General features: G+C 42.5%; 1 protein-coding gene across 2 annotated transcripts; it reads right to left on the reverse strand.

Annotated features, from left to right (window-relative positions):
• Positions 1-5,492: 5,492 nt before the first annotated feature.
• On the reverse strand, positions 5,493-48,956 carry Prkx (protein kinase cAMP-dependent X-linked catalytic subunit). Of its 2 annotated transcripts, NM_001033963.2 has the most exons (9): positions 48,393-48,812; positions 39,954-40,122; positions 33,553-33,816; positions 27,826-27,945; positions 26,170-26,265; positions 9,680-9,737; positions 8,877-8,954; positions 8,407-8,555; positions 5,493-8,196 (listed from the first exon to the last, which is right to left on the reverse strand). In NM_001033963.2, the coding sequence occupies exons 1-8, from the start codon at positions 48,556-48,558 to the stop codon at positions 8,430-8,432; spliced, it is 1,077 nt and encodes a 358-aa protein (NP_001029135.1). In that variant the 5' UTR covers positions 48,559-48,812; the 3' UTR covers positions 5,493-8,196; positions 8,407-8,429. The 2 variants fall into 2 exon arrangements, with proteins under 2 accessions (NP_001029135.1, XP_017457623.1); XM_017602134.3 differs by lacking the exon at positions 26,170-26,265 and having other exon boundaries at positions 48,393-48,956.
• Positions 48,957-72,089: the final 23,133 nt, after the last annotated feature.

Raw genomic sequence — 72,089 nt, forward strand, 5'->3', positions numbered from 1 at the left:
TAGTACCTTTCCGCTAATCCAACCCTTCAGAGGACACTAGAAGTAAAACTCCAAACCAATGAGGCTAACCGCACACAAGAAAACACAAGAAATAAATAATTTCACACCATTAAAAATAGACAAAGAACAGACAGACACACACACTACTACCATCAACATCAAAATAACAAAGTTATAAAAATCATTAGTCATAAATATCTCTCAAGATCAATGGACTCAATTCCCTAGTAAAAAGACACAGGCTAGATGAATGGATATGTAAACAGAATCCATCATTCTGCTACACATAAGAAACACATCTCAGAAAAAATATGGATATTGTTAAAGAATAAAGGCTGAAAAAAGGCTTCCCAAACAAATGTACCTAAGAAACAAGCTAGAGTAGCCATTTTAATATCTAACAAAACAGACTTTCAACCAAAAGTAATCAAAAGTGGCCAGGGAAAAATACTTCATACTCATCAAAGGAAAGAGGTCACTTTTCACCAAGAGGCCATCTCAATTCTGAACATCTATGCTCTTAATGCAAGGGCACCATTCATTAAAGAAACAAAGCTTAAATCACACATTGAACCCTGTACATTAATAGTGGGAGACTTCACCACCTCACTCTCACCAATTGACCGATCATCAAGACAGAAACTAAACAGAGAAATAAAACTAACAGAGGTTATGATTCAAATGGACCTAACAGATACCTATCACCTAAACACAAAATATACCTTCTTATGAGCACCTCATGGAACCTTCTCCAAAACTGACCATATAGTCTATCATAAAACAAGCCTCAACAGAAACAAGGAGATTGAAATACTACATGCAATTTATCAAATCACCATGGATTAAATCTGGACTTCAAAAACAACAGAAGGCCCACATACTAGTGGAAACTGAACAATTCTCTACTCAATGATCACTGGGGTCAGGGAAGAAATAAAGAAAGAAATTAAAGACTTTTTAGAATTTAATGAAAATGAAGGCACAACATACCAAAACTTATGGGACACAATGAAAGCAGGGCTAAGAGGAAAGTTTATAGCACCAAATGCTTCCATAAAGAAATTGGAGAGTTTTCATACTAACATATTAAAAGTACACTTGAAGACTCTAGAAAAAAGAAGCAAACATATGTAGAAGGAGCAGATGGCAGGAAATGATGAAAGTCAGGGCAGAAATCAATCGATTAGAAACTAAGAGAACAATACAAGATTCAACAAAACCAAGAGCAAGTTCTTTGAGAAAATAAACAAGAGAGACAAACCCTTAGCATAAACTTACTAAATGGCAGGGAGACAGTATCCAAATTAACAAAATCAGAAATGGAAAGGGAGACACAACAATAGACACTGAGGAAATTAAAAAAAATCCTTAGGTCTTACTTCAAAAGCATGTACTTCACAACATGGGAAAATCTTAATGAAATGGACAGTTTTCTAGACAGAAGCCAATTAAAAAAGCTAAATCAAGACCAGGTAAGCTATCTAAATAATCCTATAACCCCTCAATAGAAGCAGACATTAAAAGTCTCCCAACCAAAAGAAGTCATGGGCCAGGTGGTTTTAGCTCAGAATTCTACTTTCAAAGAACTAATACCAATACTCAAATTAGTTCACAAAATAGAATCAGAAGGAACATTGCCAAACTGATTCTATGAATCCACAGTCACCCTGATACCTAAACCACACAAATCAGCAAAGAGAGAGAATTTCAGATCAATTTCCCTTATGAACATTGATGAAAAAATACTCAATAAAATATTTGCAAATGGAATCCAAGAACACCTCAAAGCCATCATTCACCATGACTAAGTAGGCTTCATCCCAGAGATGTGGGATGGTTCAATATACAAAAATCCATCATTGTAATCCACCATATGAACAAACTGAAAGAAAAAACATGATCATTTCACTAGATGCCAAAAAAGAAAAGCCTTTGACAAAATCCAACACCCATTCACGTTAAAAGTCTTGGATGGTTAAAAGGTGCTTACTTCTACACAATAAAGGCAATATGCAGCAAGCCAATAGTCAACATCAACTTAAATGGAGAGAAACTTAAAGCAATTGCACAAAAATCTTGGACAAGACAAGGCTGTCCACTGTCTTCCTATCTCTTCAATATAGTACTTGAACTACTAGCTAGAATAATAAAACAACAGAAGGAGATCAACTGGATACAAACTGGAAAGGAAAAAGCCAAAATATCACTATTTGCAGATAATATGATCGTAAATGTGATCCCAAAATTCTACCAGAGAACTTCTACAGCTGACAAACACCTTCAGCAAAGTGTCTGGATACAAAATTAACTCAAACAAACCAGTAGACCTCCTATATACAAATGAGAAAGAAATTAGGGAGACAATAACCTTCACAATAGCCACAAATAATATAAAATATTTTGGTGTAACTCTAACCAAGAAAATGAAAAACCTATGTGACGAGAACTCCAAATCACTGAGGAAAGAAATTAAGAAAGACATTAAAAGATGGAAAGATCTCCCATGTTCATGGATCAGTAGCATTGTGAAAAATGGCCACCATACCAAAAGTAATCTACAAATTCAATGCAATCCCGATCAAAATTCCAACACAATTCTTTACAGATCTTGAAAGAACCATTCTCAACTTCATATGGAAAAACAAAAAAACCCAGGATAGGTAAAACAATTCTGAACAATAAAAGAACATCTGGAGGTATCACCATCTCTGACTTCAAGCTGTATTTCAGAGCAATAGTAATAAAAACCTCACAGTACTGGCCATATAATCAGTTATAAAACAGGCCTTAACAGATACAAGAAGATTGAAATAATCCCATGCATACTATCAGATCATCATGAACTAAATAGAATTCCTAACAGTGAAATCTCAAATGACTGTGAAATACCTAAAGAAATGTTCAAAGCCTTAAGTCGTCAGGGAAATGCAAATCAAAACCAGTCTGAGATTCCTTCTTACACGCATCAGAATGGCTAAGATAAAAAAACACAAGGGACAGCAGGCATTAAAAGTCTCCCAACCAAAAGAAGTCATGGGCCAGGTGGTTTTAGCTCAGAATTCTACTTTCAAAGAACTAATACCAATACTCAAATTAGTCCACAAAATAGAATCAGAAGGAACATTGCCAAACTGATTCTATGAAGCCACAGTCACCCTGATACCTAAACCACAAAAAGATTCAGCAAAGAAAGAGAATTTCTCTGGCATGGTTGTGGCAAGGTTGTGGAGCAAGTGGAACAGTCTTCCACTGCTAGTTGGAATGAGTGCAAACTTGTAGACCAATTCTGGAAATCAATTTGGAAGTTTCTCAGAAACAGTACTACCTGAAGACCCAGCTATACCACTCCTGGTCATATACCCAAAAGTTACTACACCATTCCATAAAGATACATGCTCCACTATGTTCATAGCAGCTTTATTCATAATAGCCAGAAACTGGAAACAACCTAGATGCTCCTCAACTGAATAATGGATACAGAAAATGAGGTTCATTTACACCATAGAATACTACTCAGCCATTAAAAACAAGAACATCATGTATTTTGGAGGCAATTATAAAATATCCTGAGTGAGATAATCCAGATCCAAAAATGACATGTATGGTATGTACTTACTTATAAATGGTTATTAGTCATAGTGTACAGGATAACTACACTATAATTAACAGACCCAAAGAAGCCAAATAACAAGGGCCCAAGGGAGGATGGTTGAATATTTCTCAGAAGGGGTAGCAAAGTAAATATTGGAGATCTATGGAAGGAGGGAACAGTGTGGAAGAGGGGATGGGGAGGGTAGTGGGGCTTGGAAAGTTCAGATATAGGGAGATCAGGGTAGAGAGAAAGGAAATCGGCAGTGAGAGGCAATCTCTAGGATATGCCAGAGGCCTGGGATGGGGGAATGAGGCCAAGGAGTCTATGGAGGCAACTCTAGCTGAAACTCGTAACTGGTGTATATGGACCAATAAACAGCCACTTCCTGTAGCCAGGCAGGACTCCCAGTGGAGGAATAAGGACAGCAAACCACCCACAAATCCTTCAACATAAAATGTGTCCTGTCTACAAGAAGTGTAGGGAACAAAGATAGAGCAGAGACTGAGGGAATGGCCAACTAATAACCGGCCCAAACTTGAGACCCATATTGTGGGCAAGAACCAATCCCTGACACTATTAATGACACTGTTTTACTTGCAGACAGGAAGCTAGCATAAGTCTCCTCTGAGAAGTTCTGCCTAACAGCCAATGGAAAGAGATGCAGATACTCACACCTGAACATTGGATGGGACTCAGGGAGTCTTACCAAAGAATCGGGAGAAAGATTGAGACCAGAAGAAGACAGGATGCCACAGGAAGACCAACAGAGTCAACTAACCTGGACCCTTGGGAGCTCCCAGAGACTCAATCACCAAAGAGCAAGCACCAGGTGGACCTAAGCCCCCCTGTATTTATGCAGCAGATGAGCAGTTTCATTCCCAACAGGGGGGAGGGCTCTACCTGAATCTGTTGCCTGAATCTGTGAGGATCCTGTTCCCCTAAATGGATTGCCTTTTTTGGTCTTAGTAGGAGAGGGTGTGCCTAGTCCCGCAGATGTGATGTGCAGCAGGGTGGGGCAGGGTGACACCCCCCTCTCAAAGGAGACGAGGAAGAAGGAATGGGGGGAGGTCTTACATGAGTAGGTACTGGGAGGAGAGGAGCCGCTGATATTGGGATGTGAGTAAATAAATACATAAAAAAGAAACTCAAAAGAATTTAACAAATTTAGAGCCACTGTTGGTGCAGTTTTGGAGGTCTCCAACTGAGGTCTGTTTCATTTGTTGTTCTCTGAAACTGCTTCTTGTTGTGTAGTTTTGACTCGCCTCCAACATCCTCATCTCAGTGTCCTACCTAGGTGCTACCATTACATTGTGTCCGTTAAGTCAGGTTGAGGTTGGCTAGGAAGAAGGGATGTTTCCATGTGTGGATGGGAAAACTTCATTGCTTTAACTGCTGAAGTATGAAGCACTGGGAACTCTGAGAGGCTGAGTACAGTTCCCCTGGTAGCACTTGTATTCCTCCTCCAGGCTTCTACCCTCCCCAGTGGATATCCTGGAACAGCAGGTATTTTTGAATAACGAATTCTTATCACTTTTCCTGGCTTACTCTTGTGAGTTAGGCTACGTTCCTCTCCCCCTTCATGTCTGAAGTTTGTAATACTTCCCAAATCCTGGGGATAATATTCCTTGAAACAATCATCAACCCATTACATGGGTGTATACACATTTCCTTGATTAAGCCAACTTCATTTGAGCCTCAACAGTTCTGCCTCTGAGAAATGGGTACCAACTACTGTTGGTGACTGGATCACAGTGGTAATTAACCATGGTCAATGACTTTTTTTATATTTTTGGTTGTGAGCCTAGCCTTTAACGGCTGAGCCATCTCTCCAGCCCAATGACTTTTGTTTTATGGTGTTACCCTGTGTTTCAGGAACAGTCAAGCAAAGACCTGCAACAGATTTCTTAAAACATACAAACTTTTATTAAACAAACCTGGACTCAATAATAGATTTTATAAATTAGACAGCAGAAAAAGTTTTCCTGGGTCAAATATATAGAGAGATATAGATAGATATATACACAAATCACAGTGATTTTTTTTTGTAATTATGCATCGGGATTAGAAAGTGAGAGAAAAACAGGCTTTTTCATTTTGCATGATAATTTCAGGCAAGCTGACAGGTGCTCGGCAGCAGGGGGTGCCCCTCCGCAGTGCATGTGGCACCTGTGTTATAGCAGGTCAAGTGGTGAGTCCCACACTCTGAGAAGGATGGAGGTTGACAAGAGGATTTGAGTCTGATCTGTGAAGACCAGGAGCGCTGGGGAGGCACCTGGTCACTTCCTCTAAGTCACACAGGTAATAATGTCTATTACATAACCAACTGGAGCAACGCCCCCACCTCCTGAATGACAGTATGAGGCTGGATGCAAGGTTGTAAGATTCACAAGGCAGATTTTATGGGAACATATAATGGTTGGGGAGCAGATCCTCCCCCTAAACTGATGGGGACACACACAACCTAATGGGGGGATCCCCCACACATAAACCTTGATTTTGTATTATAATTTTCAGGTGGTTTACAGTGTGTCTGACAAATAAGAATGATAGGTGTCAGATGTTCATCAAATGCTTCCTCTGAAGCTTCATCAAAAACAGTAACAACAAAAACAAACAAAAAATCCCAGGAAATCAACATATTTCAATTCTACAGTCAGGAGTTAGAGACCCTTTCTGTGATTTTCACCTCAACATCAAGACCCACACAATGCTAAATTTTCACTAGGGTTCACCTAGCAACACAGTGGTGATTGGTATGTTTTGGTCCAATGTCAGGATATTTGCACAGCCTGAGGGTCCTGTGAACAGTATTTAGCCATCAAGTCACATTTTACAGTGCAACGTGTAACAGCTAGTAGGCGAGACAAGCACCATTCCACAGCACTCAGTACTTTATCTGTACTAAACATTAAAATGTCAGTCTTAGTTGAAGAGCATGGAAAGTTGTTTTTAAATTATTATTGGCTAGTGATTATTTTTATCTTTTACACTTGGTTGGAATCAAGCAACCACCCGAGGAATTTAAATTTATTAACTATCCCATTGCTTCATAAGAACTGTGCTGGGTGCACACTCTCACTCCCTGGACTGAGAGTGAAGAACAGGACCTATTTCCCTCATCTTTTTCCGTGGCTGCTTTTGTCCCACCACCCCTTCCTAATTTATTTTTTGCATGTTAACTGTGTGAACTGGAGAGGATCCAGGTTGGGTTCCCAGTATCCACAGGGCGGCACACAACTGCCTGTAAGTTCAGCTGTATGGTCTCTGGTGCACTTGCAGGCTGTGTGTACCAGAGTCACATGTACACACATAATTAAAAAGATTAAAATAAAAAATTATGATTACTATGTGCTGTCTGATGTCACTGCAGTGACACCACATGTTATAATTTACGGCTCAATTAAGGGATTTTAATTTGATTTTTAGGATTGGAGTCAGATTGCAAAGTGCTTTAGGAGCACAAAGAGAGTGCATGTGTGCATGTTTGATCTCCCCATGTGGGTTTAGAATTAAGGCAAAGTTATCTATGCTAATTTTACGCTATTTCCTACTTCATAACAAACATCTACTGACAGGACTTGATTATAATTCTGCATTCTATCTCCTGTATGTGTTTGTTTGTTTGAGGTACTAACCCAGTTAGTTTGCATATTGGAAAGCACTGAGAAAGCTTGCTAAAAATACAGCTTTGTACAAACTTTCATAGAAGATCCCGGCCTGGAACCTGAGTTTTCATGGACAGACATGGCTGTGAGAACAAAGTTGAGATGGTGAGAAGAAAATGTCATTTACAACAGAGGAAGGAGGGGCTTAAGGGGTGGATCCTTAAAAGTTCCCTTTTGGGGATGTGGATACATTTATATTATCATAAAAAAGGCAATTTTTGCAACCAGGTTGCCAGGCGGCTAATGCTGTATGCAGAGTTCTGGCTTAACTTTAGGAAGGGATATTTTACTGAAAACATCTAAACTGGAAGATTTGAGGAAAGCCACACATTTGTGCTATAACTGAATAAGGGTCTGCAGGGCATGTGGCTTCCTGACTTCCAAGTTTAAAGTGATCAGAAAAGAACTAAATAAACAAATAACAACTCAATAAACAATGTACAAATATGATTGCAAAATGCATAGAAAGGCATTTTAAAAATGCATATATCTCACCTTTTTTTTGCCTGCAAGGCAACAGAATTTTCAGAAATCTTTAAAAGTTGAACATGTCACAGGCACATCAAAGTGCCAAAATTTCCAGTTTGCACAGTTTTTGTGCACATACACACTGACAGCTATAATCAAATGGGTCAAATTCAAACTTTAAAAGTTCAGTAGAAAAACAAACGAACAAACCAAATTCACAACACGAACACAAGACTCATGAAGAAGGAGAAAACCTACAATTTAACAGTTTTTGCGAAATTTTCACTGGGCAGGTTTCCAGTTGTTGAAATGAGGCTGGGTCCCAAGGGTGATGGATTGTGTTAACATTGCAGGAACTTGCATATACACACCCACACACACACACCAAACCTTCTAGTTTCACAGCAAGAAACGGATACAACAACAAAACGGTTCTGGTCATCAGTGTGGTGTGGATGTCTTCACACACTTCTGGCAAAGAAAAAGAAGGGGAGGAGGGATTGGTGATTGGCAACATTACTACTGAGTTACCTGTTGATCATACATAGTAAGAAACCCTGCAGACTGGTTAACTCACCATCCTCAGTTGCACTGAGTGTATTTTTCTCAACTACATGGTAAATTCAAAGCTATCCTCAGCTACATGATACCCTACTTTGAAATTCAGAAAAAAAATTTTACCTTGCAGACATGAGTTCTCATCCTCAGAAATTTTTGAATGTTTCCAGATCTTCATCAGATACAGAAGGAGTCTTGTCCAACTCACCCTCTGGATAAGTCTCAAAGTTGGAGATGTCACCATCACTGGATAACTTGGGCACAATGGGTGGCTGAGAGTCATGCAAAATAAACCAACAAAGCAACAAAGAAATAAAATAAGTGAATGAGGTGACACCGGGTAGCCCAGTGGGGATATGCAGTGCCTGTCACTTGGAATGTAAATCTATGAAGGGCTTTAGACACCCCAGAACTGTAGTCACATGGTGTACATGAACACAGAAACAGTACATATACATAAAACACTAAATAAATGACAATAAACCTCTAGTAAACGAATTTGGAAGACTGAGACACAGTAGTGGGAGCTCGCTGGGTGGTTAGGACCATATATGAAGCTGTTCATTTAATTCAAGGGTGTACGATATTCTCACCTTAAGTTTCCTCTGTGGCACGGACTCCCACTCCACACCTCGGAACCACCGGTGCCGCTTGATGTCTTCTGCCCCATTCTTGAGAGGAAACAGACACACTAAGTAAAAAGCATTTGAGAAAAAAACAGTGTGTGTGTGTGTGTGTGTGTGTGTGTGTGTGTGTGTGTGTATCATGTCTAAAATCTCCCCCTAATAAAGCAGTTTAAAAAATATAGTAAATGGCCAGGTATGGTGGCACATGCTTTTAACTCCAGCACTCTGGAGAAGGAGGCAGGTGGGTGTCTATAAGTTTGATGCCAGCCTAGTCTACATAAGAGATCCAAGACAGTCAGAACTATATAGTGAAACCCTGTCTTATAAATAAAGAAATACTCTAAAAAAGAAAAAAAATAATAAGTCAACCATGGGTGGGGGCATATGTAAGTCATCCCAGTCCTGGAAGTTAGGAGATGAGTGGGTTACAAGTTCAAGGCTATCCTCAGTAACAACAGAGTGATTTTGATTGTAGCCTGGGCTACACAAAAACAGCAAAATAGGGGCCAGAGAGATGGCAGCTCTTTAAGAGGAGCCAGGTTCAGTACACAGCATCTATATGGTGGGAGACAACCTCCTATAACTGCAGCTGCAGGGGACCTAAGCCCACTGTGGCAAGTAATGTGCAGAGAGTAGTACATACACAGAATTAATATATACAAACGAACAAACGAGCTAAAAGCTAACTTAACATTGAGCATGGTCTGGGAGCTTCTGAGTGGATGACGTCACCATTAGTGTGCAAACTGGAATGCTAAAGCATGACTCACCTTCATGTTGCCCAGGCGCCGGGTCCTGTCTACCACCAGAAGCTTCTTGATGAGGTCCCTGAGTGAGCACAGAAGACTCAACTTGGATCCAGAAAATGCCAGAATTAACTCAGGTGCAAATCCCACCTACACCACCACACAGTATCTCCATCATGGGAAAAGAACTTATCAGGATTTGTGGGGAGCAGGGCAGGTAGGCAGCTTGCATGCTGGGATCCAACCCCTAACAGTGACCTTAAACCCCTGACCTCCAGCCTGTACCTCCTACATACCAGGGATGTAGACTAGCATTCCGTTTACATGATGGGGGGTGGAGCCCAGCCCTTGAGGCATGTGAGTGCTAATTGGGCCATCAGCACTCTACCCACTGAGCTAAGTACTCTGCCAAGTGAGCAACAAGCACTCTATGCACCAAGATAGAAACTCTCTACCAACTGAGGTATAAGCATTCTCCTCACTTAGTTACAAGCACTCTGCCCACTAAGCTATAAGCATTGAGATACTGAGCCACAGGCACTCTACCCACTAAACTATAAGCACTCAGCCAACTCTGCCTCAAGCACTCTCCACTGAAATACAAGCAGTCTCTCCACTGAGTTACAAGCACTCTGCCCACTAAGCTATAAGTCTTCCAGCCTGTGTATTTCACCTGCAAACCTTTAGCACTTATCCACTCCAGTATCATTCCTTCTTGTGTAACTAATTGAGAAGGCTGTTTTGCAGGCCACACCTGTGTTCATTTACACAGTTCTGTATGGGGAAATTGAGTTTACAGGCTGCACACAACTGTGGAACGAGTTCCCAAATAGCTGTTATTCTCCTGTGTCTTTATTGTGGATAAAAGATAAGAGAACGCAAAAGATTGTAAAGTGGACTAAATCAAAGACTTGGAGAAGTTAAGGCAGGGTGGAGACAGAATGGCATGGGTATGGCTGGATGGGTGTGTGTATGTGTGCGCATGCGCACACACATGAGCACTCATATACCCAAATATCCTGCAATCCATTGAATCTATGATGATATCCAGAGCATAGACTCAGTGAAAAGGATATTCGTAGCTCAGTGAGCATGCTGCTTACACTCAGTGAGTACAGTCTTCACCCAGTCCTGGATCTCATCTGCTAGATCACATACCCTAGATTCTGGGGGCACAAGTCTGTTTGTCACCCTGCTTTCAGGAGGCTGAGGGAAAAGGATCAGAAGTTCTGGGCTATGTGGGATCCTGCTGCCTAACTAAGAGAATATAATAAACAGTTGGAAACCAAGGCTCATTCTGGTTAGAAAATGTTCAAATCTGACCACATTCGAATCAAGTAAAGTTGAAGATATTTATATTTTTTAACATATGTTCTTCTTTTATCTTTTTTATTAGTTTTACCATAATCTTCATGAACTGCACAGTCAGAATGAACACTGAGCAATAGTTTTTGAAGCAGTGTGTTGACCTCTACATATCTTGAACCAGAAATGAAAAGGGACACATAACAACAGAAAGTGAGGAAATTCAAAAAAATTAGTTCCTATTGGGAACTCACCAGGACTGGATGAAGACTGTACTCATAAAAGCTTATATTCAACAAAACTGGAAAATATGGGGGAAATGGACAATTTTCTAGATATATATCCGGTATCAAAGTTAAATCAGGACCAGATAAACTATCGAAATAGTTTCATAAGCACTAAGGAAATAGAAGCAGTTATTAAAAGTCTCCTAAACAAAAACAAAACAAAAAACAAACAAACAAACAAACAAAAAAACCCCAAAAGCTCCAGGCCAGACAGTTTTAGTGCAGAATTCTATCAAACCTTCAAAGAAGACCTAAAACCAATACTGTCCAAACTATTCCACGAAATAGAAACAGAAGGAACACTACCCAATTCCTTCTATGAAGCCACAGTTACGCTGATACCTAAACAACACAAAGACCCAACAAAGAAAGAGAACTTCAGACCAATTTCCCTTATGAATATCGATGCAAAAATACTCAATAAAATTCTCACAAAGCGATTCCAAGAACACATCAAAATGATTACCATCAAAAATAACCATGATCGACCCGCGGATCCCGGCCCGCAGCAGCTCTCTGCTCCCAGACCCGGTGAGAGAGAGACCCAACCGCCTGGTCAGGTGGGCACTCCTGAGGCTGAAGAGCGGAAGAGACCACCAACACTGCTCACCCCTGCCCACATCCCTGGCCCAAGAGGAAACTGTATAAGGCCTCTGGGCTCCCGTGAGGGAGGGCCCAGGAGCCGCAGGACCCCTGCCAGAGACACCGCCGGACCCTGAAGGAAACAGACCGGATAAACAGTTCTCTGCACCCAAATCCCGTGGGAGGGAGAGCTAAACCTTCAGAGAGGCAGACAAGCCTGGGAAACCAGAAGAGACTGCTCCCTGCACACACATCTCGGAAGCCAGAGGAAAAAGCCAAAGACCATCTGGAACCCTGGTGCACTGAAGCTCCCGGAAGGGGCGGCACAGGTCTTCCTGGTTGCTGCCGCTGCAGAGAGCCCCTGGGCAGCACCCCACGAGCAAACCTGAGCCTCGGGACCACAGGTAAGACCAAATTTTCTGCTGCAAGAAAGCTGCCTGGTGAACTCAAGACACAGGCCCACAGGAACAGCTGAAGACCTGTAGAGAGGAAAAACTACACGCCCGAAAGCAGAACACTCTGTCCCCAGAACTGACTGAAAGAGAGGAAAACAGGTCTACAGCACTCCTGACACACAGGCTTATAGGACAGTCTAGCCACTGTCAGAAATAGCAGAACAAAGTAACACTAGAGATAATCTGATGGTGAGAGGCAAGCGCAGGAAGCCAAGCAACAGAAACCAAGACTACATGCCATCATTGGAGCCCAATTCTCCCACCAAAACAAACATGGAATATCCAAACACACCAGAAAAGCAAGATCTAGTTTCAAAATCATATTTGATCATGATGCTGGAGGACTTCAAGAAAGACATGAACACACTTAGGGAAGCACAGGAAAACATTAATAAACAAGTAAAAGCCTACAGAGAGGAATCGCAAAAATCCCTGAAAGAATTCCAGGAAAACACAATCAAACAGTTGAAAGAATTAAAAATGGAAATAGAAGCAATCAAGAAAGAACACATGGAAACAACCCTGGATATAGAAAACCAAAAGAAGAGACAAGGAGCTGTAGATACAAGCTTCACCAACAGAATACAAGAGATGGAAGAGAGAATCTCAGGAGCAGAAGATTCCATAGAAATCATTGACTCAACTGTCAAAGATAATGTAAAGCGGAAAAAGCTACTGGTCCAAAACATACAGGAAATCCAGGACTCAATGAGAAGATCAAACCTAAGGATAATAGGTATAGAAGAGAATGAAGACTCCCAGCTCAAAGGACCAGTAAATATCTTCAACAAAATCATAGAAGAAAACTTCCCTAACCTAAAAAAAGAGATACCAATAGACATACAAGAAGCCTACAGAACTCCAAATAGATTGGACCAGAAAAGAAACACCTCCCGTCACATAATTGTCAAAACACCAAACGCACAAAATAAAGAAAGAATATTAAAAGCAGTAAGGGAAAAAGGTCAAGTAACATATAAAGGCAGACCTATCAGAATCACACCAGACTTCTCGCCAGAAACTATGAAGGCCAGAAGATCCTGGACTGATGTCATACAGACCCTAAGAGAACACAAATGCCAGCCCAGGTTACTGTATCCTGCAAAACTCTCAATTAACATAGATGGAGAAACCAAGATATTCCATGACAAAACCAAATTTACACAATATCTTTCTACAAATCCAGCACTACAAAGGATAATAAATGGTAAAGCCCAACATAAGGAGGCAAGCTATACCCTAGAAGAAGCAAGAAACTAATCGTCTTGGCAACAAAACAAAGAGAATGAAAGCACACAAACATAACCTCACATCCAAATATGAATATAACGGGAAGCAATAATCACTATTCCTTAATATCTCTCAATATCAATGGCCTCAACTCCCCAATAAAAAGACATAGATTAACAAACTAGATACGCAACGAGGACCCTGCATTCTGCTGCCTACAGGAAACACACCTCAGAGACAAAGACAGACACTACCTCAGAGTGAAAGGCTGGAAAACAACTTTCCAAGCAAATGGTCAGAAGAAGCAAGCTGGAGTAGCCATTCTAATATCAAATAAAATCAATTTCCAACTAAAATTCATCAAAAAAGATAAGGAAGGACACTTCATATTCATCAAAGGAAAAATCAACCAAGATGAACTCTCAATCCTAAATATCTATGCCCCAAATACAAGGGCACCTACATACGTAAAAGAAACCTTACTAAAGCTCAAAACACACATTGCACCTCACACAATAATAGTGGGAGATTTCAACACCCCACTCTCATCAATGGACAGATCATGGAAACAGAAATTAAACAGAGATGTAGACAGACTAAGAGAAGTCAAGAGCCAAATGGACTTAACGGATATTTATAGAACATTCTATCCTAAAGCAAAAGGATATACCTTCTTCTCAGCTCCTCATGGTACTTTCTCCAAAATTGACCATATAATTGGTCAAAAAACGGGCCTCAACAGGTACAGAAAGATAGAAATAATCCCATGCGTGCTATCGGACCACCACGGCCTAAAACTGGTCTTCAATAACAATAAGGGAAGAATGCCCACATATACGTGGAAATTGAACAATGCTCTACTCAATGATAACCTGGTCAAGGAAGAAATAAAGAAAGAAATTAAAAACTTTTTAGAATTTAATGAAAATGAAGATACAACATACTCAAACTTATGGGACACAATGAAAGCTGTGCTAAGAGGAAAACTCATAGCGCTGAGTGCCTGCAGAAAGAAACAGGAAAGAGCATATGTCAGCAGCTTGACAGCACACCTAAAAGCTCTAGAACAAAAAGAAGCAAATACACCCAGGAGGAGTAGAAGGCAGGAAATAATCAAACTCAGAGCTGAAATCAACCAAGTAGAAACAAAAAGGACCATAGAAAGAATCAACAGAACCAAAAGTTGGTTCTTTGAGAAAATCAACAAGATAGATAAACCCTTAGCCAGACTAACGAGAGGACACAGAGAGTGTGTCCAAATTAACAAAATCAGAAATGAAAAGGGAGACATAACTACAGATTCAGAGGAAATTCAAAAAATCATCAGATCTTACTATAAAAACCTATATTCAACAAAATTTGAAAATCTTCAGGAAATGGACAATTTCCTAGACAGATACCAGGTATCGAAGTTAAATCAGGAACAGATAAACCAGTTAAACAACCCCATAACTCCTAAGGAAATAGAAGCAGTCATTAAAGGTCTCCCAACCAAAAAGAGCCCAGGTCCAGACGGGTTTAGTGCAGAATTCTATCAAACCTTCATAGAAGACCTCATACCAATATTATCCAAACTATTCCACAAAATTGAAACAGATGGAGCCCTACCGAATTCCTTCTACGAAGCCACAATTACTCTTATACCTAAACCACACAAAGACACAACAAAGAAAGAGAACTTCAGACCAATTTCCCTTATGAATATCGACGCAAAAATACTCAATAAAATTCTGGCAAACCGAATTCAAGAGCACATCAAAACAATCATCCACCATGATCAAGTAGGCTTCATCCCAGGCATGCAGGGATGGTTTAATATACGGAAAACCATCAACGTGATCCATTATATAAACAAACTGAAAGAACAGAACCACATGATCATTTCATTAGATGCTGAGAAAGCATTTGACAAAATTCAACACCCCTTCATGATAAAAGTCCTGGAAAGAATAGGAATTCAAGGCCCATACCTAAACATAGTAAAAGCCATATACAGCAAACCAGTTGCTAACATTAAACTAAATGGAGAGAAACTTGAAGCAATCCCACTAAAATCAGGGACTAGACAAGGCTGCCCACTCTCTCCCTACTTATTCAATATAGTTCTTGAAGTTCTAGCCAGAGCAATCAGACAACAAAAGGAGATCAAAGGGATACAGATCGGAAAAGAAGAGGTCAAAATATCACTATTTGCAGATGACATGATAGTATATTTAAGTGATCCCAAAAGTTCCACCAGAGAACTACTAAAGCTGATAAACAACTTCAGCAAAGTGGCTGGGTATAAAATTAACTCAAATAAATCAGTTGCCTTCCTCTATACAAAAGAGAAACAAGCCGAGAAAGAAATTAGGGAAACGACACCCTTCATAATAGACCCAAATAATATAAAGTACCTCGGTGTGACTTTAACCAAGCAAGTAAAAGATCTGTACAATAAGAACTTCAAGGCCCATACCTAAACATAGTAAAAGCCATATACAGCAAACCAGTTGCTAACATTAAACTAAATGGAGAGAAACTTGAAGCAATCCCACTAAAATCAGGGACTAGACAAGGCTGCCTACTCTCTCCCTACTTATTCAATATAGTTCTTGAAGTTCTAGCCAGAGCAATCAGACAACAAAAGGAGATCAAAGAGATACAGATCGGAAAAGAAGAGGTCAAAATATCACTATTTGCAGATGATATGATAGTATATTTAAGTGATTCCAAAAGTTCCACCAGAGAACTACTAAAGCTGATAAACAACTTCAGCAAAGTGGCTGGGTATAAAATTAACTCAAATAAATCAGTTGCCTTCCTCTATACAAAAGAGAAACAAGCCGAGAAAGAAATTAGGGAAACGACACCCTTCATAATAGACCCAAATAATATAAAGTACCTCGGTGTGACTTTAACCAAGCAAGTAAAAGATCTGTACAATAAGAACTTCAAGTCACTGAAGAAAGAAATTGAAGAAGACCTCAGAAGATGGAAAGATCTCCCATGCTCATGGATTGGCAGGATTAATATAGTAAAAATGGCCATTTTACCAAAAGCAATCTACAGATTCAATGCAATCCCCATCAAAATACCAATCCAATTCTTCAAAGAGTTAGACAGAACAATTTGCAAATTCATCTGGAATAACAAAAAACCCAGGATAGCTAAAGCTATCCTCAACAATAAAAGGACTTCAGGGGGAATCACTATCCCTGAACTCAAGCAGTATTACAGAGCAATAGTGATAAAAACTGCTTGGTATTGGTACAGAGACAGACAGATAGACCAATGGAATAGAATTGAAGACCCAGAAATGAACCCACACACCTATGGTCACTTGATTTTTGACAAAGGAGCCAAAACCATCCAATGGAAAAAAGATAGCATTTTCAGCAAATGGTGCTGGTTCAACTGGAGGGCAACATGTAGAAGAATGCAGATCGATCCATGCTTATCACCCTGTACAAAGCTTAAGTCGAAGTGGATCAAGGACCTCCACATCAAACCAGACACACTCAAACTAATAGAAGAAAAACTAGGGAAGCATCTGGAACACATGGGCACTGGAAAAAATTTCCTGAACAAAACACCAATGGCTTATGCTCTAAGATCAAGAATTGACAAATGGGATCTCATAAAACTGCAAAGCTTCTGTAAGGCAAAGGACACTGTGGTTAGGACAAAACGGCAACCAACAAATTGCGAAAAGATCTTTACCAATCCTACAACAGATAGAGGCCTTATATCCAAAATATACAAAGAACTCAAGAAGTTAGACCGCAGGGAAACAAATAACCCTATTAAAAAATGGGGTTCAGAGCTAAACAAAGAATTCACAGCTAAGGAATGCCGAATGGCTGAGAAACACCTAAAGAAATGTTCAACATCTTTAGTCATATGGGAAATGCAAATCAAAACAACCCTGAGATTTCACCTCACACCAGTGCGATTGGCTAAGATCAAAAACTCAGGTGACAGCAGATGCTGGCGAGGTTGTGGAGAAAGAGGAACACTCCTCCATTGTTGGTGGGATTGCAGACTGGTAAAACCATTCTGGAAATCAGTCTGGAGGTTCCTCAGAAAATTGGACATTGAACTGCCTGAGGATCCAGCTATACCTCTCTTGGGCATATACCCAAAAGATGCCTCAACATATAAAAGAGACACGTGCTCCACTATGTTCATCGCAGCCTTATTTATAATAGCCAGAAAATGGAAAGAACCCAGATGCCCTTCAACAGAGGAATGGATACAGAAAATGTGGTACATCTACACAATGGAATACTACTCAGCTATCAAAAACAACGAGTTTATGAAATTCGTAGGCAAATGGTTGGAACTGGAAAATATCATCCTGAGTGAACTAACCCAATCACAGAAAGACATACATGGTATGCACTCATTGATAAGTGGCTATTAGCCCAAATGCTTGAATTACCCTAGATCCCTAGAACAAACGAAACTCAAGACGGATGATCAAAATGTGAATGCTTCACTCCTTCTTTAAATGAGGAAAAAGAATACCCTTGGCAGGGAAGGGAGAGGCAAAGATTAAAACAGAGACTGAAGGAACACCCATTCAGAGCCTGTCCCACATTTGGCCCATACATATACAGCCACCCAATTGGACTAGATGGATGAAGCAAAGAAGTGCAGACCGACAGGAGCCGGATGTAGATCGCTCCTGAGAGACACAGCCAGAATACAGCAAATACAGAGGCGAATGCCAGCAGCAAACCACTGAACTGAGAATAGGTCCCCTATTGAAGGAATCAGAGAAAGAACTGGAAGAGCTTGAAGGGGCTCGAGACCCCAAAAGTACAACAATGCCAAGCAACCAGAGCTTCCAGGGACTAAGCCACTACCTAAAGACTATACATGGACTGACCCTGGACTCTGACCCCATAGGTAGCAATGAATATCCTAGTAAGAGCACCAGTGGAAGGGGAAGCCCTGGGTCCTGCTAAGACTGAACCCCCAGTGAACTAGTCTATGGGGGGAGGGCGGCAATGGTGGGAGGGTTGGGAGGGGAACACCCATAAGGAAGGGGGGGGGAGGGGGATGTTTGCCCGGAAACCGGGAAAGGGAATAACACTCGAAATGTATATAAGAAATACTCAAGTTAATAAAAAAAAAAAAAAAAAAAAGAACTTCAAGACACTGAGGAAAGAAATTGAAGAAGACCTCAGAAGATGGAAAGATCTCCCATGCTCATGGATTGGCAGGATTAATATAGTAAAAATGGCCATTTTACCAAAAGCAATCTACAGATTCAATGCAATCCCCATCAAAATACCAATCCAATTCTTCAAAGAGTTAGACAGAACAATTTGCAAATTCATCTGGAATAACAAAAAACCCAGGATAGCTAAAGCTATCCTCAACAATAAAAGGACTTCAGGGGGAATCACTATCCCTGAACTCAAGCAGTATTACAGAGCAATAGTGATAAAAACTGCATGGTATTGGTACAGAGACAGACAGATAGACCAATGGAATAGAATTGAAGACCCAGAAATGAACCCACACACCTATGGTCACTTGATTTTTGACAAAGGAGCCAAAACCATCCAATGGAAAAAAGATAGCATTTTCAGCAAATGGTGCTGGTTCAACTGGAGGGCAACATGTAGAAGAATGCAGATCGATCCATGCTTATCACCCTGTACAAAGCTTAAGTCGAAGTGGATCAAGGACCTCCACATCAAACCAGACACACTCAAACTAATAGAAGAAAAACTAGGGAAGCATCTGGAACACATGGGCACTGGAAAAAATTTCCTGAACAAAACACCAATGGCTTATGCTCTAAGATCAAGAATCGACAAATGGGATCTCATAAAACTGCAAAGCTTCTGTAAGGCAAAGGACACTGTGGTTAGGACAAAACAGCAACCAACAGATTGCGAAAAGATCTTTACCAATCCTACAACAGATAGAGGCCTTATATCCAAAATATACAAAGAACTCAAGAAGTTAGACCGCAGGGAAACAAATAACCCTATTAAAAAATGGGGTTCAGAGCTAAACAAAGAATTCACAGCTGAGGAATGCCGAATGGCTGAGAAACACCTAAAGAAATGTTCAACATCTTTAGTCATAAGGGAAATGCAAATCAAAACAACCCTGAGATTTCACCTCACACCAGTGCGATTGGCTAAGATCAAAAACTCAGGTGACAGCAGATGCTGGCGAGGATGTGGAGAAAGAGGAACACTCCTCCATTGTTGGTGGGATTGCAGACTGGTAAAACCATTCTGGAAATCAGTCTGGAGGTTCCTCAGAAAATTGGACATTGAACTGCCTGAGGATCCAGCTATACCTCTCTTGGGCATATACCCAAAAGATGCCTCAACATATAAAAGAGACACGTGCTCCACTATGTTTATCGCAGCCTTATTTATAATAGCCAGAAAATGGAAAGAACCCAGATGCCCTTCAACAGAGGAATGGATACAGAAAATGTGGTACATCTACACAATGGAATATTACTCAGCTATCAAAAACAACGAGTTTATGAAATTCGTAGGCAAATGGTTGGAACTGGAAAATATCATCCTGAGTGAGCTAACCCACTCACAGAAAGACATACTTGGTATACACTCATTGATAAGTGGCTATTAGCCCAAATGCTTGAATTACCCTAGATCCCTAGAACAAACGAAACTCAAGACGGATGATCAAAATGTGAATGCTTCACTCCTTCTTTAAATGAGGAAAAAGAATACCCTTGGCAGGGAAGGGAGAGGCAAAGATTAAAACAGAGACTGAAGGAACACCCATTCAGAGCCTGCCCCACATGTGGCCCATACATATACAGCCACCCAATTAGACAAGATGGATGAAGCAAAGAAGTGCAGACCGACAGGAGCCGGATGTAGATCTCTCCTGAGAGACACAGCCAGAATACAGCAAATACAGAGGCGAATGCCAGCAGCAAACCACTGAACTGAGAATAGGTCCCCCGTTGAAGGAATCAGAGAAAGAACTGGAAGAGCTTGAAGGGGCTCGAGACCCCAAAAGTACAACAATGTCAAGCAACCAGAGCTTCCAGGGACTAAGCCACTACCTAAAGACTATACATGGACTGACCCTGGACTCTGACCCCATAGGTAGCAATGAATATCCTAGTAACAGCACCAGTGGAAGGGGAAGCCCTGGGTCCTGGTAAGACTGAACCCCCAGTGAACTAGTCTATGGGGGGAGGGCGGCAATGGGGGGAGGGTTGGGAGGGGAACACCCATAAGGAAGGGGAGGGGGGAGGGGGATGTTGGCCCGGAAACCGGGAAAGGGAATAACACTCGAAATGTATATAAGAAATACTCAAGTTAATAAAAAAAAAAATAACCATGATCAAGTAGGCATCATCCCAGGGATGCAGGGATGGTTCAATATATGGAAACCCATCAATGTAATCCACTATATAAGCAAACTCAAAGAAAAAAACCACGTGGTTATCTCATTAGATGCTGAAAAAGCCTTTGACAAAATACAACACCCCTTTATGTTAAAAGTATTGGAAAAAAGTATTGGAAAGATCACGAATTCAAAGCCCATACCTAAACATAGTAAAAGCAATATACAGCAAACATTAAACTAAATGAAATGAAACTTGAAGAAATCCCACTAAAATCCAGGACTAGACAAGGCTGCCCACTCCCTCCCTATTTATTCAATATAGTACTAGAAGTCCTAGCCAGAGCAATCTGACAACAAAAGGATGTCAAAGGGATACAAATTGGAAAGGAAGAAGTCAAAATATTACTATTTGCAGATGATATGATAGTATACATAAGCGACCCCAAAAATTCTACTAGAAAACTCCTACATCTGATAAACGACTTCAGCAAAGTGGCCAGATATAAAATTAACACCAGCAAATCAGTATCCTTCCTCTATACAAAGGATAAATGGGCTGAGAAAGAAATTAAGGAAACAACACCCTTCACAATAGTCACAAATAGTATAAAATATCTTGGTGTGATTCTCACCACGCAAGTGAAAGATCTGTATGACAAGTATTTCAAGTCTCTGAAGAAAAAAAACTGAAAAACATCTCAGAACATGGAAAGATCTCCCATGTCCATGGACTGGTAGAATTAATATAGTAAAAATGTCATCTTGCCAAAAGCAATCTACAGATTCAATACAATCTCCATTAAAATTACAACTCAATCCTTCACAGATATAGAGCAATTCTCAACTTCATGTAGAATAACAAAATAAACCCAGTATAGTGAAAACTATTTTTAACAATGAAAGAACTTATGGGAGACTCACTACCTCTGACCTCAAGCAGTATTACAGAGCAATAGTTATAAAAACTGTATGGTACTGGTACAGAGACAGACAGGTCAATCAATGGAATAGAATTGAAGACCCAGAAATGAACCCACACACCTATGGTCACTTGATCTTTGACAAAGGAGCTAAAACCATACAGTGGAAAAAAGATAGCATTTTCAACAAATGGTGCTAGTCGAACTGGTGGTCTGTATGTAGAAGAATGCAAATGGACCCATTCTTATCTCCTTGTACAAAGCTCAAGTCCAAGTGGATCAAAAACCTCCACATAAAACCAGATACACTTAAACTAATAGAAGAAAAAGTGGGGAAGAGCCTTGAACACATCAGTACAGGGGAAATTTTCCTGAACAGAATACCAATGGCTTATGCTCTAAGATCAAGAATTGACAAATGGAACCTCATGAAACTGAAAAGCTTCTGTAAGGTAAAGGACACTGTCATTAGTACAAAATGGCAACCAACAGATTGGGAAAAGATCTTTACTAACCTTACATCCCATAGAGGGTTAATCAAATAACCCAATTTAAAATGGGGTACAGAGCTAAACAAAGAATTCTCAGCTGAGGAATATTGAATGGCTGGGAAACACCTAAAGAAATGTTCAACATCCTTAGTCATCAGGGAAATGCAAATCAAAACAACCCTGAGATTCCACCTCACACCAGTCAGAATGCTAAGATCAAAAACTCAGGTGACAGCAGATGCTGGCTAGGATGTGGAGAAAGAGGAACACTCCTCCATTGTTGGTGAGATTGCAGACTGGTACAACCATTCTGGAAATCAGTCTGGAGGTTCCTCAGAAACTTGGACATTTCACTACCTGAGGACCCAGCTATACCTCTCTTGGGCATATACCCAAAAGATGCCCCAACATACAACAAAGACACGTGCTCCACTATGTTCATAGCAGCCTTATTTATAATAGCCAGAAGCTGGAAAGAACCCAGATGCCCTTCAACAGAGGAATGGATACTTGAAATGATGACAAACTTTGTGGACAAATGGATGGAACTAGAAAATATCATCCTGGGGTTGGGGATTTAGCTCAGTGGTAGAGCACTTGCCTAGCAAGCGCAAGGCCCTGGGTTCGGTCCCCAGCTCCAAAAAAAAAAAAAAAAAAGAAAAGAAAAAAGAAAAAAGAAAAAAAAAAGAAAATATCATCCTGAGTGAGGTAAAACCCAAAAGGATATATATGGCATGTAATCACTGATAAGTGGATATTAGCCCCAAATCTCAGAATACCCATGATACAACTCAGCAACCATATGAAGCTTAACAAGAAGGAAGCCCAAAATATGGATGCTTTAATCCCAAGTAGAAGGGGGAACAAAATAATCATGGAAGGCAAAGGAGAGAAGGAAGAAGGGCTGGGGAGGAAAAAAAGGAGGGCAGAACCACGTATGGGAAGAGAAGGTCTAGAGGGCCAGGAGAATGAATAGAAATAAGTAGCAGTGGAGGGTGGGGAATTTGGGCAAACACTAGAAAGTCCCAGATGCCAGGGATGTGAGAGGCTCCCAGGACCCAGTGGGGATGACATCAGCTCAAATACCCAACAGTAGGGAGAGAGAACCTGAAGAGACCATATGCAGTAGATGGACATGGCCTCCAGTAGACGGACAGGGTCACCACCCATCTGAAAATATTCACAAAGCTTCAGCTATCAACCCAGATGTCCCACAACAGAAGAATGGATACATAAAATGTGGTTCATTTTCACAATGGAATACTACTCAGCTATTAAGAAAGAGGACATCCTGAGTTTTGCAGGCAAATGGAACTAGAAAATATCATCCTGAGTGAAGTATCTCAGACCTAAAAGTCATGCATGGTATGTACTCACTAATAAGTGGATATTAGCAAAAAAAAATAGTACAGAATACCCAGATTACAATACCACAGAACTCAAGAAGGTTAACAAGCTGAAGGGCCCAAGTGAGGATGCCTCAATCCCATTTGGGAGGGACAAGAAAGCAACCACAGCGGGGAGGAGGGAAGGACGTGGGTGGGAAAGGGAACAAGGAGGGGAAGAGGGGAACATGATCAAGTATTGGGTGAGGGGAACAGGACTGAAGCCCTGAGGGTTAGCAGAAAGAATGGAAACAGGGAACCTGGGAGGTAGGAGGTGGGTGACACTAGACTGTACCAGAGACCTGAGATGTGAGAGACTCTCAGGACTTAAAGGGAGGGACCTTAGATGAAATGCCCTACAGTGGTGAGAGGAAACTTGTAGACTCCACTTCCAGCAGAAAGACAGGGCATCAAGTGAGGGATGGGGTTGCTATCCCCACAGTCAAAACTCTGACCCATAATTCTTCCTGTCTGAAAGAAATGCAGGGATGGAAATGGAGAAGATCCTGAGGAAAAGAAGATCCAGTGACAGGCCCAAAGTGGGATCCAGCTCAAGAAGAGGCCCCAAGGCCTGACATCATTACTGAAGCTATGGGTCGTTCACAAAAAGGGACCTATCATGACTGCCCTCTGAAAGACCCAACAAGCAGCTGAAAGTGTCAGATGCAGATATGTGTACCCAGCCAATGAACAGAAACTGTTGACCCCTCTAGTTGAATTAGGGAAAAGCTGGAAGAAGCTGAGAAGGGCAGAGACCCTATAAGAAGACCAGCAGTCTCAACTAACCTGGACCCTGAGTTCTCTCAGACACTGAGCCACCAACCAGGCAGCATAGACCATCTGATACAAGGCCCCCAATACATATACAGCAGAAGACTGCCTGGTCTGGCCTCAGTGAGAGAAGATGCACCTAAACCTGGAGAGACTGGAGGCCCCAGGGAGTGGGGAGGTCTGGTGGGGTTGGGGTAGGGGTGGGGGTGAGGGTCGGGGAGACATCCTCATGGAGACAGGGAGGGGGGAGGAGGTATGAGATGTAGAACAGTCAGAGGGTGGATTTGGAGGGGAATACAGTCTGGACTGTAAAAAAAAAAAGATTAATTAATTCTTTTTACCCAGAATTGTCCCTGACTAAAGGGGCAAAAATGGAGCAGAGGCTGAAGAAAAGGCCATCCAGAGACCTTGGGATCTATCCTATCAGCAGACACCAAACCCAGATACTATCTTGATGCCAAGAAGTGCTTGCAGACAGGAGCCTGGTATGGTTGCCCTCTGAGAGGCTCTGCCAATACCTGATTAAGACAGATGCAGATACTCACAGCCAACCATTGGACTGAACCCGGAGATCCCAATGGAAGAATTAGGCGAAGGGCTGAAGGAGCTGAAGGGGATGGCAACCCCATAGGAAGAACAACAGTATCAATTAACGAGACCACTCAGAGTTCCCAGGGACTAAACCACCAACCAAAGAGTATACATGGGCTGGTCCACGGCTCCCTTTACATATGTAGCAGAGAACATATGTGGGAGGGGAGGCACTTGGTCTGGTGTAGGCTTGATGCTCCAGAGGGGGGAGATGCTTAAAGGGGTGAGATGGGAGTAGGTGGGTGGGAGAGCACCCTCTTAGAAGTAAATGGAAGGGGGTTGGGGTGGGAGATTCATGGAGGGGAGACCAGGAAGAGGGATAACATTTGAAATATAAACAAAATAATTAATTAAAAAAGAATTCTTTATGATATGTGCAATTTAAATAAGAGAAATAACCAAAAACATGAAGAAAAATTAACTCTTATGGTACCACAGAGCTTCATTCATGGGGGGGGGTCTCCTAGCTCAGTAAATAAACCAATGCCATTAAAACACACCATATGTTTGTATGAAATTGTCTCAAAAATTAATTAAAAATACTGGATTTATACATGGAAATGATCATGAAGAAGGATCTAGGGCTCTACTGTCTCCTTCAAGGTCCTACCTCCAAAAAACTAACTTTCTCCATTAAGCCCATGTTAACAGTTTAAGGAAAAGTTAAAAATTTAAACAAGTTTAATGAACTTAAAAAAGTTCATTAAGAAGCTGTGTATGGTGGTGCATACTTTTTATGTCAACACTCAGGGTCAGATATCTATGAGTTCAAGGTTAGCCTGGTTCCAGCCTAGCTAGGGCTATAAACTGAGACCCTGTATCAACAGACTAATTAATAACTAATAAATGAAATAAACAGATAGAAGGATAGAGGGAAGGATGAATGGATGGACAAACGTACATAATTAGTTCCAAATCTGTATTAATTTCAACACTGTCCATCTCAAAAGATATGAGATATGGAACAGGCCTTTTTTATATTAAATCTTAGTAAAATGAGAATAACTGAAACATTTTCCCTTCCTGGTGGAAACAAATGACTGACATAATTGCACTGATTCAGAGTTTGCCAGGAGTGTGTGCTTTCGGTGTGATTTCACAAAACTTTGAAAATAGACATGGGAACAGGGCAGGAAACTGGGAGTGCACTTACTTAGAGGTGAAATCCAATTGTCTGGGGAAATCTATTTTGCATGCAAGGATTTTCTGGTAAATCCCAAATGGGTTGTCATCGAAAAATGGGGGAAACCTGTCACAGAGAGAAGCATGGATATTTAGTAGAGAGTTAAATACAGAATTTTATCTATTTTGTAGCAACTATTATTTTTGCTTAATGGAGGCAAAAAAATTGTGTCAAATGGATACGATGCTCCACAACTGGCAACATGGCCATCTGAAGAGAGATGGGAAATAGATGATCTTAGCCACAGGAGGAGAGAGAGGGCATAGAGGGTCCTGAGGACCCCCAAAGAGCTTCAGTTAATAGCTTCCTCCTCAGCAAGGGGTGGAAGTGATTGTTATAAACCTTCAAGAGGCCAGGCTTAATAGAAGGAAGTTGGATCACTGGATCACTGAATACACTGTGTGTATTATAAATTATGTTGTATATAAATAAATGTGGTTTTATATTTAAGAAAATATACTTCATGGATTACACACACACACACACACACACACACACACACACACAATATGTGCACATTTTTCAGAATATATGACTGTGACATCACTTGCATGTAAGGTCTCTGCCTAGAGGAGTGGAAGATCTTGACATGAGCACACCCTGGCTGCAGATGACCCTAAATGCAATGACAGTGACCTCATGACAGACTAAAAAGTAGATGCAGACTCACAGTAGCCCTTTGAATATGGGGGGATGGGGCCACAAAAGCCAAGCACACCTGGTACCTCCAGGAGCAGGAAGAGTGGATAGATGGAAGGGTAGGTGGGTAGATTAATGGGATAGGTAGGTGAATAGACTTGTGTATAGATGAATGGATGGGTTAGTGGGTGGGTGGGTAATTTGATGGATGGATAGATGGGTGGGTAGGTGAATAGACAGATGGATGATTGGTGGGTGGGTAGGTAGATGCTTTCTCTTGACAGATCTCATACTATTTTAGTAAAATCCTCCAAGCTTTTTTCTACCTGGTTTGATCCACAAAGAATGACCTTTCCTTTATCTCAATACCAGAGAAAAGCTCCTGGGGCTGGAAAAACTGTCACCTCCTCAGAGGAGCCAATAACTCTGCCATGGTGTTGGCCCCCAATTCCTCCAGCTATACCTAGATCTGTGGGAATCTTGTTTTCAATGTTTACGCAATTTTTATCAGGTATATACTAGGCTCCACAGAGACCAGTGACCCTCAGGAACAACCAACCTTCCCATCAACTGGGAGACAGAGACAGAGCCCGTCATTCCTGTATTTTGTTCATTGTCAAGAGAGGGAATTTAGGGTGGAAAAAAAAAACTCAACCTCGTCTTCCTCATCTGCTCTTCCATCACTACTTATAAAGCTGTTTCTGATTGGTGTCATTTGTTCACCTTAGGTACTGCTTAGCCTGGGGTGTCCATCACACAAAGAAGATGGATGTTATACAGAAGGAACTATGAATATCTATGAAAATTTAAAGTCTTATTTAAGCAAAGTAAACACCCAATTACCCTCCAAATCTTGACAGTAGGGTATGTGAGTGCATCCACATGCCAAGTGTCTGCAAACTTAGGAGAAAGGAGATGCTAAGGTTCTTCATAGGATGTGAAGGAGACACTGGGTACGCAGCAACATCTGTGAGGAGGGTCACTCACCCAGACAGCATCTCGAATATAAGGATGCCCAATGCCCACCAGTCCACAGCTCTTCCATGACCTTTGCTCTGGATAACTTCTGGGGCAAGGTATTCCGGTGTCCCACAGAGAGTCCATGTCCTGTGGGGATGACAAAAGGATGAACCCATGAAACTTGGAAAGTGCTAAAAGATACAGTGATAAAGACCACATTGCATGTGTGGCATTGTGCAAAAAATTAACATATGGCCATACAGGTTGAACATTTCTAACTGAAAGAAACTGCAATGTTCCCAAATCTAAAAGTTTCTGAGCATCAATGATGTGACAAGTATAAGATTCTATGACATGCAAGTATTAGAGGCACAAGTCATAGTCACCATGGGCAGATTCATTCCCCAAGCAAAGGGGAGCTGTGCTATGAGCTTTAACTGTCAACTGACACAATCCAGAATCCCCTGGGAAGGGTATCAGTGAATGATTTCTGATATCAGACTGATCTATGGGCCTTGGTACACAAACCTGTTCCATAAAACTAATGAAATCCAAACTCTGGGTGTTCAATATGGCTTAGCTGGTAAATTGTTGTACAAGTCTAAGATCAATATACATCAGAGGTAGAAGAAGCTGGGTGGTGGTGACACACACCTTTAATCCCAGCACTCAGGAGGCAGAGGCAGGTGGATCTCTGAGTTTGGGGCCAGCCTGCTCTACAGAGTGAGTTCCAGGACAGCCAGGGCTACACAGAAAAACCCTGTCTTGAGTTGAAGGGTAGGAAAGAAAGTTATCCTATGACTCCCACACATGTACCACGACAGATATGTGTCCAAACACTCAGCATACATGCATACAACAACACTGCTGATTCTAGAATCTTTTCCTTGTTTTTAGCCCTGGCTGGCCTCAAACTTGCCCACTCCTTGGATTATAAGCATAGACCACCAAAACCCCTAATTGCTGCATTCATAACATAGACCGACCCTGTAATGGCATGTTCTTTGCTGGATGTCTTACTTACAAGCATTAACTTACATTTAATTTAGTTAATAGATAATCCCATGATCACTTCTTGTCCTCTACTAGCAATGCTCTTGCATGCACATACACAGAGAGACACATAACTTAAAACAAAAATATTTAGAAAGTAAACAAAACTGAACGTAGTGGAAAGAATACTAGAGAAGGAATGAGAGGTGGACAAATCAATATGCAGTATTGATCATTTTTAACATTAGTGATAGGGGCCAGGGATGTAACTCACTTGGTACAGTACACGGCTGGTGTTCAGTAGACTCTGGGTTCAAGTTCCAGCATAGCATGGAGGTAGAGGCAGGAGGATCAGGACTTCAGAGTTTTTGTGTATTTTGAGACAAGGTCTCTCTATATAGCCTTGGCTGTCCTGGAACTTGCTATGTAGACCAGGCTGGTTTCAAATACATAGAGATCCACTTGCCTCTGCCTCCCAAATGTTGGGATTAGGGAGCCTGTGTCAAAACTCAAAGAAATAAAAAATAAAATGACCCCTCTCACTCATCAACTCTGCAGTGCTGGCACTTCGCTGTAAGTCTACTATCTTCCTGTTTGTGTACCAACAAGCTCATTTCTGGAGAGAAAAATTTCCAGAATGTTGAGAATTCTCTCCAATCCCTCATCAAGAAAGATTTTGGTCAAAAGAAATTAGGACAGGTGGTAGGTATTGGGGGTGTGGGTGGGGGGTTGGTTTGGCTTTTGGTGCCACCCAGAGGCAAGAAAGATATACCAACAGTAGGATGTTTGGACAAATGTAGGATTTTTGCTTGTTTCTTTTCTACCCCCCACCCCCACCCCCCGAGCTGAAGATCGAACCCAGGGCCTTGTGCTTGCTAGGCAAGCGCTTTACCACTGAGCTAAATCCCCAACCCTTGTTTCTTTTTTTTTTTTTTTAAATTTTCCCCATTTCTCCCTGCTGGGATGGAGACTACATCCTATTCTTCCACCAGCAGCTCCTACAGTGCTGAGGACAGAACCCAGGGCATCATGCCACAAAGTTACAGCTTCAGGCTTTCTACTGTGTCCTCACAGGAGAAAGGAATAATTTTAAAGACCCCCATTTGAAAGAACAAAAATCTCTGTATTTTTGAGACAGGGTTTCTCTGTGTATCCCTGACTGCCTTGCAGACCAGGCTGGCCTCAAACTCAGAAATCCACCTTCCTCTGCCCACGGAATGCTGGCTGGGATCAAAGGCATGTCCTACCATGTCCAGTTTTAATTTATATTTAAAAAGAGCCAATGGGTGTGGCAAACAGCTGCTGACATCTGCAAGTTGCAGAGTACATAAAATAAAAAGTTGATTGTTTCTTTTAAAGAAAGATAAAATAGAAAAAATGATTGTTTCTGTCTTCAAAAGAAATGTTCAAATAAAAATAAAGCTATACAAGGTTACTAAACCCCATGTGGTCCAACCATAAAAAGAAATGTTATTCAGCCATGAAAAGGGCAGTAAGTGTGACGGGTGGTATCTTATGGATAGACACAGAGGGCATTGTATAAGTTGGACACAAAAAGTAAAAAAAATATTGTAATGGTGCTGTATATGTAAAGTATGTAGGCCAGGAAGATCCAGAGAGGCACACCACAGGGTTGTGAGGGGCAAATGAGGAGAGTTGGCATTGACTGCTTCATGATTCATGTTTACATATGATCAAAATGTTCTGGAGCTGGGACCATGGTAAAGTTGAGAGAGTGCTGGCCTAGTGTGATTGAAGCAGAGATACTCAACAGTCAAGGCAATTGTGTCAAGTTTGACAACCTGGGACCCTCACGGTAGCAGAGCACTAAGTTTGGTAAGTTGACCTCTGAACTGTACTTTCCTCCATCCAAAATAAATAATTGTAATTATTTAAGTGGGCTCCAGAGATGGCTCAGTGAGTAAGAGTACTTGTTCCTGTGGGAACCTGAGTTCGATTCTGCGCATCCACATGGTGGTGATACGACCACCTATAACTCCAGTTTCAGGAGGACCTGATGGCCTCTCTGACCTCTAGCAGTACCAGGAATGCATGGGTTACACAGACACACATGCAGGCAACAGTCACACACATAAAATAATAAAGTAACTTTTTTTAAAAAGGGAAAATTCTGTGCTCAGTCTAGGGCTCCCCTTGGCAATCCAACTACGCAGAAGGCTGAGGCCAAAGGCTAATGAGGTCTGGGAGAGCCTGAGCTGCATGGCAAGATTTTGTCTGCAATTAAAAAGAAAAAGGGCAAGGACATGAAGAGGAAGAGAAAGGAGGAATAACTGATTCTATTAAGACATCTTCAAGCTTCCATGTTTCCTTGAATTCATACATTACTCAGTTCTATCCCTTTTGCTCCAACCCTGAAACCCACAGAGGGACATATCAGGAAGACTTTCTAATAAAGATTCTAGTGACTCAGGAAGGAACTAACAGAGAAGAGGACACAAAACTCAAGAGCTTCTGTGCAGTATAGTACTAGGAACAGATGGGGAGAGAAGTTGTGGAGATGAAATGTGCAAAACAGGGTTCAGGTCCAGAATCTGTAAAGAACTGATCCACCTCAGGTGCAAAAGATAGCATGGTTCAAGGCTCGATGTCCCAGTGTAGAGGAATGTCAGGGTGGGGAGGTGGGAGGGAGTGGGTGGGTGGGTGAGGGAGTACCCTCATAGAAGCAGGTGGAGCAATGGGATAGTGGGTTTCCTGAGGGGAAACCAAAAAATAGGTTAACATTTAAAATGTAAATAAAAATGCAATAAAAAAAGGTGGCACAGTTCAATTCAGACACTTTTGCAGGGATAGAACTATAGGTCCATGATTGAGTACTTGTGGCTCAATGGGCAGAGGACTTGCCTTGCAGGCACTGAGCACAGATTCCACCCCAAGCATAAACAAGATGTGGAGATGCTCACTTGTCATACCAGCACTCCAGAGGTCCAGACAGGAGGATCAGGAGTTCAAGGTCATCCTTGGCTCCCTAGTGAGTGTCAGAATAGCCTGGGCTGCACATATTCCCATTGTCTCCTCTCCCTCTCTAACAGAATCAACTAGAAGTCAGTCAGTCACAGGTTCCCAACATTCTGTGTTCCTCTGGGCCCATTAATGCAGATTTTGAACTTTGTAGCTTGACTCACTTAGAACAAGATCAGGGCAGATAGAGCACTAGAGCTGATGAGGCCACAAGTAACTGTACCGGAGGCAGCTCCACTTACCCCACTGAAAGCTGAGTCTTTCTGTGTCTGCCCAAGGCTGGAGGCCTGCATGCCTCAGGCTGTGGAACTTTCTAGCTCTGACTTGTTTCTATAGCCTTGAACCTCTCTGCATACATTCATTTTTACAAAATGCCCCAATGACTGTCTGGCTGGTAAAGGGGACTTAGCACACCACAGCCATTCTGGGACCATAGAGAATCTGTCCCCAGCACAGACATCCTGTTGAGGCTGAAAAGTACCTGATTCTCTCAATATTGAGCCTTCTTTCCCTCCACCCCCTGGCTATGGGTTAACAGGAACATGACACCATCTTCTCATTATCAGCAAAGAGCTCCCTAAGAACAGAGTTCTACAAATAGAAAACTCTAAGGCAGAGGCTGGAGAGGCATGTCAGCCTTAATAAGACTGATGCCTGCTCTTACAGAGAACCTGAGTTCAACACCCAGTACCCATATGACTGCTAACATTCACCTGTAACTCCAGTTCTAGGGGATCTGATGCCCTCTTACGGCCTCTGTGATGCACGTATACACACTACACAGACACAAAATAAATACATCTTTATGGCAAAAAAATAGAACACTAAAAAAATTGAACTGCCCTATGATTCAGCTATAGTATACAAATATATTATATATACATATATATCGTTATATATAAATGTATATAGATAAATTGTATGACTGTACAAGTTTTCAATCACCTTGATGACACAATAATTTTCTCCTCTGCTTGCAACCTGGAGGGGCCTCTCCACTCTCATGGTTGTGCACTAGATATGCACTGTCCCTCCACAGGCTCAGGTATTTTAACACTTGGTGTTCAGCAGGCAGCACTGTTTGGGAAGGTTCTGGACAAGCTTTAGGTAAAGTGGAGCCTCACTGGTCACCAGCAGTGGGGCTCAAGGTTTGATAAATGTGATGGTTTGCATATATTCAGCCCAGGGAGTGGAACTACTGCAGTAGGTGTGGCCTTGTTAGGAGTATATGAGTCACTATGCACATGGGCTTTGAGACCCTCGTCCTAGATGTCTAAAAGCCAGTCTTCTAGCAGCCTTCTGGTGAAGATACAGAACTCTTCAGCTCCTACTGCACCATGCCTGCCTACATGCTGCCATGCTCCTTGCCTTGATGATAATGGACTGAGTCTCTGAATGTATAAGCCAGCCCTAATTAAATGTTGCCTTTATAAGAGTTGCCTTGTTCATGGTGTCTGTTCATAGCAGTAAAACCCTAACTAAGACAATAACCCTGCTCTACTTCCTGCTTGCTTTTCTATATGTGACTACAAGGTAAGCAGTTGTTCTCTACACATGCTCCTGTTGGCATATTTATCCCTATTCTTCCTTAAGCTGCTTTTAAAAATTATTTTATTATGGTATCAATGGGAAAAGAAATGGGAGACCCATCAAAATAGATGGAGGGAAGGGTGCATCACACCAGAGCCCACCATGCATCTTCTTGCTCCTTTCTGCCCACCCATTTAAATCAAACCTTTTTTTTAATTCACCTCTGATTACCCCATGACTGTCCCCACTCACCTATCCACCAGTTTCTTGGCGAAGCCGAAGTCAGTGAGTTTGATATGTCCTTCCCTGTCCAGAAGGATGTTTTCAGGCTTCAGGTCCCTGTATACGATTTCCTTGGAGTGCAGGTATTCTATGGCACACACAATCTCTGTGGCATAGAAGATTGCAGCAACTGAGGAAAAGCGGCCACGATTACGCAGGTAGGTGAACAGCTCACCACCAGGCACAAACTCCATCAGCATGTACAGGAAGCGGTTGTCATGGTCTGTCCAAAGCCTGTGAGACACAACAGAGTGCATGATGGGTGTTGAGTTGGGTGCTCAGATATGGACACTTACGGATGGATGTTGGTGATTGACAGACATTAATGACAAGATATGTATAATGTATATAGATTCCAGATATATAAGGGTAGATATTCCCATTAATATACTGGTATACACAGACATTAACAGGTGCATATATGCAAATATCAAAATATAAAAAGAGATATCAAGATCAACACACAAACAGATGCAAACATGTGCACATGTCCTGGTTAGCTTTAACTGTCATCTTTATGACCCAGAGTCACTTGGGAAAGTACTCAGTGAAGAATTCCCCATATCATCCTGGACTGTGGGCATGTCTATGGGGAGGGTCTTCATTTAGCTGATTAGTTGATTGAATGGACACCCACGGTGGGTGGTACCACTCCCTAGCAGGGGGAAGATGTGCTGTCAGTTCTAACACAGCCTGAAGTCACCTAGGTAGGGTCTCGGTGAAGCATTTTCTACATTAGATTGGCCTGTGGGTGTCTGTGGGAAGTGTCCTGTTTGATAATTGACATAGGAGGCCTCACTCATCATGGATTGGGCTTCTTGGGCTGGATGAAAGCTTTCTGCTTCTGGTTCCTGCTCTGACTCCCCACCCAGATGGCCTGTGACAGGAAAGGAAAAGCCAAGTTAACCCTTTCCTACCCTCAGTCAGTCCTTCTGGGTCACTGTTTTATCACAACAGAATCAAAGCTGACCAGCAAGTATCACTCAGATGGTAAGGTTGTACTTAGATGAACTGTAGATGCAGGTTGATAATAGAACTTCACAGGATGCTGAAACTGAGACAACCTGAGAGTCGAGTTCACAGGGGGAGCATATACTAAGAGGTGGTGCCTTAGGTGGGACCTTCACCAACACCATGAGTTTAACCAAGACTATGTATTTACGTATGCATATATGTATATATGTATCACCACCTATCCAACAATCATCTATTATCTAGCTATTCAATCTATCTATCCAATCATCCATCACCTTTCTACCATCTATTGTCCATCAATACATGATCTATCTTTATCATCTCTATCGTCTGTCTACATCTATCTACTATCACTACATATATTATCTATCTATCTATCTATCTATCTATCTATCTATCTATCTATCTATCTAATATCATCCAAGTAATTCATTCACAACTACCACAAGGTTTTCATTCAGAAACATTGCTTTCCAAGGGCACAAAGCAATGTGTACAGAGCCCTCTAACTATAAGTCCCTAGGATGAGAGGATTCCCCCACCACCTGCAGTAGGGCACCCAGACACACTGGACCTTTTAGTGGCTGGGTATAAAATTAACTCAAATAAATCAGTAGCCTTCCTCTACACAAAAGAGAAACAAGCCGAGAAAGAAATTAGGGAAATGACACCCTTCATAATAGACCCAAATAATATAAAGTACCTCGGTGTGACTTTAACCAAGCAAGTAAAAGATTTGTACAATAAGAACTTCAAGACTCTGAAGAAAGAAATTGAAGAAGACCTCAGAAGATGGAAAGATCTCCCATGCTCATGGATTGGCAGGATTAATATAGTAAAAATGGCCATTTTACCAAAAGCGATCTACAGATTCAATGCAATCCCCATCAAAATACCAATCCAATTCTTCAAAGAGTTAGACAGAACAATTTGTAAATTCATCTGGAATAACAAAAAACTCAGGATAGCTAAAACTATCCTCAACAATAAAAGGACTTCAGGGGGAATCACTATCCCTGAACTCAAGCAGTATTACAGAGCAATAGTGATAAAAACTGCGTGGTATTGGTACAGAGACAGACAGATAGACCAATGGAATAGAATTGAAGACCCAGAAATGAACCCACACACCTATGGGCACTTGATTTTTGACAACGGAGCCAAAACCATCCAATGGAAAAAAGATAGCATTTTCAGCAAATGGTGCTGGTTCAACTGGAGGTCAACATGTAGAAGAATGCAGATCGATCCATGCTTATCACCCTGTACAAAGCTTAAGTCCAAGTGGATCAAGGACCTCCACATCAAACCAGACACACTCAAACTAATAGAAGAAAAACTAGGGAAGCATCTGGAACACATGGGCACTGGAAAAAATTTCCTAAACAAAACACCAATGGCTTATGCTCTAAGATCAAGAATCGACAAATGGGATCTCATAAAACTGCAAAGCTTCTGTAAGGCAAAGGACACTGTGGTTAGGACAAAACGGCAACCAACAGATTGGGAAAAGATCTTTACCACTCCTACAACAGATAGAGGCCTTATATCCAAAATATACAAAGAACTCAAGGAGTTAGACCGCAGGGAGACAAATAACCCTATTAAAAAATGGGGTTCACATTCTGGAAATCAGTCTGGAGGTTCCTCAGAAAATTGGACATTGAACTGCCTGAGGATCCAGGTATACCTCTCTTGGGCATATACCCAAAAGATGCCTCAACATATAAAAGAGACACGTGCTCCACTATGTTCATAGCAGCCTTATTTATAATAGCCAGAAGCTGGAAAGAACCCAGATGCCCTTCAACAGAGGAATGGATACAGAAAATGTGGTACATCTACACAATGGAATATTACTCAGCTATCAAAAACAATGACTTTATGAAATTCGTAGGCAAATGGTTGGAACTGGAAAATATCATCCTGAGTGAGCTAACCCAATCACAGAAAGACATACATGGTATGCACTCATTGATAAGTGGCTATTAGCCCAAATGCTTGAATTACCCTAGATGCCTAGAACAAACGAAACTCAAGATGGATGATCAAAATGTGAATGCTTCACTCCTTCTTTAAATGAGGAAAAAGAATACCCTTGGCAGGGAAGGGAGAGGCAAAGATTAAAACAGAGACTGAAGGAACACCCATTCAGAGCCTGCCCCACATGTGGCCCATACATATACAGCCACCCAATTAGACAAGATGGATGAAGCAAAGAAGTGCAGACCGACAGGAGCCGGATGTAGATCTCTCCTGAGAGACACAGCCAGAATACAGCAAATACAGAGGCGAATGCCAGCAGCAAACCACTGAACTGAGAATAGGACCCCCGTTGAAGGAATCAGAGAAAGAACTGGAAGAGCTTGAAGGGGCTCGTGACCCCATATGTACAACAATGCCAAACAACCAGAGCTTCCAGGGACTAAGCCACTACCTAAAGACTATACATGGACTGACCCTGGACTCTGACCTCATAGGTAGCAATGAATATCCTAGTAAGAGCACCAGTGGAAGGGGAAGCCCTGGGTCCTGCTAAGACTGAATGCCCAGTGAACTAGATTGTTGGGGGGAGGGCAGCAATGGGGGGAGGATGGGGAGAGGAACACCCATAAAGAAGGGGAGGGGGAGGGATTAGGGGGATGTTTGCCCGGAAACCGGGAAAGGGAATAACACTCGAAATGTATATAAGAAATACTCAAGTTAATAAAAAAACAAACAAACAAACAAAAAAAAAGAGTAAATAGTACAGCCCACCCCACACTTCATTTCTTGTTAGACCTCTGTGTACACATCCTTCTGACCTAAAGGAATGAGTGTACAAGGTGAGGGATCATGGTCTTCATGTAGAGCACAAACTTTCTGCGTGAAATTGACAGTACATCCATTATTGTGCCTAGGGAATGGTGCCACCCATGGTGTGTGGAGTCCTTGTCAATCATCAATTAGATCACTCTCACAGACATATTCACAGGCTGGTCTGATGTGGGAAATCCCTCAGTGAAACCTTTCCCAGGAAATTTTGTGTTATGCCAATTGATAGTTGAAGCTTACCACACATTTTTCCCTGTCCTGGGAATAGTGCCATGCACAGTAGGCTAAGCCTAATATTGACTCTTGGTAAAATCATTTGTAAATAAGCCCAGATGCCTGCAGCAATGTAAGCTGACATTTTTATCAGCCATTTGAAGCCATTCCCACTATGCTGAGCACCCCGTGTTTCTTCAAGACAGACTACTCCATTTTTCATAGGCAACATGCACAGATTGGATGGATGACCTCACAAGAGTTCATAGTTAAAGACAGAATATAAGACTTTAAAGACCTTAAGTAGCATGCATATCATCTTTTGAAGTTCAAAGACCCACTAACACAACCCGCTAAGTTGTGTTCCCACAGCTGGACAGATACACAGCGTGATCTGCCATGCTGTGAGTACAGCATGCAGGCCAAGTGCAAATCTCTATAGCACTAAGTCACTTTGACCTAGTTTTTAACTTTTAACCCACCTGCTGAATCCTGTAAATGCAAAATAAAGAAAGCAAAAAAAAAAAAGAAAGAAAAGAAAAGAAAAGATTCCTATAAGGCATGTGTAGTTACACAGCAGTGGGTAGAGTTGTCTAGTCTGACTTTAGCTAAGTGCTCAGGATTCATGCCGCCGGAATTCCTGTACTAAAAGTCTACATACCAAGGATCTTGGGACAGGGCTGTGTGGGGATGGGTCTTTAGATGAGGAAATGAGGTCTTTGGGGGTAGATATGACCTAAGGGAACTGGGTCCTCATAAGGAGAGAAGAGGAGACTGGGACACAACACTCACAGAGTGATGAGCCTCAGTTGGTGCTGTGGCTGAGAGGAATGCATTTTGGCTAATACTGAAGTCTGTGTGGAATTTAAGTTCCCTGTGTTTCAAATATTTTAAAAAATATGTATTTATTTGTATTTTATTTGTGTGTGTGTGTCCCAAAGTTAGAATTACAGATTACTGTGTGCTGAGAGATGAGTGCTGGAAACCAAACCCAGGTCCCCTGCAAAAGGAGCAAGCACTCTTAACCGCTGATCCTTCTCTCCAGGTCCTGACAGTCTAGTTTCTACACTACTCTAATGAATTTTGACTGTAGTGCACTTATATCATGCTTTGACAGCACAGATGACTCCAGAATAGCATGGCAATCATGCAGTGGTGTTTTGATAATGCCATGCTGGGTAATTTACCTTCTCTGAGGCTCCCTGGGCTTTCTGAGTCCCAGGCCAGCAGGAGGCCTTGTCTCAAACACTTAGTTTAAACTAAGGAATGGCAGCAGATGTTCTCAGATCTCCACATGCATATGCCCATATGGACCTTCACATTCTATATACGTATATAAATATTTATATGTTTATATACATATATATTTCTAAAATTCAAAAAAAGGATTTAATATTGAAAAAATCGCCAATTGAGTTTTATATGAAAATCAAATGAGGCTTACTCTGTCACCTGGATTATAAGCTGTAACAAAAGATGCAGGTTTTAAACTTTTACAGGGGTATGAACTTTGAAGAGACTGTTAGAATCTTGGCTCCTAGTCAGGTCACACAATAGTAGTTGTTATAAAAACTCATGAGTTGAGGCTTGAGGGACAGACCAGAGTTTAAGAGCACTTGCTACTCTTTTTTTTTTCTTTTTTCTTTTTTTCAGAGTTGGGGACCGAACCCAGGGCCTTGCGCTTGCTAGGCAAGCGCTCTACCACTGAGCTAAATCCCCAACCCCAGCACTTGCTACTTTTAAGGATGTGAGCTGGATTCTAAGAACCCAGTTGAGCAGTGCACAACCACCTATAACTACAGTTCCAAGGAAATATAACACTCTCCTGTGGCCTTTGTGGGTACTGTGCTCATGTGCATAGTTACATACAATTAATTATAAATCAAGACAAAGCCTGAATAGCACCTCTCACCTCACTTCACTGAGCTATAAAGCATTCTACATACCGAGCTATAGACTCTCTACCCACTGTTCTGCAAGCACTCTTCCCACTAAGCTACAAGCAGTGTATTAGCTGAGTTGCAAGCACTCTACCAACTGAGCTGTAAGCACCCCATAAGGTGAGCTGTAAATACTCTTCCCACTGAGCTACAAGCACTTTATTACAATGAGCTGCAACTGTTCTACCAACTGAGGGATAAGCTCTACCACTGAGCTATAAGGACTCAATCAACTGAGGTACAAGTTTTATATCCACTGAGCTACAAACCAACCACTGTAGTCACTGAGCTATAAACATTGTATTAGCTGAGCTAAAAGCACTCTATCCACTGAGCTACAGCCCTGACACCACCCATACAATGCAATCTTGAGAGAATAACCTTAGGGAGGTGAGGAGGTAAGAAGGAAGGAAGGAGACAGGAACTCACAGTTTAATGAGGAAGGGGTGGTTTATTTCCTTCAGGACTGCTTTCTCATTCTGCACATGTTGTTCCTGCTTCAGGCGGATGACATCTGGGATGCTCATAATCTTCAAGGCACAGTATCGCCTGCCTGTCTTCTCCTTCACCAGGTTTACTCGGCCAAAGGTTCCAGTGCCTGAGGAAGACAATGCAGCCAGTCAAGGAACAGGAAAAGCAAACATGCATGAGGAATAGACAGCGTGCCAACCTGGGGCCTTAAAGCTGAGCACAGGGAAAGAAACTTAGATGAGCACTGAGTTCTGTGTGGATATGTTTTCAGTCAAGAAGCCAGGGAGATAGGGCTGGGGATTTAGCTCAGTGGTAGAGCGCTTGCCTAGCAAGCGCAAGGCCCTGGGTTCGGTCCCCAGCTCCGAAAAAAAGAAAAAAGAAAAAGGAAAAAAGAAGAAGCCAGGGAGATGGCTCTGAGGGTAAAGAGCTTACCTTGGGGAATGGACAGAGAGACAGCCACTCAATAGTTTTCTGTGATGTCCACAAGCATGCTATTGCATACAACCACAAATATGAGCAGTAATAATAATAACTAAAACGTAAAAACAAATAATTGCCTGCTATGTGCACTGGAGATTGAAACACAGCCATGGGAAGAGCTGAGATGATGGACTTGGTGACTCCTGGTGGTGACCTTTAAATCCTAGCTCTTTCCATCTGCCTTGTCTTCCTCTTCCACTTCTATCTGCCTCCGTTTTTCTCCTGCCCCTTTCCCTCCTCTTCCTCTGGAATCTTCTGCTTCTTTTTGAATCTCTCTGCTCCTGTCCCTTTTTCCTCCACCAAGCTCTCTGCCTCCTCTGCCCTTTATCTTTTCTTCCCTTATTTCCCTCCATCTTCAGCTTCCCACATCGGCATCTCTCCCTTTGCCCCTTGTATTCCTTTTTTCTTCCAGCTCCACATCTATCTCTTCCTCTTTTCCTCTTACTTTCTTTAACATTTCAATCTACATACTAACTCATCCACCCTCACCCACCCACATCCATCTCCCCAATTCCTTCATCCACTTACCCAACCCCTCTCCATCCCAGCTTTTAAACACAGTTGCTTTCTGCCTTATGACAATTTGATGTATAGTGCTCTCACTTATGATGTAGGAAAGCTCAGAAAAAACAAACATCCTAAAATTTCATTCTTTTCTCACCATTAAAAAATACAGGATGTTCCTCACAGCAAGCTAGAGCCAGGTACAGGATCAAGGATACACCCACAGCTAGAGAGCAGGCTGAGGAGCCCAATAACCACAAAGACCACAGTCAGTAGTAAAATTGTTTAAAAGGAACGACAGACATGCTCTGTCATGCCCAGCCTCAAAAATATTTTTTGACTTCTGCTATCTAAGCTTATAATGAATTAATTGGGATATAAAATAGGTCTTGGGTACTTAGTTTTTTCTTAGTAGAAAAGGTGATTTCTTTTTTTTTTCGGGGCTGGGGACCGAACCCAGGGCCTTGCGCTTGCTCTCTACCACTAAGCTAAATCCCCAACTCCCAAAAAGGTGATTTCTATGAATCAGGAGATACTTGCTATAGAACACAAAGGAATGGAGGAGGCGCACAGAGTCATAAGTGGCTCTGAGTGGAAGTCAGGACTGGCTGGATCAGATGGATATAGTGTGGGTGGGAATATTTATAGACATTTCAATGAGGAATGGGGATAATCAAGCTGAAAATGCTTAAAATAACCTTGGCCTGCTCCAGGCTACCCCTGAATGTCTAGTTCACCAAGGTAGGAAATCCTACCCTGAATATGAGCATCACCATCCTTTTGCTGGGGTCCTGGACTCAGAAAGTAAGCTGAGCCCCAGTGTTCCCTCTCATTGCTCCTGCTTCCATGGCAGACTGGCAGCACTCTGAGCCAGCATAATTCCGTCTTCCCTTAAATTCCTATCATCAGGCATTTTGTCAGAGCAGAATGAGAAAAGCAAGTGTCATGACACCAGAACCCTTCCTTGCCTGTGCTTCTGATTGGTGGATCACATGTCATCTTTGTGCTCAAGATACAGCACATGAAGAGAGCCTGTGACAGCTGTACTGCGATGCACAGTCCACAGGACAGCTTCTGCATCAGATGGCTACCGACTTGTTTCCTTCATACTTGTGCCGGCAACTTGTGGGTGCAGAAACAGCTGGTGGTGTTGATTACACAGAGCAGAGAGCTGCAGAGCTAAAGCACAGGCCAAGAGAGAAACCTAACACTGTGGAAAAGAACAGTGCAGCAGAGTGCCAACTGCCAGAAGCTATCAGAACAAAGCCAACCAAAAAGTCTCAGGGTAAGGTGCTATTTACTGCCTAGTGGGAGAAACTTAGGTCACTGGGGGCATGCCATTGAAGGAGACACTGGGACTCGTCTTCTCTTTTCTATGCTTCCTGGCCACTATGTGGTAAGCAGCTCTGTTCTACTACAAGCTCCCATGATGCTCTAAATCTCCACAGGTCCAAACCAACAGAGCCATGGATGGATGCCTCTGACAACAGAAGCCAACATGAATCATTTGTCTTTATAATTTTATAATGTCAGTGATCTGGTCATAGCAATGGGAAGCTAGCTAATACACATTCCACACCAATTTTCAAAGTCTGTAAAAAGGACATGTGTTGTCATTGGACCCAACCATAAGTTGCCTGTCCCTACCCCACCTCCACCCCCAATCCCTTGGTTGTAATCCACCAATACAACCTACACTCACTCAAATGCATGTTGTATATGCCCATCCCAGTCAATGTCTCAGCTTCCCTATTTGATACAAAAGCACTCTATCTTTGATGCTTAACACACAGGCATTTATTTATACCAGTCACTACAGCAGAGTCCCTTGACTTGTAAGGCTACTCCCAGGTCATAGGCCATTAAGGTAACAAAACAACACCACCTGCATTCATTGTAAATTATTTTACAGCCCTTACAGATTCTGAGGTTGCCTTCCACACACAAGATGAGTGGCCTTGCCAATAAGAGAAACAAACAAATGAACAAACAAAACAAACAAAAAGCCCAAATACCTTAGAGGAAGAAGATCCAGTCCACACACATGCTCTACAAATCGTAGTCAAGTACCCCAACCATGGATATCTGGAACCTTTCAGAAGTATTTTTCTGTATGTCTGACATGGTAATGGGGAAATGTGATTTTTTTATGGGTAACAAGGCTCCTTGGGTAGCTGGGGAAGATGCTTCCTGAAAGTGGCCCAGATGCCCAAAACTGGGTTTCAAGAGCCAATGTGCACAAGCAGAGACAATTCCAGTACGCTGTGAAGACAGATGTTCCTTTCTTTTACTCCATCATATTGGAAAAATGTGGTTTTTGTCCAAGTTTAATACAGCATCTGACATAGAGGGAAAAAGGATGGGCTAGGGATGCAACTCAGCGCTGGAGCTCATGATTAGCACAAATGAGTTCCTTGGGTGCACTCCCAGCACCTCACAGAGCAACAACAAGAGCAATAATAACAATAGTGATGATACTACTACTACTACTACTACTACTACTACTACTACTACTACTACTAAGTTAGCTCTAGTGCTGTGTGTATAGCTTAGTGGCTGGTTATTAGCATGTATGAGGTCCTGGGTTCCAGCACATCTCCCAAAATAATAGAGATGATGATGATGATGATGGTGGTGGTGGTGGTGGTGATGATGATGATGATGATAAGTGAGTTATTGTTCTTGTGATGATGATGATGATGATAAGTGAGTTATTGTTGTTCTTGTGATGATGATGATGATGATGATAAGTGAGTTATTGTTGTTCTTGTTATTATTACTATCCCCCTCCATTCTAACTCCAGCCTCAGAAAGGAAAATATAAACAGAATAGTGCCCTGGAAACACAACCTAGATTATTCCTGAAGGAGCCAAGTGTCAGGTACAGTGGTGTGTCATTAGCTCAGATGGCCTCCTACAGATCAGCCAATCTACTAAATTATAAGCACCTTATCCACAGAATTACAAGCTCTGTATTAACTGAGTTCCACCCTCTCTCAGGGAGAAATCTTTTTAAAATAAAGGAAGTGTGATGGCATGGTGGTTATTTCAGATAGGAAATAAAACTAAAAGTAGGATATTTAGTGTAGTATGCATGGAGCCCAGGGCTCAATCCCAAACTTTGCATAAATTCAGTCTAGTGAGGCTTTAATCCTAGCACTTCTAAAGTATTAACAGTGGTTTGAGGGCAGCCTGAAATACACAGTGAGCTCCAGGAAAGCCTAGGCTACACTGGGAGACTCGAGAAAGAAAAGGGGAGGATAGAGGAGACTTGAGGGAGTAGGAGATTTTCTTAGAGTGGGGCTCTATATTTAATGCCCAGCACTTCAAAAATAAAAATGAAAATGTGAGTAAATACAGAGAACACCTAAGGACACATAAATTCTTAAGAGAATGAAGGTGTTGTCCTTAGTGTGTAGTTAGACTAAGACTAGAGCATCCAGGCTCTAAAGAAGATTGAAGCAAGAAGCACTGGCCTGCATGACTGATGCTGTAACTTCCTGCTCTCCTTTTGGGTGATGACCCCATTCCGGCCCTACCCCTGTAGGAAAATCATCGTGAAACTCACTTGAGGACCACCAGTGACTCAGGACGAGTACCTCTCAAAGAGGGGGGAGAAGGGGGGAGACAGGGAGACAGAAACAGAGAGAGAATGAATGAGAATATTATATCACCCTTGGTGATTCAGGATGAGGATGCCAAGGGCTGAGCAGGTAATGGTCAGACACATAGCCAGGAGTTAGGGGTCAGGGAGGAGGACAGGGCAGATTATATCATAGGACAGCATTCAGGAGAAAATGGTCAGGAAAGGGAACCTGAAAAAAATATATCAAGGCAGAAAGCAATTCAAGATGGCTACCTTGGGTAGGATTCTAGATGGTTTAGCTATAAAGGTCCAGGGTGGGTGGCATTCAAGTGCCCCAGGTTACATGCTATTTAAGATGACATACATAAATTAAGATGATATTCAAGGCAAAATGTCACAGGTTAGGTGGAATTTAAGATGGCTCAGGGTGGGTGGGGTTCAAGATAGCCCAGGTAGGTTCAGTCAAGATAGGCATAGAACAGGAGACATCCAAGGTGGCACAGAGCGAGTAGACTTACCAGTCATCCTTCATCCAAGGGAGGAGACAGGTGGTACAGGTCCATCAACCCCCTATTCCCCATCTTCTGCAGGCCTCAAAGAAGGCCTCTCAACCTTGTCCTGTTCCTGGGTACTCCAGACATCCTGTGGTTATATCCCTCCAACCCATGATATTTCAGTCTCTGTTGGGGTGGCTGCTTGGTTTGAATGATAGCAAGGCCCCATCTCATAAATCACAATGAATTAGAAGGTGGCACTCAGGGAGGTGATGACATGGTGAGGGGCACTGTGTACAGCATTCTACCTTTAAGGACTTTGCAAAGAGAATGGACCAGTGTACTATGTGTGAACACAATCTCTCCTCTGCCTCTGCCCAATGGGTCTAGAAAGGGGCAGAGGCTGTCCTTGTACAAGGTGGGTGTATACACACACACACACACACACACACACACACACACAAACACAAAGTATATATTTGCATATTCATGATATGCAAATCCTACAGCCTACACCATTACTAATGACCAGGTTGTATGGTGATGAGAGTGGGGCTTACAGAGGAGACTTCATGGAGGCAGAAGAATGACATAGTTGCTCTCTTTACAACAGTATGCATGAATGCTGGTGACTGGTGCTATTGATGGGTGATTGATTTCTTTTCCCTTTTAAGCACTCTGGGTCCCCATCCATGTATAGGAGCCTTCCTCCTTAATGATCTGGACTGGAAGTATCTCCTAGATAGTTCTAAATTTAATGTCACTATGAACTACCAGATGACATTAATTAATCTCAGAACCCAAACTCCACATCTCCCACAGGACCCTCAGCAATTTCTCTTTAGTGTATAAGACACTAGCCTGCAGTGATCTGCCAGAGTATCTGACAGCTACTCATGTGATCCTTTATCTAAAGAGGATGTTCACATCCAGACAGACTGCAGTTCTCCTGCCCTTGTAGGACTGAGGATTTATAACTGGCTTTCCATAAGGCAGCAGGTCATAGAGGCACTGAACAGTAAACTGAGGCACAGGACACAAGAGATCACAGCTGAGTACAGGGAAACGAGTGCAGATGACCTGCTGGACAGAGAGGACCTGTTCAGCAAATTTAGATCTGAGATTCACTGAGTTACAAGAACTTTGCCAACTGAGCTACAGGCACTCTACTCACTTAGTTCTACCCACTGAATGCAAACATTGTACTGAGCTACAAGCACTCTACCCACTGAGCTATAGTCTACTGAGTCGCATGCACTATACCCATAGAATCACAAGCAGTCTTCCCATCAAGTTGCAAGCATTATCCCAACTAAGCTCTATGCACTATCTCAATTAAGCTAAGAAACACTGTACCCACTGAGTCATATCCCCAGCCTGGAATGTTCTCTATTTGAGTCTCCTAATGAATGGGAGAAATGAGCTCCAGGTCAGAGACAAAAGCATCAATACCTATTTCCTGGAGAATGCAGAGTTGGGTGTGTGTTGGGGACTAGGGATGCAGAGGTTGTCTTGTGAGTGTGTGGTGGTGGTGGTGGTGTGTGTGTGTGGTGTGTACTTGTTAGGTACCAGCATTTTAAGGCTAGCCTTGTCTACACAGCAAGTACCAGGACGGCCAGGGCTACACATGGGCGCCTTCAGTTTGATACCACTGACCCACTTGGCCAAACAACAAACTCCTAAAAGTTGAACCCCGATCCCTCACACTTGTGCTCCCTCCCCACCCCCCACCTCGCCCTCACACTTGTGCTCCCTCCCCACCCCCCACCTCGTTCACATAATAAATACGTGGATTTAAACAAAAGAGCCAGGTGTGGCTCCTTTAATCCTAACACTTTCGGAGGTAGAGGCAAGCACATCTCTAGAAGTTAGAGTCCCAGTGCTATGTAGAGGGTCCTTTTTTCATAAACAAACACAAAAAAAGGAAGAAAAGGAAGGAAAAAAAGAAGGAATGAGTGGAGAACCAGCTAAAGGGCCAAGAAAGAGAGAGGGAAGGAGTGGGGAGGAAGGAAGGAAGGAAGAAGAGGAGGAGGAAAGGAGAAAGATAGAGATAGAGATAGAGAGAGAGGAAGGAAGGAAGGAAGGAAGAAAGAAAGAAAGAAAGAAAGAAAGAAAGAAAGAAAGAGAGGAAGGAAGGAAGAAAAGGGTAGAGAACTAGTTTATGTGCTAAGTACCTGTGAGTGAGTGAGTGCCTATGGTCCCAGCACTAGGAAATCGAAGACAGGAGGATTGCCTAGAGTCTCCAGCCAGCTTGTGCAATGCAGTGACTTTCAGGTCAATGTCTCATAAACATGGGGGGGGGGGGCTCTCGGCTCCCAGCACCCCATAACCAGTCTATGGTGGAGTGGGGCTCGGTTCCCAGCACTCAGGAAGGGGTGGTGGGGGAATGTGTAGTTTAAGGTCATCCTGGCTACACAGTGACGGAAAGACCAGCCTAGAATACAACATCATAAATAAATAAACGACATTCAAGCAGCTCAGTTTCCCTCAAAAGTCAATCAAAAGCCAAGATCGGATGAGTGTGAGTGTCAGCCTCCATGAGGGAACCAGGATAAAAGTCGGGGATCACAAGCCCTTTTACCCTCAGATCCATCTTACCGACTGAGCTGAGAAAGTGTTAAACGTCCCTCAGCCTGGCCCTGAACCCTGACTTGACTTCCTCAAGTCCAACACCAGGGTGAATGGAGAAGCCTCTAGAATCTCAGCTGCCAGCTGATCAGAGGACACCAGCCCCTCCCTCTGTCCTTCCTCCATCCTCCCGGAACACTTTCCTAATAATCAACACACCGGGCACAACTGCCCTAGCGACGGAGGTTGCGGAGGAGAAGCCCGGGATTCCTGGGCTTCAGACTTAGGAAGCTGCCGCCCATGATTCTCACGATCCTAGCTCCCTCACAGCACCCCGGCCCATTTGGGGATCCATCGGCTTCCCTAGCAACCTGTGGGGTCACGGGAGTACCAAGTTTGGAGCCACTAAAGATAAAACGAGACCAGGACGTACATAAAATGCTGGGAAAATGTCCCCGAAGGGTCCCTTGAGGGTCACGCGTCCCCTCGAGTCCCTCCAGGGGTCCACAATTGGGAGGCTGGATGCGATCCCGAGAAATCTTGGGAACGAGCGGGTGCGCAAGCGCCAGGGAGTCCGGGCGTGGTGTCCCAAGGGTGACTGGCACCCCAGTAGGGAGCCACTGAGTCCCCAAGGTGAAGTCACCCTCCTGATAGCTCTGTGACGTGGGGCTGCCCCGTTTCCGGAGGCCCAGGACTAAGCGTGTGGGAAAGAGAAATCCGAGGGTCGCTCCTGAGTCGCATCCCCACGCACAAGTTCTCACTCACCCACGGTGGCTATGGTGTCCCAATCTTGTAACGAGTGCCCCTCTTTCTGTGACGACGTCCTGGGTAGGGGATCCGCGGCGGGCGCTGAGATCTTTGCGTCCACGGGGTCATGGTCTCTGGCTGCAGGATCTTTTACGGCCGCCTCGGCACAAGCGGGTGGCTCCATGGGGCGGGGAACGCACGGTGTGACAGCGGCACAACGGCAGCCTGGGCATCAGCAGAGGGCTCACTCGCGCGTTCCGGAGCCCGCGGCCGAGAGGACAATGGAAGCGAACTCAGCGGGGCTCAGAACGATGGGAGGGGCTCTCGGAAGCCGCCCGAGAGCTCCACGGACGCGCGTGGGGTCCGCGGGACCGGAGCCAACCGCAACGCTCTTCATTCCCGGCGGAAGCCGGCTGGGCGGGGACCAGCTTGTGCTGGCGGGGGAATGGAGTGTCTGGATGACGCGAGTGGGGAGGAGCCTTCGCCGCGCTCCGCCCTCTGAGTACCTGACTGGGGAGGAGCCCGGACGTTGGCCCCACCCTGTCTATTGTTACCCGCGGGACCCAAGGGAGGTACCTGTACGGAAGTAAAAGCGATGGAGGTTGCTGCACAGGGACCCGGAGTCCAGCTTGCCCTGTCCCCTCTCCCCCCCACACACCGCGCGCCTTGTTCCTCTCCCTTGGCAGGAAGCGGGAAGAGGTGCGGGAACTTCCGGCTGCTGCGGGTGAATAGTACCCACAGAGCCTGAGCAGTAGGTAGAGGTACCAGGAGGAGGAGTCCGGGTGGGGCACGGTTTCTCCTGGATCTCAGGGGATTTAACTCCTGACGTTTTGTAGTCCTTGAGCGCCGCCCTCCCGAAAGCCGGGGCTCTCAATGGCACTGCAGCACCTGCTGATCCCGAGCTCAGGGATTCCTGAGTATACAGAGTTTCCAAGGACTTGTTATGTGTCATTAAACAGGCCTGAGCTCGCAGGGAGTGCTGAGAACTGGGTGCTTTACAGACCGCAGCCACCACCTGCAAGGTGAGGGCGGTGTTTCCCTGAGCCTGGAATGCAAAGAATGCGGTCCCGAGGCTGCTCGGAGCATGCGCACCTTACCTCACTGCCCTGCTCTTAGCTTTGAGGTACTCTGTCCTTGGAGATACAAGGCCAATAGGGTCCGGAGTCAGGGATGGAGTAGGGACCATCTATTTATAACCAGGTGCCCTGATGATGTCGTTGGGTAGCAAGTACACCTGACCTTGAAAGCAAGGAAGTCTGCTATTTTCTTTCCTTACTTTTTGTTTCATATTGAGAAAATTTTCTCATTCCATAAACACTGAGTACATGCTAGGACCTGATACTCCACTAAACAGAATGCACAGGGCCTGTTATTATTTTGGGTTTGATTACACTATGACAAAATTGTAGCAGGCTTCATGATGGAAGTTCCATTCAGGCTGTAACACTCAAAATGTAGACAGCGCCACCTACCAAAATTAAAGACCTAGTCCATCAAAGCCCTTAGTTCTGGGAAAGTTTCTAAATGTATTAAGTTTACATTTTGGCTTCTGCAGTTCCACTTTTGGCTAACTGTTCTTGTTAAAATATGTCAACCCAGAACGTAGTTTCTGTTTTAAAAGCTCACCCTGAGAAAGGTTTGAGGTACACTGGGAACCCAAGCACTCAATGTAGTCTCTGGCTAGCTAATAGAGACTTTATTTTGGCTCAAACCCGTGTCCAGTCTTTGGTGAACATTCCACAACAAAAAACATTTATTCAACTCAAAAAAATTGACCTTCTGATAAGCCAGATACTCTATGATACTGAATACTCGGGCAGTTAAAATCTGAGTTTGAATCTCTAGCACCCACATGAAGCATATACACATCTGCCTGAGGCAGGTTGATAGCTGGAATTGTTTCAGTGCTCTACTCTGCCTATCTCCTGCATGTGTACATTACCACTCACCACCATTGCCCTAACAGGTGTTGTTCTCCAGAAACCCAGGATGATGTCAGGCCTAGCACCCAGGAGGCCTGCAGGCTCAGTATCTAGGGCTGCCCCACTGTGACTGTGATTTCCACTCCCCCTTCTCACATAATGGGTCTCTTTTTTAATGCTTTGCTTTTTGCAGTCTTTCTTTGTTCCCACATAGCCATAACTTAGTCCCCACAATCTTGTGGACCCAGGGCTCTCGAACTGGGTGCTCCTAACGGTGCTGCTTCTTGCTCTGCTGACATCACTTGCTTGATGATTGCTGATCACATGGCTTCAGGGTCTCAGGGGGTCAACTCTGGTGGAGTTGGGGGTCACCTGGGGTCACAGCACTTGCACATGCACCTGAAAGCAGCTTGTGCTTTGGTCGTGACCCCATGTATTATTTAATGACATCTCAAACTCTGACAAGCAGAGCTGGTTTGTTAAAAACAAAATGCCCCTGATAACTGAAGTGAAACTGCCTCAGCATATATGCTATGCACATCTCAAAAGATTTATGGTGGCAAGGAATCTACTCCTACTGGGAATATGGTAGAAATACAGAAAAGTAAAGAAAACGTGGGCAGTCAAAGGTTGGATATGGGGCTAGGGTTGGGGTCAGTGAGTAGAGTGTTCATAGTTGAATACTTGTGACTCATTGGGTAGAGTTCTTCTAGCTCAGAGGGTAAAGCAATGGGAGCTTGTTTGGTAGAGTATTAGATCCAGGATGGCCCAGGATGAATGAGATCCAAAATGACCCAGGGTATATCAGATAGATCCAAGATGGGGCAAGTTAGTTTGGATCTAAGGGTGGTATCCAAAATGGCGCAGAGTGGGTGTGATACAAAATGGTGCAGGGGCTTTTAGGTGGTGCATTGTGTATGAGGTTCACATTGTGGCTTCCTTGTCAGGCCTCAGGGAGGATTCTTTCAGTCCCTTCCAGCTCTTAAGTGACTCATGGGTGGCCCCTTTTCTCCTCATGGGTGGCTGGGTTTCTCTTCCCTATCAGTGATTTTCGGGAAAATGCTGCTGCTTTCTGCCCTTTGTTCAGTTCCTATATTTGGCAGTGAGGTTGCAAGTGAGCTCCAGAGGGTTCTTGTTTTTAAATAAAAGTCACTTTCTTTGCTGTTGGTCAGGGAGCTTGTCACAGCAACAAGAAATTGAAACACAAGCTACATCAATGAGGCTGATATCAAATGCAGGAATTCCTCAGCCTCAGCTTCTTAAGTGAGAAGATTTCTTAGGATTTCAGATGTGTGCTTGTACACCCACCTGGGTGCTGTCTGAAAATATTAAAAACAAACAAACAAAACATCCATTTGATGGCTGCATCTGTAAAGGCACTTGCATCATGCCTGATGGCCTGAGTCTGTTCCTTCGACCCACAAGGTTAAGAATACTGAACTGATGACTCCCTGCATGCTAGGTAAGCACCCTACAAACTGAGTATACTTGCTAGTTTTGTGTGTCAACTTGTCACAAGCTGGGGTTATCACAGAGAAAGGAGCCTCAGATGAGGAAATGCGTCTATGAGATCCAGCTGAAAGACATTTTTTAATTAGCGATCAAAAGGGGAGAACCCCAGACTATTGTGGGTGGCCCTGAGTTCTGTAAGAAAGCATGCTGAGCAAATCAGGGTAAGCAATCCAGTGTGCAGCATCTCTCCTTGGCCTCTGCGTCCACTCCTGCCTCCAGGTTCCTGCCCTATGTGAGTTTGGTGATGAGCAGCAATGTGGAAGTGTAAGCTGAATAAACCCTTTCCTCCACAACTTGCTTCTTCATTATGATGTTTCATTGCAGCAATAGAAACGCTGACTAAGACACAGTGCTACAAGCACAGTACTCACTAATCTTCAAGCACCCTATCCACTGAGCTATGAATACCTTATCCTGGTAGCTATAAGCACTTTTGCCACTGAGCTGTAAGCACTACCTAGTGAGTGAGTATAGCTCAGCTCCAAACAGTCTCCAAAAGGCAAGAGAGCCTTGTGTAGACTTAAAACTCTATGTTTAAGAAGGATTTATGGGTTTGGTGTAGTATCCATAGATGCATCTTGTCAACAAAGCATTTGGGTTTCCTGGTGGTCAGTTATATCATTGACAAGCAGGTGGGTGGAGCTCAAGTGCTTAGGTGAGAAGTAAGAACTTTTCAGTGAGGTGTCAAGTTACCTGTGTGCTGGTGGTGCTGCTGCTGGTGGTGGTGGTGGGAGGGTGTTGTAGTGGGGACTCAGTCACAGGTACCAGTGGAAACCAAAACAGCCAGGGAGGTTAAAGCTTCAGAGTTTATGACACTGGAAACTGAATCTGTTTTCTAAAACAGTGAGAAGTCCTTGACCATGGAGATCTGGATGCTGGAGTTGTGGAATTTATGGGCCTCCTTGTGGGTGCTGGGAACTGGGTTTGGGTCCTCTGTGAAGACAGGTGATACTTGGTACTTGCAACTGCCAAGCTGTCTTTCTAGCCCTATAAATACCTTTTATTATATTCATCCATCCCTTCATTCATTCATCCATCCATTCATTCAGTGTTTAGTGTCTAAGAGCTTCCTGCTTTTACAAGTCTGCATATATTAACTAGTTCATGGCTGGATGGGCACCTGTTGTTTACTTTTAGATCTGTGGATTATCCCTACTTTACTGTGAATTCACCTGGGACAATCCTTGAAAACACTCACACATATCCCCTAGTCTTAGATCATCTGTGAAGCTCCAGATGTTCAGGGTCACAGCATGGAGCTCGGCAGAGTAAGTTTCCCTTGGGCAGCAACCTTCCCTCTGGTAACTCTATCTCCTCTCCATCTCTGCAGATACCACCTTGGTTTCTTGTGAAAAGAGCTGCAAATTTCCTCTTCTTTTCTTTCAGGTGACCACTTGGTGGCTACAGCCTAGGGTCAAGGACTATAAAGTAAGAAAACTTGGGAAACTTTGCAGACCCTCACTTAAAAACTTGCTAAAAGGTGCATATTGCACAATTGTGAGACTAGAGCTTAGGAAACTGAGGCAGAGGGATATCTGTAAATTCTAGGCCAGCCAGGGCTGCATGGTGAAACCTTGTGTCAAGACAGAAAAACAAAACAAAGCAAAACACCCAAATCCCCAAGAACATTACATGAAATTCTATTCTGGGCGAAGATGTGGATTGTTAGGAGATTGTAAATGAATTTTTGTTTGAGTTCCCTACCTGGGAGGTGTTTACAAAACTATTACAGAATCTAAACAAAATCACACCCAGAAGGTAGAGACAGGTGGATCTCTGTGAATTTGAGGCCAGCCTGGTCTACAAGTTCGAGAATAGCCAGTGAGTGCTACACAGTGTCTTGAAAACCAAGAATATAAACAAACAAACAAACTAAATAAGGAAAAATGCACATTGCTTCTGTTCAGGTGAGAGGAATAGGAGGTGAAGTTTGCTGAAATTCAGTCCCATAACTGTAAACAGTTTTGATAAAATTGTAGAAATCTATGCTTGGATTGGAAGAAGAGAAATTCCTCAGCTTGATGTGACCCTCACCATGGGTGACAGAAAATGCCAAAATTATTTAGATTCTTGAAGGCACAGCAAGAAAATGTACACACCCCCCATAAACACAAAAACACACAAACAAACAAACACATATATCTAATCTCAACATACTTGGAAAATGTGAGGACAAAATCACAAGCCAAATTCACTTTCTCAGTGGAAAAAAAAAGATAAAGTTTTAATATTAGGCATCCTAAGACTCTACTCAAGTCTGGTGAGACCAATTCAATTCTCAGAACCCATGGAAAGCTGCACAGACAGAGCTGATGCCCTGAAGCTCTCCCCTAACAGTCATAGCATAACACTAAATAAAAGTAAAAATAAAAATCAACTCTGGATGGGATAACAGGATTGAACTCTGGTCCTCAGGCTTGTTCATAAACATTCTTACCTCTTAATCCACCTAGCTGTCCCCCAAATTGTGAATGTTAAAACCAGGTACTGTGTTTGTTTAGTGCTGGGATGTTTTTATTTCTTCATAAAGCTTTATTGTTTCCCTGTTAAAAATGTTTAATTTTACAGGATAAATCATAAAAGGTCAGTTTTCACATCAGCTTTCCCACCCAATCTAACTCACTCTCATAGTATTCATCTTTTTTGAGGAAATGTTTGTCACTGCTGTGAGGCTAGGCCAGATGCTATCTCAAACCACACCGACCAACTTCCTGTTGTTGACTCAGCCTTTCACAGAACCTTCGAAGTGACCCTCTTCTGGAACAGCTCCTGGTCATACCCCTTCTCAGTTTTCTTGTTAATTGATTCCTCTTTAAATGAGTCTGACTGGACAGTGGGTAACAGAAATAAGTATTTTTCTTTAGAAAACATCTGCCTCCTCCAAGGGAGTATCCTCCTGTGGTAGATTTTGTAATGCATTATCAAAAATCTGTACCCCATCCACCTCCCACAGTGATTATGGAGAAAAAACTATGTGAGATTTTTAAAAAGCTTTCAAAATATTTAAGTAACCAGGCAGTGGTGGTACATGCCTTTAATCCTGTAATTCCAGCACTGGGGAGGCAGATCTCTGAGTGGGAGGCCAGCCTGGTCTACAAAGTGTGTCCCAAGACAGCCAGGGCTATACAAAGAGAAACCCTGTCTTGAAAAATCAGAAACAAACAAGAGAAAACTAAGCAAATGGTTAAAGAATTGACAGTAATATATAAATAAAAACAACCCTTCAAATGGAAGGTGAATTTGAAAAGTCATGACCTCATATGAAGTGGAATCTTTTAGAAGAGTCACACTTCTAGAAGCACCCTGTGACCCAGGCCAAGCTTAGGATACTTGATTGTGACCTTGTAGTTTCTCAGAAGTTGGAGCAGGTCCTTAAGTTGGAGCAGGTCCTTCACTTTCAGCAGCATCTACAGCATTGTTCCTGGTTAGCATTAAACCATGGGTGTGATGCCAGCTCCTCCCTTCTTTTGGAGAAATGAGAAAGAGGAACACGTTTGCAATTCTATTTTTGAAGCTGAGACTTCTCTACTGTGCATCTGTAGTTTAAGCACCTCTAGAGGTGGTCTCCCTTCCCTTCCCCAAACCCTACCCCCTCCCTTTGCCCAGTCCATCCCTCTTCCCTTCTCCTTTCCCCCCATCCCTTTCTCTACTGTCTTCTTCCTGTGGGCTGTGTAGAGATTGTTTCTCTGCTCCACAAATGCATGTTCTCTGTTCTCTCTCATATAGTCCTGATTCCAGCTGAGCTGATGTCACTTATATCCATACCAGGATATTTCAGGGCCAAGGCACAAGGAATGTGCTCACAGGCAAGTTAAGAACTGGCTGTGAGTTCATTGTGAACTTCACAGATAAGGCATGACCTTGGAAACAAAGAAAAGAATACATTGTTGAATTGAAGCTTATGATAGGGTTGTTATCAAGTAAAATTGAAGAACATATTCTCCATTTGTACACTTATCCATCTATCTATCCAATCACTTACCCATCTATTTATCCATCCACTCACACATCCACACATCTACCAACTTGTCCACTTATTCATCCATCCATCTACCCATCCACCCATCTATCCATCTATACACCCCCACACAAATATATACACGCATACATATACTTATCCATCCATTCATTCATACACTCATTCATCCATTTATCCAAACATCCATATACCCATCTTCTAGTCATCCATTTAGTTACATATACACATCTACCAATCCATCCATCCAATCACCCATAAATATACCCACACATCTACTTATCCACCCACCCACACATCCGTTTACCCTTCATTCATCATCCTATACATTTATCTTTACACTTACTGAAACATCCACACATCTAGCAATACTCTATTCATTCATCCACCCACCCATCAATTCACCCATACTTATAGCCATTTATCCATCCATCTACTCACCCATACATCCATCTATCCATCTATCCTCTCATATATCCACACATCCACAATACATGACCACTCCCCTGCCCATCCAAACACCTATCCATCCATCTATCTACTCATAATCCACCAATCCATCCATCAATTTTTCCATTCATTCATTGTTGCAGGATATTTGATCATACTGTGAAACTCAAGATTGGGTTGTTTACTGGAAAAACCTGTTTCTAATTGTGGTGTGGCTCACGGCTAACACACACCTTTAATCCCTCTGGCTGGAATGTAGGCTTGTTCTTGGTACACACATTTAATCGCAAACAATGAAGGTAAAGTTAGTTTGTAGGAGGAAGCACCTTCTCCTATGAGAGGAGCGAGGAAGGGAAAGCTACTTAGTATAGTGGAGGGAGGGAGAAAGACAGAGACAGAGAACGAGACAGAGACAGAGAAAGAGAGGCAGTTTTACTGGGATAGTGTACAGAGACAGGTTGGAGAGAGAGAGAGAGAGAGAGAGAGAGAGAGAGAGAGAGAGAGAGAGAGAGAGAGAGCGCAAGCTAGATACAAGTGAAGACAGAATGAATCAGAGAATGAGAAGGATCCAGAAGTATAAAACTTATTGCCAAAGTTAATATGAGGCCAAGTAGAGAAAATTCAATAGAAGCCAAGAGAAGCAAGATTGAATCACTTAGCATGGAGAGGAGTTCTAAGCCAGAATTGCTGAATTGACCAGTCAGCAACAATTCAGAAATAACTAGAAAGGATGAGTTTATTCAGCAGTAAGTCTCAGAGGCTGAAAATATTCTAGGCCTAGATAAGATTGTATGGAGGTTAGAAGAATCCAGGACTAGGCCTAGGCTAGCAGATGGAGACAGTAAGCCTTTAAGACTATAGTTACATCAGGAGAATAAAAGAAAGTTTAACAATCCTACCACCTACCCAAGCACTCATCCATCCACTCACTCATTCAGACATCAATCCATCCATCCATCCATCCATCCATCCATCCATCCATCCATCCATCCATCCATTTATAAGTCCACTTCTGGATGCCAATGCATCACCTCTGGGTATTTTTCCATCAGTGCAGACACCCACCCACCCATCATTCAACCATCCATCCAGCTAGGCTTCTATCACAGGGTGCGTGTGTGTGTGTGTGTGTGTGTGTGTGTGTGTGTGTGTGTGTGTGTGTGAAATTCCTATCACATGCTTGTGTATGAAATTCCTGTCACAGGTGAGGTGTATGTGTGTGTATTTATATGTCTGTGAAATCTCCATGACAACAGGTGTGTGTAAAATTCTTGTCACAATTGTATGGTTATGTGTGTGTGTAAGAAAGAGAAATCTTTGTTATAGGTGTGTGTGAAATTTCTGTCAATGGTCTCTCTCTCTCTGTCTCTCTCTCTCTGTGTATGTATGTATGTAATCCTTGTTACAGTTTTGTGTGGGTGTGAAATTCCTGTTGCAGTGTTGTTTGTGAAACTCTTGTCATAGTTATGTGTATATGAAATTCCTTTCACGTGTGTGTGTATGTGTGTGTGTAAAATTCATTTCACAGATGTGTGTGTATGTGAAATTCATGACACAGGTATATATGTGAAATTTCTGTAATGTGTGTATGTGTGTATGTGTGTGTGTGTGTGCATATGAAATTCCTGCCATAGGTATGTGAAATTCCTGTCACAAGTGTATGTGTGTGTGTGTGTGTGTGTGTGTGTGTGTATGTAATGTTCCTGTCACAGTTGTGTGGATGTGTATGTGTGAGAGACGGGGGTGGGGTTTAGGTTTGGTCTGATGCTATGTAATCTTGTCAGTGGTGTGTATGTGGGGGTGTGAAATCCTTGTCACAGGTGTATTTGTATGAAAATCCTATCACAGGTGTGTGTGTGTGTGTGTGTGTGTGTGTGTGTGTGTGTATGTGTGAGAGAAAGAGAGACAGAGAGAAAAATTCTTGTCAGGGTTGTGTGTGTGTGTAATCCCTGTCACTGGTGTGTATATTTGTGTATGTAAGTAGGTGTGCATGTAAGTGTATATGTGCAAAATTCCTGTTAAAAGTTTGTGTGTGAAATCCTTGTCGTGTGTGTGTGTGTAAGTCTTGTCACAAGTGTGTATTTTACAGTTTCCTTCACATGTTTGTATGTGAAATTCTTGTCACAGATGTGTATAGCCTTGGAAATTGGGCCTGAGCAGGTTGAATAGCCATCACTTTTGTTCTTTTTTCTTCCAACAAAGCATAGATTTTATATGTGTGTATGCATGTATGTGTGCATAACTCTGTCTTTGTTTCTATATTTAATCATGGAGCTCCATGCCTGTAAACAGTGTGTGGGAAGTGGGGACAAGAAGGTTTGAGATTTTCAGTTGCCTTGATCTGCAGTGAGCCCACGCTTTAAAATGCAAAATAATGGAAACTGCTCTATGTCAAAAAATAGTTTTCTAAGAAAGAGCAGCTAAGATTCTCACATGGAATTTTATGGGCACCTTTCAAATGTCTGTAAATCACAATTTTTGGTTTTAGTGAACAAGTACATAGGGTTTCCATAGGCAGAAGAACTTACATGAAAAAAATACTAATGGGGTTGTCTTTTGCCTTGATGGAAGGAAATTGGGAAACGGGAAGCAAACAGTAATAAGATGACTCATTTACATAAGCACTCATGTGCACATATGGAAAGGCAGAGGAGGGCATGGAATACCCGCCTCTATCACAGTCCACCTAAACCTGGAATTCACTTGGCAGTCAGCTGTCCAACCCCCTCTCCCCAACCTCTCCAAGCCCCTTCCCCCTCCTCAATCTCCTAGTTCCTGGGAACCAAATTCTCTACTGTCATTGCTACTGAGTGAGTGTTACAGGGTCTGAAATCAATTATGTAGATCAGGCAGGCCAGGAACTCAGAGATCCCCCTGCCTCTGCTTCCTAAGTGCTGGGTAGGATAAAAGATGTGTGCCACTGAACCCTGCTGAAGGCATGCTCTCATCCAGTGACAGAGAGTGTATTTCTATTGATTTAAGCTGTCCAAGGGTTTTAGTTACCCTACACATTGCTTTGACAAAATACTTGAGTCAAGCAATTTAAAGGGAAGGAGTTTTTTTCTTTCTTAAGTTACAGTTTCAGGGTCCCGTACATCAGGTTGGGGTGAGGCATGGCAAACTGCATCCCAAATTCCACGGTGGAACATGGACAGAGTTTCACGAAGTTTTTATAGGAATAAAGCCATCAATCAAGGTTCTTTTCAAAGTACATGGGTGGGAGTATTAAGCTGGGAGGATGAAGCAGAGCAGGAAGTCCTTGCTTTTATTAGGCCTTTTGCTGTGAAAGAACAATTTCATCACAGGAGACAGACAAAAAAAGTTTTGTTTTAATCTGTTAGTCACAAGATGTCAAGTCTGACACAGGTGACTTAGGAATGGATATCTAGGGGGCTGAAAATAGTCCAAGAGAAATAATAATTAGGCTCTGGAACCTTAACATTCCAACTCTGCTCAGCTACAGACATTACCAGTTAATCAGCCTCCGGGGTTAACTTTGAGCTACTTCTTGGGAATTTTGCTTCCAGCTATAGTAACAGCACCACCTGCTGGCTGGGGACAGATAGTCCACACCTCAGAGTTATGGAAAAACGAAAGGAAGTTTTCTTCAAACAGTGTTCAGAAAGCTTGAAAGTTCTGCAGGACCAAAGAGGTGGGGATGGGGGTGGGAGTGTCACAGGAGATGGGTCAAAAAATAGCAGAAAGAAGAGGGTAGAAGGAAGGGGAGAGGGAGAGGACATTAGAGGAGTAGAGGATTTTCTCACCATCCTCAGGGCACGGCAAAACTGGTTTTGCTTCTGTCATTTTGTGGGCTACTACCATTGAGATTCATTCCCTTTCTAGCCCCCATACATACTGTAGGGCAATGGGTTCTCAGAGAGTCTAAATAAATACAATCAGAATTCAGATTTCAATCTGACATTGTGTATTTTATCTGACTACAGGCTTTCCTGCCGCCCTTTCTTCTCTGGGAGTGTAGAGGAAAGCAATAAAGAAGCCTTAGGCTGCTCTTATCTCATGACACCTTTTACAACCCCCCCCCCAACCCCGGCTTGTTTTGTGTTGCTGGAAAGAAGAAACTAAAGGATAATTTGTGACTGGAGATGTGGCTCAAAGGATAAGAGGACCTGGGCTCACTGGCTCAGAAAGCACTCAACTCACTGTTGTTGTCTTTTAAATTTAATTTATTGGTTTTTCAAGAAAGAGTTTTCCTGTGTAGCTCTGGCTGTCCTGGAACTCCCTCTGTAGACCAGGCTGGCCTTGAACTCAGATATTCACCTGCCTCTGCCTCCCAAGTATAACCTGCTATTTTAAAAAAAGTATTTATTTATTTATTTATTTTATATGAGTACATTGTAGCTGTCTTCAGACACACCATAAGAGGGCATGAGATCCCATTACAGAGGGTTGACTCCCCACGTGGTTGCTGGGAATTGAACTCAATTCCTCTGGAAGATCAGTGTTCTTAAGCACTGAGCCATCTCTCCAGCCCTAATCTGCTGGTTTTAAAGGTATGTACCACTACTGCCCAGATGATTGCCTTTAATTTAATTTAAAATTTTAGTTCTTTTAGCTTTTTATTTATGTTTATATGTTTACTTCCTTTCTCCTTTCACACTGACTGACCCTCCTAGTAGCTTTGGGTATATTTCAATGACCTGTGCTGGCCGTCCAGCTATGCCTTCAACTGTCTGAACTTTGCACCAAACCTACCAAAGAAATTAGAATTTTTTCAGGAAGAAAGCATAAAGGCCTCTGGGGTCAGCCACATGGAGATGCCGTAGGAAGATACTGCACATTGAATGAAATGATAGCATGACTGCTTCCAGGTATAGCTGAGGAGAACAGTCAGAGGCTTCTGGAATAGTCCAGAGCAGGGAGAGAAAGTAGTGGACTAAACATGGACAGTGTTGGTATTCTGTCTAAGCTCCACCCCCACAGCTACCTGGGACCAGCCAGGTATGCTCCAACACACAGTTGCCTGGCAATAGCCAGCTGTGCCTGACATATATAAGGAGCTGCTTGCCCCCTCCTCATTCTCTTTGTTCTTCTCTTCTCTGCTCTCTTCCCCTTTGTTCCTGTCTCTTCTCTCCCCACACCCCCTTCTACCCACGTGCCCATGGCCGGCTTCCTTCACTTCTCCTCTTTTCTACTCTTCTTCTCTCATTAAACCTTTCCATGCGGAACCATGTTGGCCTGGTGTACTTTGTCCTGGTGCAGGCCGAGATTTCTACCCCAACAGACAGTAGCTGAACCCGGCCATGAGAGGACAGGGGTGGAGGGGGTGAGGAGAGTGAGAGAAGAAGAGAAGAGAGAGGGAGCAAAGGAGACTGAGAGGATCAAGAAGACACATGGCATAAATGGCTGTACTATATAGGTAAGAGATGCTGGGGGAAGGGAAGCAAAGCCCCTGGGCTGGCTTGGTTTAAGGTATGGGGCTGGATGAGAATAGTAGAGGGGAATCACAGGTCCTGAGTGAGTCTAGAGGTCATCATGTGCTTTGGTATGCTAATAAGCACCTTAGGCATTTTTCCTTGGTTTCATTTAGAATTGACACACACATATACTTCTGCTAACTTTTCAGGTCTCCTTGCGGACCAGACAGTGCTGCCTTGCCCGGGCTTGTTTCTAAGTGTGTAGGTTTTGCATTAAATCCAACATCCCCCATTGGTCCCCAAAGCCTCAAATACTGACTATGGGGAATCTCTAGCCTTATTTGTGCATCTTAGTGTGGCATAAAATTTGCATATAATTTGTGGCCCCTCCTTACAGTACCACTAGCGGCCAGAAGAGGGAGACTGACATGCACACCCTAAGCTCCTGTAAGTGAAAAGAGTGAAACTTAGTACTTTACAAACGGGCCAGAACAGAGCAGGAACGGGAGGTGGGATGAGGCCTGGCTCGGCAGGCTTGGGCACAGAACCCGTGGGGGTGATGACGCTGTGTTACCTAATTGGTGGTAGTTTCCAGCCAAATCACTACACTTCCCAGCATCCCTTGCGCCAAGATCGGCATGTAAGGTGGGACAACAGGGCGGCAGTAGGTTCGCCCTGTTAGGGCCTCATCCGGGCTTTCTCTTCAGATATATTGGCTATCGCCACACATGTCTGACAAAGCACGACCTACTTGGATGAGTATGGTTTCCTTTGAGGCCATATCTCTCCCCTTTCTCACAGAAGGGCCCTGTTGCCGCCCCATAAGTCCCTCCTTCCGGAAGTGATTGGACTGGCTGCAGGGTCTTCTGGGAATTGTATTCTTTTAGCAGGAAATTACGAGATCTGAGCTCTCACTACGTGTTGCTTTACGACTATTTAGTTGACATTTAATAATATTTTTTCATTAATGGCTACAACTTAATAACCTATACAGGGACGCAATGTGTATCGATTAAATGAGATTAGGATTTTTACCACGAATAAAATATATCATTTTTACCTTCTGCGTTTTTTACCAGAGGGAAAAACATTGATTTTATTTAATTTCATGTCACATTAATAAATATTAAAAATAATTTTTAAAAGACACGGGACACAGGATCCCTCAGTCACGTGATGATGAAACCTCACAGATTTTCAATATTCTTTCACTTCAGTATTCCTTTGAAAAGATATCTTCAAAAAAATCAAAGCAGGAAATCTGAAACACTTTCATATCCATCTAACTTCAAATGTGTGGACAACAACTCTTAATTATATTCCTACTATGATCATCTGAATAACCAGGGGCATACGCACAATGCAACTTTCCTGATTAAATCTTAGTTCTGAAAAAATACATTCATTAAAGAGTTTAGGTTTGACTTTTTTGGTTTGTTTTGATTTTTGGATGCTCCCCATTAGGAATATATAGCACAACAGTGCCGCCAGACAGTGGGACTGAATGCACAAAGCCCTGAGTTCTACCCATACTTAGCATCACAAAAAAGTGGCCAAGTTTTGACTGATAAAATTTATATTAGAAAATCTTTAGAGACTTTAGTCTAGACATTTAATTTGGACCTCCAATCTAGACATTTAAAGATTTTTTTTTTTTTTTGCTTAATCAAAAACAACACAGTACCGGCAGTGGTGGAGCTCGCCTTTGATCCCAGCACTGGGGAAAAAGTGGCTGTCGAGACTCAATGCCCCAGTGTAGGGGAATGTCAGGGTCGAGAGGTGGGTGGGTGGGGGAGTACTCTCATAGAAGCAGGGGGAGATAGTGGGTTACTGGAGGGGAAACCGGGAAAAGGGATAACATTTGAAATGTAAATAAAAAATGTTCAAAAAAAGAAAAAAAAGAAAAGAAGCAGCAGGTGTATCTTTGTGAGTTCGAGGCTAGCCTAGTCTACAGAGGGAGTTCTAGGACAGTCAAGACTGTTAGACAAAGATATCCTGTCTCAAAAAAACCAACAAAAACCCCCTCCCTCCGCCTGCCTGCCTCACTCAATAAATAATAATTTGTGCCTAGCTAGCTGCATTGCAAGGCATGGTCGCAAGGTGGCGATGCTCGATTGCCTTGGTATAACAGCGCCCTTCCGGAAACTAGGATTTTTGGCAAATCCATCCTTATGATCTGGTATGAAGGCTAATAATACCCCTGAGAGGTTTCTGCCTGCCAGCTGTCTGCAGAGTCAATCACGGATAGTAAGTTTTCACAGCTGAGGTGGGAAAACTGCAACATTATCTCGGGATTTTCTTCTAAATCCAGATAGAAATGCCTGTGTCATTTGCATATGTTCTCATTCAATTAAAATATTGATTACATGCAAGTTTTTTTCCTTCCAAACTGAAACGGTGATGGATGTTAGTTGTAAAAAATATGTATAATTAAAAAATTAACGAGATACTAAGCATAATAAACAAATTCAGGAAACTGGCTGGGTATAAAATTAACTCAAACAAATCAGTAGCCTTCCTCTACTCAAAGATAAACAGGCTGAGAAAGAAATTAGGCAAATGACACCCTTCACAATAGTCCCAAATAACATAAAATACCTTGGTGTGACTCTAACCAAGCAAGTAAAGATCTGTATGACAAGAACTTCAAGTCTCTGAAGAAAGAAACTGAAGATCTCAGAAGATGGAAAGACCTCCCATGCTCATGGATTGACAGGATTAATATAGTAAAAATGGCCATTTTGCCAAAAGCAATCTACAGATTCAATGCAATCCCCATCAAAATTCCAACTCAATTCTTCATAGAATTAAAAATAGCAGTTTGCAAATTCATTTGGAATAAAAATACCAGGATAGCAAAAACTATCCTCAACAATAAAAGAACTTCTGGGGTAATGACCGTCCCTGACCTCAAGCAGTATTACAGAGCAGTAGTTATAAAAACTGTATGGTATTGACCCAGAGACAGGCAGGTTGATCAGTGGAATAGAATTGAAGACCCAGAAACGAACCCGCACACTTATGGTCACTTCATCTTTGACAAAGGAGCTAAAACCATCCAGTGAAAAAAAAGATAGCATTTTCAACAAATGGTGCTGGTTCAACTGGAGGTCAACATGTAGAAGAATGCAGATCGATCCATTCTTATCACCCTGTACAAAGCTTAAGTCCAAGTGGATCAAGAACCTCCACACCAAACCAGATACACTCAAACTAATAGAAGAAAAAGTGCGGAAAAGGCTCAAACACATGGTCACTGGGGAAAATGTCTTTTACAAAACACAAGCTTATGCTTGTGCTTATGCTCTAAGATCAAGAATCGACAAATGGGATCTCATAAAACTGCACAGCTTCTGTAAGGCAAAGGACACTGTTATTAAGACAAAATGGCAACCAACAAATTGGGAAAAGTTCTTTACCAATCCAACATCTGATAGAGGGCTTATATCCAATATATACAAAGAACTCAAGAAGTTAGACTCCAGAGAGCCAAATAACCCAATTAAAAAATGGGGCACAGAGCTAAACAAAAATTCTCAGCTGAGGAATATAGAATCACTGAGAAGTACCTGAAGAAATGTTCAACATCCTTAGTCATCAGGGAAATGCCAACCAAAACAATCCTGAGATTCCACCTCACACCAGGCACAATGGATAAGATCAAAAACTCAGGAGACAACAGATACTGGCGAGAGTGTGGAGAACGAGGAACAGTCCTCCATTGTTGGTGGGATTTCAAACTGGTACAACCATTCCGGAAATCAGTCTGGAGGTTCCTCAGAAAATGGTGCATTCCACTACCTGAGGACCTGGCTATACCTCTCCTGGGCATATACCCAAAAGATGCTCCAACATATAACAAGGATACATACTCCACTATGTTCATAGAAGCCTTACGTATAATTGCCAGAAGCTGGAAAGAACTCAGATGTCCTTCAACAGAGGAATGGATACAGAAAATGTGGTGCATTTACACAATGGAGTACTACTCAGCTATCAAAAACAATGACTTCATAAAATTCATAGGCAAATGGATTCAACTAGAAAATATAATTCTGAGTTAGGTAACCCAATCATAAAAAAATTGCACATGGTATGCACTCACTAAGAGGTTGGTATTAGCCCAAAAGCTCGGATTACCCAAGCTACAATCCACAGACCACATGAAGCTCCAGAAGAAGGATGAACAAACTGGGGATGCTTCAGTATTCTTAGAAGGGAGAACAAAAATACTCGTAGGAGGGTATATGGAGACAAAGTTTGGACCAGAGACTGAAGGAATGGCCATTCAGAGCCTGCCCAACCTGGGTGTACAGTTCATATATATACAGCCACCAAAACTAGATAAGATTGATGAAGCCATGAAATGCATGCTGACAGGAGCCTGATATAACTGTCTCCTGAGAGGCTCAGTCAGAGCATGACAAATACAGAGGCGAATGCTAGCAGCAAACCGTTGAACTGAGAACAGGGTCCCTGTTGGAGGAATTAGAGAAGGATTGAAGGAACTGAAGGGGCTTGCACCCCATAAGAAAAACAATACAAAGCAACCAGAGCTCCCAGATACTAAACCACCTTCCAAAGAGCACACATGGACAGACTCATGGCTCCAGCTGTATATGTAGCAGAAGATGGCCTTTTGGCACCAATAGGAGGAGAAGCCCTTGGTCTTCCCAAGGCTGGATCCCCCAGTGCAGGGGAGTGTCAGGGGGTGCAGAAGGGGGAGTGTTTGGGGAGGGGGAACACCCTTATAGAAGAAGGGGAGGGGGATAGAATAGGAGGCTTGTGGCCGGAGAAAGTGGGAAAGGGAATAACATTTGAAATGTAAATAAAACATATCCAAAAAAAATTAACTTGCATTGTGTAGTGTGGTGCACGCCTTTAATCCCAGCTCTCAGGAAGCAGAGGCAGGCAGGATCTCTCCAAATTCAGGACCAATCTGGTCTACATAGTGAGTTCCAGATCAGCCAGAGCTATGTAGTAAGACTCTGTCTCAAACACAATAAACAAACAAACAACCCCAAACCAAACCAAACCACCACTAACATCACCAACACCACCAACAAAAATGCCAGATGCATGACATAGGCGACTTTTTCTGAGATTTCATACTAGTCCCCTGGTGCGATATTGGGTTTGTGGCCAACTTTGATGCCACTGGCTTCCTCCCGCTGCCTGAACATTTGATTAAAACCCAGTTAAATGCAAGTATTGAAGGAAGGACACCTACTAATCAATATTTACATTTACTGATGTGTAATGATAGAAATTGAAACATTCCATATGGGATGGTGGAAAACACCCTCCTGTAAGTCAACCCAGCAGATTTATGTGAAAAATTTCCTTTGCCTGTAGTTGGTGAACCCCATCTGTCAATATACATTAGTACCTGTCTTTCCAGAAAATGTCCTGAAACAAATATCCCTTGGCAGACAGAAGAGGAAGGTGTGTCTGAGTTTGCTGCTTGATATGCTTAGATAATCACAACCTGTGCCTTTACATCCTTCTTGGACACTCCCTGACTCCAGGGCCAGGATATAGCACATGACCTAGGCAACCTGTGATGTGTTCCTGTGGATTTTGAAAGAAATCCATTTTTAAACAGAGTCCCTGGCTTCCTTTTACCCAATCTGAGTTCCTGGCTGATATCCCAGGCCCTCAGGACTAGGACTGGGCTAATCCATTTATTTGTGTGTGTGTGTGTGTGTGTGTGTGTGTGTGTGTGTGTTTTGCAGATTTAGTACTAAAATGCATTGTGAGTTTTTTTAAACTGTTGTTCAACTCAATAACTTCTCTGAAAATGTGTCAGTGTTTTCTTAGGCAGTCTCTGAGGAATCTATTGTTCCCTCTAATAACAGTGTGATTTGTTTCCCAATGCCAAGGAATCTCATCAGTCACCAGTGGATTGTGTTTGCAGACAATTTCACTTTAGGATTATTTTTGGCTAAGAGCATCTGCCTATAAGTAGCATTAGTAAGAAAAGGAGCACCTTTTCCATGAAAATTAAATGATGCAAATAGTGACATCATCTGTAAATGTTACAGTTTTATAAGTTTAATTATCAGTTTGTTATTTCATTTATGTGAGACAAATAAGGGGTCACATAGTGAGAGTAGATAAAAAAGGAGAACATTTGTTCCAATAATTGAGCATATAAGCATGTGTATGTTTCTGTGTGCATAAATACAACAATATATAAAATAAAATAAAGCAGATACATTATTCTGCTTGGTGTTTTAAACATGCTGATACCAGGAATTGACCCAAATTTAGAGAGAAGAAAATGGGAAAAATACGGGTGATTTCAAAAGCAAGACTGTGGTTAGCATGAATGAAATAGAAGTAGCACAGAGAACTACTCCCTTTAAGAACTCTTGGGGTTCCCCTAAGAAGAAAAGGAAATTTTCTGAGGAGCCTGAGGCTGCTGCAAGCTGCACAAAGAGCAGCACAAAGAAAAAGAAAAAGTCGCAGAAGGCCCGGGAGGAGGATTAGAATGGACCTGCTTGGTGGGAGGGGCATACTTTATGGTGGCAGTTCCTCCTGCCCATGATAAACCACAATAAAAACGCAAAACCAGAAAAAAAAGAACTCTTGGGGTTAAAAAAACCTCTCAGATTCCACAGACAGGCAGCATCTTTAGGGACAGCTCCTGTTGGGGGACCCACACGAAGACCAAGTTGCATATCTACTACATATGTGTGTGTGTGGATAGGTCAAGGCTGTGTGTGCTCTTTGGTTGGTGGTTCAGTCTCTGAAAGCCCCAAGGGTCCAGGTTAATTGACTGTGTTGGTTTTCCTGTGGAGCTCCTTTCCCCTTCAGGGCCTTCAATCCTTCTCCCAATTCTTTATGGTGTCTATTTCACTAACTGAGCTGCTTGTCTTGCCTCAGTGGATAGGATAAACCTAGCCCTGCAGAGATTTGATGTGCCAGGGTTGGGGGATACCCAAAGAAGTCTCCACTCTCTCAGAAGAGAAGGGGATGGAGGTGGGGGAGAGACTGTGTGAGGAAGGACCAGGAAGGGCAGAATGTAAATTAAATAAATAGATTAATGGGGAAAAAACTCACACAGGCATACACCCACACACATAGTTAAATAAAAATGATATTAAAAACCAAAACAAAAACCTCTTGGGGCTGATTTTCTGTTGCTGTGACAAGATATCACAAACAAAAGCAATGTATGGAAGAAAGATTTTGATTCTTGCATTTAAGTTCCAAAGGGTGGTGAGTCCACTGGGGCGGGGAAGCCTAGCGGCGAGGGGTGGGCATGGCAGTGATGGGAAGCACACATAAAGGCCAAGTACAGCAGGAAGGGGCTGGTAAGATGGCACCAACAAGGAGCTGCGAGCTCCCATCTCCAACCAAACAGAAGGTGCTGGATGTTTTAGAATCTCAGATAGCCCACCCACACTGATGTACTTCCTCCAGCAAAGCCCAGGATGTAATCCTCCACAAGCAAGGCCAACAATAGGGACCAAGTTCAGCTTCCAGGAACTACACAGGAAGCCCACAAACACCTGTTGCTCCTGCTCACAGGGACTCACCCCCTCTTATTGTACTACAGTCACACATGCTCACCCTGCCCAGCCCACATATATGCATAATTAAAATAAAAACAATTTTTAAAATAAAAATTGTAACATATATATGTGTAATACAATATGCACTATACTCATAAAGACAATTTAAAAGTGTAAAAATAAAGCTTGTAATACATATATATGTTTGTGTATAGTACAATATGTAATAGATATAAGCATAATTATAATATATATATAATATAATAAAATTACATAACATAAACAAAACTAATGTTACTCTTTTGAAATAAAAGTTGTAATATTCATGTGTTTTGAGACTACAATGGGATAGTATTTGGACATAACCCATTTTGAGAGCCAATTTTATTGTGACTGTTAATTTTTGTTAGGAAATCAATTGACACCAATGAGGTGATTTTACCAAAATGTATTTTCCAGTTGCGTGCCACTATGGAAAACTCCAACCAGGAAGCAACCTAGCAGGCCCTGGGAGACACAAGGAATTCTGTACCTGTGAGTGTACTGATGCTTTGGAAAGTTCTCAAACACCCTATAATTTCTCACAGCTTTTATAGGTCACATGACAGATGGTCTTTGCCATCTGGCAGGCATGTTGACAGGATCTTCAGTTACCACAGGATGATTTTGCAGGGAGCAATAAAAATGTACAAATATTTGCTGTGAAGGCTTCCAGGATTGGGCTGGCAGGGAACAATAAAGGAACAATTCCTTTGTGAGCAAACAGAATCTTTTCAGGTAGCTGTGCCCATCACTCCTTCTGGAAGGTTCTGCCAGGTGTTTGCTTTGCTGAGATAAGGGTGAGGCAGAAATCCACACTTGAAGGTCAGACTTTAACCCATTCCATCTTTTCCCCTAAAATCCCGACTTCTATGCCAAGATCTCTATGAAGCTACCACTACATAGGGCAATAATTCAATTTTTGTTAGGTGCATGTTGACAAGTGCACAAAATATATATTCCTATCATGTGCTCTTTAGCATTAGTTTCCAAGTAATTTGAGCATCAATAAACTCCTATTTAACTAAATTGCAAAAAGTAACTGACATCAACAACAATAACAACAATAATAAATGTCAATGTTGGCTGTTTGTATCTCATCCATCATTTCAGTATATGAGATGCATAGGCAGGGGAGGATGTTCAGGAATTCAAGATCATGCTCAGCTACATAGTTGAGGCCACAGGGAACTATAGGAGGTTCTAGCAATAAATAAATGAAAATTTGTGTGTATGTGTGTGTGTGTGTGTGTGTGTGTGTGTGTGTGTGTGTGTGTGTGAGAGAGAGAGAGAGAGAGAGAGAGAGAGAGAGAGAGAGAGAGAGAGAGAGAGAAAGAGAGAGAAGAAAATAAATGATACTGAGGTCCTAGTATCCTCTTGAAGAACTCACACTTAGTGAATTGGTTTATTCCCAATGTGGATTTCTTGCAGCAAGACTGATGCCAAAAGTGAAGGGTTGTTGTAATTATGGGCTGTGGTAAATTCAATTTTGTATTGCAAAGCAATGGGATGGATGCTGCCAGGCTAGATATTCACTCATTTAATTTCATTTATTACCAGTGATCTTTTTGTCCCCTTGTGACCGCTGAATTGGCATTTGCATTTCCCCCTGAAACATATGCTTTGATCTTTCATTTTATTTTACTTCCTAGAGATATAAATATCAGGACATTTACTCATTTTTTGATATTAATAAAATTGTATCGATGCATTGATGAAAGTTCTTCAATAAAACCAGATAAAAGGCGACATAGTGATTCAAGGAAGACCATGTGTTTAAAATTTTTTGTAATGTGGGACTACTTTTTCAAAGTTGTATTTTTTTTTAATGTGTGGGCCATGTGTTTGCAGGTGTGTTCAATGTCTGAAAGACGGTGTAGGATCCATAGGTGCTGCCCACCAGAGTGCTGGGGACTGAACAAGGGTTCTTCACCTCTGAGCTGCGTCTCCACCCCCAATATTGTACTATTTTAAATTCTCCTTTTTATTTTTCTGAGATAATAATAATCTAGTTATATCATTTCCCCTTCCATCTCCTCCCTCTAAACCCTTCCATATACTCCTTTCTCTCTTTGTTTTTTCTTTCTTTTTTTTTTTCTGGAGCTGAGGACCGAACCCAGGGCCTTGAGCTTGCTAGGCAAGCGCTCTACCACTGAGCTAAATCCTCAACGCCTCCTTTCTCTCTTTCAAATCCATGCCCCATTTCAAATGAATTGTTATTGTATGCACATATGTATATACATATACATTCCTAAATATAAATGTAAAACTATCCACAAAGCCACATTAACCTCCAGCATCTTTTCAGGTACTGAAATAAATTTTATATGCATATATTGAATGTAAAAAGAAGTAAAAAATGAGGACATGACTACTCCTAGGTATGATAGAAGAGAAGGTTTATTGTAGACATGAGGAAAGCTTAGGCAGAGGCATGGACATCTGGGAGAGTCTACAGTCACCAAGACACTCAGCAAGGGCATGTGAGGAGAAGGAGAGGGGAGAGGGGAAAGCCAGGAGACCAAGAGCTCAGGAGGGGAAAAGGGTAGACAAAAAGGGTCTGGATGATGAAAATGGATAGACTATATAGGGAAGAGCAGCCTGGCTAGAGAAATTTGGGTTAGGGAGTTGGCCACACCCCATAACAGGTAAGGACTGAGAAATGATGAGAGAATCTGACAGTTAGGTCAGTTTTGAGACCTAACATATACTATAAATCTTAAAATAGTGGTTAAGGTAGTGTTTGCTCTACATAACAACAGCTTTATTTTAAAAGACCAATGAGAAAAATAATAAATATTTAAATGAAAATAATTCAAGGGTAGACACATTGATTTTTTGCTGTGAGTTTCTACACAGAGTTGTCTCCCATGATGAGTTTCTACAGAGAGATGCTTTAACCATCCTTGGGGTTGGGGTAA

The sequence above is a fragment of the Rattus norvegicus genome, chromosome X (genome assembly GCF_036323735.1).
Source record: "Rattus norvegicus strain BN/NHsdMcwi chromosome X, GRCr8, whole genome shotgun sequence".
Classification (NCBI taxonomy): Eukaryota; Metazoa; Chordata; class Mammalia; order Rodentia; family Muridae; genus Rattus; species Rattus norvegicus.

What these genes read in the sequence shown, in the direction of transcription:
- Prkx (NM_001033963.2), bottom strand. Translation starts at nt 48,558, where the DNA reads ATGGAGCCACCCGCTTGTGCCGAGGCGGCCGTAAAAGATCCTGCAGCC. An exon ending in ATATTCGAGATGCTGTCTGG is followed by an intron (nt 26,266 to 27,825) that starts GTGAGTGACCCT and finishes TCTCTGTGACAG; the next exon opens with GTTTCCCCCATTTTTCGATG. An exon ending in TGCCACAGAGGAAACTTAAG is followed by an intron (nt 8,556 to 8,876) that starts GTGAGAATATCG and finishes CATGACTCTCAG; the next exon opens with CCACCCATTGTGCCCAAGTT.